Below are 72,089 nucleotides of genomic sequence, written 5' to 3'. Positions count from 1 at the left end.
ATGAAAATCAAAAGCAATTTTGGAAGAGAGGAAGGGAAGGAGTGAGGGGAGGAAGAAAGGGAGGGAGAGAGGGAGGAACAGAAGGAAGGAGGGAAGAAAAAAGGAAAGATTGGTTTCAGAAGATCAGCTGAAGAGAATCTAAAGATGAAATGGGAATACTGTCAGTCAATTTGCCCTTGGTAAGGAAAATGAAACTTATAATAACTTTTTCAATTGTAGCAAAATATCTGTAACAAAAGTTACCATTCTAACCATTTTAAAGTATACAGTTCAGGGGCATTAATTGTATTTCCAATGTTGTACAACCATCACTATCATCTATTTCCAGTTTTTTTTTTTTTTTTTTTTAATCACTCCATACAGAAACTCTGTACCCATTAAGTAATAATTCCACTTTTTCCAGTGCCTGGTAATTTCTAATCTACTTTGTGTCTCTATGAATTTGCCTATTATAGATATTTCATATGAGTTGTTGCTGTTGTTAGGTGCCATCGAGTCAGTTCCAACTCATAGCGACCCTATGTACAACAGAACAAAACACTGCCCAGTCCTGAGTTGTTATGCTTGAGCTCATTGTTGCAGCCACTGTGTCAATCTACCTCGCTGAGGGTCTTCCTCTTTTCCACTGACCCTGCACTTTGCCAAGCATGATGTCCTTCTCCTGGAAATGATCCCTCCTGACAACATGTCCAAAGTATGGAAGACGCAGTCTCGTCATCCTTGCCTCTAAGGAGCATTCTGGTTGCACTTCTTCCACCACAGGTTTGTTCATTCTTTTAGCAGTCCATGATATATTCAATCTTCTTCGCCAACACCACAGTTCAAAGGCATCAATTATTCTTCGGTCTTCCTTATTCATTGTCTAGCTTTCACATGCATATGATGCAACTGAAATTACCATGGCTTGGGTCAGGTGCACCTTAGTCCTCAGGGTGACATCTTTGCTCTTCAACACTTTAAAGAGGTCGTTGGCAGTAGATTTGCCAATGCAATGCCTCTTTTGATTTCTTTACTGCTGCTTCCATGGTGTTGATTGTGAATCCAAGTAAAATGAAATCCTTGACAACTTCAATCGTTTCTGAGTTTATCATGATGTTGCTTATTGGTCCATATTTTGTTTATCTATTTATCTGTTGATGGCAGCTGCTTGGGTCATTTCCACATTTTTGTTTTTGTTTTACGTTGAGGTGCAATCCATACTGAAGGCTGTGGTCTTTGATCTTCATTAGTAGTGTTTCAAGTCTTTTTCATTTTCAGCCATCAAGGTTATGTCATCTGCAAAACGCAGGTTGTTAGAGTCTTCGTCCAATCCTGATGCCCCGTTCTTCTTCATATAGTCCAGTTTCTCGGATTATTTGCTCAGCATACGGTATGGTGAAAGGATACAACCCTGATGCACACCTTTCCTGACTTTAAACCACTCAGTATCCCCTTGTTCTGTCCGAATAACTGCCTCTTGATCTATATAAAGTTTCCCCAAAAGCACAATTAAGTGTTCTGGAATTCCCATTCTTTGCAATGTTATCCATAATTTGTTATGATCCACACAGTCGAATGCCTTTGCATAGCCAGAATCCATCTGACTTCAGCAACGATATCCGTGGTTCCACATCCTCTTCTGAAACCAGCTTGAATTTCTGGCAGTTCCGTCTATATACTGCTGCAGCAGTTTTCGTATGATCTTCAGCAAAATTTTGCTTGCATGTGACATTAATGATATTGTTCTATAATTTCCATGTTCATATGAGTAGAATCATGCAGTATTTGTCCTTTTGAGTCTGGTTTGTTTCACTCAGCATAATGTCTTCAAGATTCATCCACGTCATAGCATGTATCAGAACCTAATTCTTTTTTATTGCTGAACATTCCACTGTATGTATGTGCCACATTTTGTTTATCTATTCATCTGTTGATGGCAGCTGCTTGGGTTGTTTCTGCATTTTTGGCCATTATCATAATACTGCTATGAATATTTGAATACAAGTATCTGTTTGGGTCACCGCTTTCAATTCTTTTGTGTATAAACTTGGGAGTGGAGTTGCTGATTCATGTGGCAATTTTAACTTTTTGAAGAACGTCCAAGTTGTTTTCCAACTTTACCACTTTGCTTCTCACTAGCAATGTATGACAGTTAAAAGTTCTCTACATCCTGTGCAACATTTGCTATTTTCTTTCTAATAATAGCCATCTGAGTGGGTATGAAATGACCAAAAGGTTAGCAGTTGAAATCCACCAGCCTGTCCTTGGAAACCCTATGGGGCAATTCTACCCTGTCCTATAGGGTCACTATGAGTTGGAATTGACTCAATGGCAACAGGTTTGGGTTTTTTGGTTTTAATAACTAATAAGAAGCCCTGGTGGAGGAGTGGTTAACACCTTGGATACTAACCAAAAGGTCAGCAGTTCAGGTCCACCAGCCACTCCTTAGAAACCCTATTAGACAGTTTTACTCTGTCCTATAGGATCGTTGGAAACCCTGATGGTGTAATGGTTAAGTGCTATGGCTAGTAACCAAGAAGGCTCCAGTTTGAATCTGCCAGGTGCTCCCTGGAAACTCTATCGGGCAGTTCTACTCTGTCCTATGGAGTCACTATGAGTCAGAATCGACTCGGCAGCAGTGGGTTTGATTTTTTGGTTTACAGGATCATTATGAGTCAGAATTGTCTCGACAGCAATGGATTTGGTTTGGTTTTGGAATAATTAGTTAGTGGCGCAGCACAACATCGACAGGGAACTGCCTGAAATTCAAGCTGGAAGATGGGTCTTGGCTGAAAGCAGAGAATACCAGAAAGATGTTTACCTGTGTTTTATTGACTATACAAAGTTATTTGACTGTGTGAATCATAACAAATTATGGGTAATATTGCAAAGAATGAGAATTCCCGAACACTTAATTGTGCTCATGAGGAACCTGTACATAGATCAAGAGGCAGTTATTCGAAAAGAACAAGGGGATACTGTATAGTTTGAAGTCAGGAAAGGTGTGTGTCAGGGTTGTATACTTTCACCATACTTATTCAATCTGTATGCTGAGCAAATAATCCGAGAAGGTGGGCTATATGAAGAAGAATGAAGCATCAGGATTGGAGTAAGACACATTAAGAACCTTCGATATGCAAATAACACAACCTTGCTTGCTGAAAGCGAAGAGGACTCAAAGCACTTACTGATGATAATCAAAGACTACAGCCTTCAGTATGTATTACACTTCAACATAAAAAAATATTGATAATAAAATAATCCTTACAACTTGACCAATAAGCAGTATCATTATGTTGTTGTTGTTAGGTGCCATTGAGTCAGTTCTGACTCATAGCGACCCTATGTACAACAGAACAAAACACTGTCTGGTCCTGTGCCATCTTCACAATCATTGTTATGCTTGAGCCCACTCATTGTTGCAGTCACTGTACCAATCTATCCTGTTGAGGGTCTTCCTCTTTTTGATGACCCACATTGCCTTATGACCTGATGTACAATGCAATACATCATTTGATTTCTTGGCTGTTGCTTTCATGGGCATTGTGGATCCAAGTAAAATGAAATCCTTCCTTTTTTTCAATAATGGATGTTTATGCATTTCATTTTTGACAACTTCCAATTTCCCCAGATTCATACTTCATACATTCCACATTCCGATTATTAATCAATGTTTGCAGCTCTTTCTTCTCATTTTCAGTTGTGCCACAACAGCAAACGAAGGTCCTGAAAGCTTGACTCCATCCACGTCATTAAGGTCAACTCTACTTTGAGGAGGCAGCTCTTCCACAGTTGTATTTTGAATGCCTCCAACCTGAGAGGCTTATCTTCTGGCCTTACATCGGGCAGTGTTCCACTGCTATTCATAAGGTTTTCACTGGCCAATTTTTTCAGAAGTAGGCCACCAGGTCCTTCTTCCTAGCCTCTCTTAATCTGGAAGCTCCATTGAAACCTGTCCACCATGGGATACCCTACTGGTATTTGAATATCAGTGGCATAGTTTCTAGCAACACAGCAACACACAAGCCACCACAGTAAGGCCACGTGACAGAGGAGTGGTGGAATACCATGATAAACAGAGAAAATACTGAAGTTGTCAAGGATTTCATTTTACTTGGATCCGTAATGAACACTTATGGAAGCCACAGTCAAGAAATAAAATGACATATTGCATTGGGCAAATCTGTTGCAAAAGACCTCTTTCAAGTGTTAAAAAGCAAAGATGTCACTTTGAGGACAAAGGTGTGCCCGACCCAAATTATGGTATTTTCAATCACCTCATATGTTTGCAAAAGCTGGACAACGAATAAGGAAGACCAGAGAAGAATGGATGCATTTGAATTATGGTGTTGGCCAAAAATATTGAATACACCATGGACTGCCAGAAGAACAAACAAATCCATGTTGGAAGAAGTACAGCCAGAATGCTCCTTAGAAGCAAGGATAATGGGACTTCATCTCACATTCTTTGGACGTGTTATCAGGAGGGCCCAGTCCCTTGAGAAGGACATCATGTTTGGTAAAGGAGACGGTCAGCAAAAAAAAGAGGAAGACCTTCAAAGAGATGGATTGACACAGTGGCTTCAACAATGGGCTCAAACACAGCAAAGATTGTGAGGTTGGCACAGGACTGGGCAGTGTTTTGTTCTGTTGTACACAAGGTCACTACAAGTCAGAACCAACTCGATGGTACTTAACGATAACAGAAACAACAGTGGCACAGCAGTTTAAAGTGCTCAACTGCTATCCGAAAAGTTGCCAAGTTCAAACCCACCAGCTGCTCCATGGAAGAAAGATGTGGCAGTCTGTTTCTACAAAGATTACAGCCTTGGAAACCTTATGGGGCAGTTCTACTCTGTCATATAGGGTTGCTATGAGTCATAATTGACAGCAATGGGTTTGGTTTAGTAATTAGATTGAACATCTTTTCATGTGTTTATTGGCCATTTCTATATTTTCTTTGGAGAAATGTCTATTCCAGTCCTTTGCTCATTTTTTTACTTAGGCTATTTGTCCTTTTGTTGTTGAGTTGTAAGAGTTTTTATATATGCTGGGTATTAAACTCTTATTGGAGGAATTATTTGCAAATGTTTTCTCCTGTTCCATTGGTTGTCTTTTCACTCTCTTGATGATGTCTTTTGATGCACAAAATTTTTTAACTTTGATGAACGTCAATTTATTTTGTTGTTGTTGTCCTTTTGTGTCATTTTCAAGAAACCATTATCGAATCCAAGGTCATTAAGATTTACCGCTATATTCTAAAACTTTCATGCTTTTAGTTCTTAAATTTAGGTCTTTGACCCATTTTAATTTTTTTATATGGTATAAGCATCTAATTTCATTCTTTTGAATGTGGAAATCCAGTTTTCTCACACCATTTGTTATAAAGCCTGTTCTTTCCTCATTGAATGGTCTTGGCACACTTGTCAAAAATCAGTTGGCCATTTATGCATCAAGTGATATTTGCAACAGATTTAACCTGAAGCAGATATGAAAATCCAGCTGTTTTCTATTGAATGAGACAGTGAATGTTTTAAAATGTTTTAATATCTAATATAGTAAGTATCAATAGATATAACCTGCATGAGCAAAAGCTCCTTGGGTCTTTAATAATTCATAAGTATGTAAAGGGGTCCTAAGACTAAAAAGCTTGTTGCCAAACTTGTTAATAAAGTATAATATTAAGTATATTTAAATATTACAAATATTATTGATAATTTATTAAGAGTCCATTAAGACCAGACACCTGGGACTGTAGATCTGATTATTAAAACCACTCAAAAATCATGATAATTTGTGTCTACAGTGAGATATGCAACACTCTGGAGTAGTGTGAAAAGAGATTCACATCTGAGGCTTTCCTTGACAACAGCACAAACTGTGACTTCATTGTGAATGGAGTTTCCACACCAAACTGTAAGCCTGAACAAAAGGGCAAGAAGAGGCTGTGCATACACATGTGCTATCCATATGCCCTTTGTTTGATGTATGACCTTTTAAATATTGCCTGGAAAGCAGTGGGTAATTCGAAAACAAAACAAGGCTAGCTGAAAAGCCTAGGCTACATATTCCCAAGACAGGTATTTAATGGCTAACTTTCTTTTCCACAGGCATTTTCACACTTACTAAAAACAAGTATGGAGGATGGGAGGAGAGGAGGGAAATCAGTTTACGTATCTCTGAGAAATGAAAGGAGTGCCTTTACAAAACAGGAATGACTTGCTCAAGGCAATTCCAAAGACTTGACATGGTCTCAGAGACTTTACATTTAGACACTAGGAATTATTAATGGGTATATTTCTTCTCCTCAACATTTCATACAGGAAACATTTCTTACAGTTTAAATACTTGAATTAAATCTTTAACTGCTAGTAAAAGCTAGTACATTTCCTAAATGGTAGGTGTGAACATTTTTTCCCTTATTGCATTTACTTGCAAAGATAACAGCTTTATCAATATATGCGTAAACTTGCAGCCATGTGCAAAAAAAAAAAAAAAAGTTCAACCCAACCTATTTAATGCAGAGGATAATAACTGTTTCTGGATTTTAGAAAGAATAATTTCAAACATTTTGTTTGTAATGAAGTGTTAAATAATGAAACCTACTCGAAGTAGATGCATAAAAAAGTGATACATATAAACCTTAAACATTTTAATTTAAAACAGACAGGCTTTAATCCACCAATCATTTGCTATAGGTTCAAGATTTTTTCTTTTAATAGGCATCCGCTGATGTGAGTTCCCTAATGTCTTTCTTCTCTGCACCAAACCTATAATGCATCGTCTGAGACTTTCCAGTGGAGTGAGAACTGGAAAAATACTTGTAAACTAAGTCCAAATGTCTACATTTTTAGGAAGTCCCCTTAAGCTTTTACAGTTGTTAATCTATACTTAGACAACTCACCTTTATCCGGCATTTTCAAAGTAGTCAACTTCATTTTCAGAGAACCAATCCTTTTTCAGCCATAGTTCATTAGTTTGCATATTTAAATTTCATCATAAAAGAAACAAGTAAAACAGGAATAAACACGCTTAAAAGAAGCACAAATGACTCTTGGTAAGCATACAAACTGAAAGGTGGGCTCAAAAGTGCATGGACATACTGAACAAAGCTAACATTAATTGTGCTCCAGCAGTTGGGAGCCTGACAGAGAAAATGAAGGAAAGAGAAGCCATTGCTGAGGAGCTGATTCCAAATCGTAGTTGGAATCACAGTAGGATTGCTCTACAGGGTTTCCAAGGAGCTGCTGGTGGATTTGAACTGCTGACCTTTTGGTGAGGAGCCAAACACTTAACCACTATGCCACCAGGGATCCAAGGAAACAAAGAGACAGTTAATCCAGTAAGTCCCAAGCAGAAAAAATAAGTGTAATACATTTGTTGGGGATAATAGCTCAACAATATTATGCTGAAGCTAATATTTTGTTTCATTTGTAAACTTTTTAATCTCAAGATATAATTTTCCTTTGAATATATAGATTAGAATTGTCATCTTATTTTGAGTACAACAAATATCCCTTCCTTTTAAAGTTGCATGATTTCACTGGTAAAATATGGAGGTAAATATACCCACACTAGTATTTCCATTTTAAAATGTTACTAAAAATTCATTATGAAGCTCTTACAATTTACTTGTGTATTTAAATGGCATTCAATATCTCCAGGCATTCTTAACAAGCACAGCAGGAAATTTCTTCTATTGTTTATAGGTTTCTATTATTCCCCATTTGCTTTGTTTTTAATCTCATTTTCCTTTGGTTCTGTCGTTTGCTCTAGCAGGAAAAAGTAATTTGTTACAATTTCACTTATTTAGAAGCGGCATGGCTGACAGTCACTGAAAGCACTGGAAACCAAGAATAGCAAAAACAGATAAATGTTAATTTAAGTTTTATTCAGGCAGCAACTGTTCTCAAGATCTGAATGGTATAGCAATATGAATTGGAAGTAACGCACTTTTAACAATGCCTAAGCTGGGGCAGTTCTACTCTGTCCTATAGGATCGCTATGAGTCGGAATCGACCCAATGGCAGTGGTGGGTAGTGGGTAAGCTGAATCTGAGCAGTAAAGATTACTCTAAGAAACCTTTAAAGGCAATCAGTAAACTCTAAATTTTCCATAAGATACAAAAGATAGTACAGTGAAACCTGTGAGAGCCAGAACTTGACAGGGCTGCCTTGTTTTTCCGGGTCTCTCAAGTTCTCCTTTGACAGGGTGCAGTCTTACCACTTTCCCATCTCTTGTTTTAGTGGAAAATATTTGAGTTTTTCCTCCAACGGATTTCCACCTTACACAGGTTCCAGGTCTCACAGGTTTACTGTAGCTACTAACATTTAATGGCTTGCCATGGGTCTAGGAGTTGTGCTAAGCATTTAATGAATACTACTTCATTTTTTAGGTAAAATCTGTTATTTTTTTTAATCCATGAGATCTATCTAGGCTTAGAGAGAGCAAAGGTGGACCTAGGATTCCAACCCAGGTCTATTGGATTTTCCCCTATACAACTGTAATTTCCATTCTGGTTACGTATGTGTCATTTAGATATATGTTTAGTCATTATACCATGCAGCTTCAGAAGTGCATCAAAAGAATTCCATCAGTAAAAGGATGCCAACCTACGTAAATCACTTAAAAAAAAAAAAAGCACCATTCCAACTATAACATACTGCTCACTCAGTTCCTGGATAAGATTTTTTTTTTTATTGCCACCATCTAAATCTCTATTACTACATCTACAATCCCCTTATTAAAATCATTGCTTCTCTATACACACAAGTACAATTAATTCAAGGAATAGGAAGAAGTCTACATTAGAATTCCTCCTATATACGACTGTTTTGTCAAAAAGAAGGGAAAGCAACTGCAGAGTTTTAACACAGAGAAGCAAATAGAAAAGTGTATTGGCACACAGGCCTGCTGGAGGAAGGCTAAGTAGTAAGATTCCCTTACTCCCCTTCCAAAAATACAAGGATACGGGGGAGCTTATCATCCCATTCTTTACTGTGAACTGCACACAGTGACTCCCTCACAAGGAGCACAGTAAGAAGGCAGAGGGGAGATGGGGGAATACTTTTACCTCTCGTGGAGATACCTGGCAAATGCTGCTTCAGTCAGGGAATCAAGGTCAGCATCAAGTCACAGATCATGCACCTAATACGTTCCTTGATATCAGATGAAAATGGCACCTCACCGCTATGACTTTTGTTGCCAAAACACCTGGGCCCAGTCTAACCATGAGAAAAACACCAAACCCCAAAAGAGGAGCACCCTACCAAATATCTGACCAGTACTTCCTCAAAACTGTCAAGCTCCTAACAAGTTTGAGAAATGTCACAGCCTAGAGGGGTCTGTGAAATGACAACTAAACGTCATGTCATATCCTGGATGGGATCCTGGAACAGAAAATGAACATTCGGTAGAAAGTAAGAAGTTCTGTAAACTTTGTAACCAAGATACCACACTATGGTAAGGTGTTAATAATCGGGGAGACTAGGTACAGAGTACGTGGTAACTCCATGTAACATTTTCTCCATTTTTCTGTAGTTTCCTCCCCCAAAATTCAACAATGATGTGAAATGGTGGCAGAAGAAAAACAAAACTTGGATTTCTCTGGGACACATTCTCTTGCTTCTCTTTACGAGTAACTGTGCTAAAGACGAAGATTTTCTATTACTAGATTTCAAAACCCACTGGAGGGAATGTGGCCACATTTTATCAGGTTCAGTCATGAAATGATTCAGGATACTCGGTACCAATACTCTGAATAAAATAAAGGATGATTATTAAAACTTACATTGGTTTTTTAACATATTTTCAAAAGAACAAATGTCTGCCACTGCTAGAACAAGTCCACAAAGCTAACTACTTAAATCACAATTACAAAATCTCAGAACTGGAAAGTACCCTTACATGCATTTTCCCGCAGCTTCCTGGTTTTACTGATTAAAATGCCAACAACGAAAGGAAATGATTTTCCTCGCGTCAACCTACCAGTTAGATGTAACAACCAGAAGTCGGGTCTTTCAACTGCTAATTCTAAATTCTTTCCCTATACAGTACTTCCCAGTTTGGTTACACACTGTCAGTTAGAAATATTCGATGAAGTTTTGAAATGACATTCCAGTACATAAGTCTCTAAGGGTGTGTTCTACATAAGGAGTAGTCTTTGGAGGTGCAAGTGGAGTGCCGGGGGTGGATATTTAGTTTTAAAAAAGGTGGGGGAACCCACTAGTGTTATGAACTCCATGCTCGTATCTTCCTTGTACGCTGTTTTACAGTTTTTCATTTACGTTTAGTCCCAACATTGTACAGGTAACTCAAATTTGATAGTAGATGAATTCTGAATTTGGTGGACTTTTTTAAGTAAACTGTGATTAAAGTGGCACTACTATGTGTGGGTGACACATACGGGAGTTTGTTACATCGGACAGTTCTGCTTCTCCTACTGTACTGAGACATAAGGAAATAATACACATAAGACTATATGCCATAGCAAGTACTGTGTTTAGAAAGTGAAGATAAAGACCTTGAACTGGCCAGTTAACTTCTGACTGTGAGAATATTTGAGTCATTAGACTACAATTATTAAACCTAGCATCACTAAGCAAGATAAAGCCGCTGAGCTGGTTTAGGAATTAGGGTTCCAACCAAGAATAAGTAGTTTCAAGTAAAAGTATGCTAGTAAGATGTAAAACCTCCCTTTAGGTGACCAGTAAAGCCGGCTTCTGAAATGTGGCAGTGTGCTGGTAGAGCACCTGGAATTATCCTATGAGATTCGTCACAGGCCAGCAGATGTTTTCCCTCCTCTGAACAAGTGCCTTGGCTAGACAGCCTGGCACTAGTCAATGCACCATCAGACCTACCTTCATTCTATCAATAACCAGCTCTATTCCAAGGAGTTATGTACGGATTGTTAGAAAAACATTCTTTGGTACCAAAAGTGGGGGAATCAGGGTTATTAGATGGCTGTTGCCACTGCTACATGAAAATAACCAGACCCACTTTCTCTGAATTTAGTACTATGGGTATGTAATTCAAGAATTTATTTGAGAAGGTAAAGATTAGGATAAACTGTTATCTTCTCTCTTTAATTCTTCTATTTAAACAGCCAAACTAGAATGAATTCTATAATCTATCTATACTTTAAAGATATGTCAATCAGGAAATCCATAATACTGCAGGCAAAATGTTATAATGCTCTCTGGCAGGCAATACATATTTATAAAGATAAAATGGAAAGAACACAAATATGAGTGAATAATTTTTATTGAAACCCTCCAAGATTAAAGAGGACCAAATGGTGAGTTTGGGTACCATAACAGAAAATCTCACCTAACTGTACCATCATTCACAGGAATGAACAAACCCAAACACGACAAAATTCAAATTCCCATGTAATTGCTACAAGTGAATGTAAATGAACTAATCATTTCATCATAGCCTCCCTTTAAACATACAAAAAAGAAGGGAATTTACATGGCATAACAAAAGATATGCAAAACTTAATGAAAACACAATTCTCTTAAATTTCTCAAACTTACTTTTAAAGGATGCAAAATGCACTTGAAATGATTAAATGACTCAAGCTGATTCTTTTTTTTTTTTATTGCAAACTGTTTTAACATCAGCTTAACCCCCATGCATGGTATTCAAAAAGAACGCAGCTTTTGAATTAGAAAGATCACTTAAATTAAGGAATTAAGTACTGAAATTAGGAAAAGCCTGGGTTTTTTTTTTTTTTTTTTTAAAGGAATCTTCAAGTACCAACATGTATAGAGAAAGAATACTAATTTTGGTTACATTTTCCCCTTTACTGTTAAATATACAAACTATAATACCTTTCAAAATAAAATACCCACATAGCTTTAATAAGAAACATTCATAACCAGAACTTGGAAAAACATTAAGCAAGAAATTTACTGGGCCAATAATTTCTCAATTTGTGGTTACTCAAACATTTGCTTATGTGCCTCCTGTAGAGCCAAGGTTCTCTCCCTTTTGGTATCTACAGGAGTTAAGAAACATTCAGTTAGTTGTGCTATTGAGACAACCTGTGATAATTTCACTTAGGGGAAAAACATCTTGCAATACCTTGACAAAATAAGGAGGAAGAGAAGGTGGGCATTCTGGAGAAAACTTAAATGAGAAAAACACAACATTACCAATTGAAAAGAAAACAAAGTTTGTTTCCAAAGGAATGCTGCACCTATTTCACTTAAGATTAGAAATTCAGGTTAAAGGCACTGGGATATACTCCTCACCATGAACAGACTATTCAATCACATTGGACATTTCTGAGTCTACTACTGCAATCAGCTCACTTGCTAAGTGTTCATGACACTTCTCACATAGAAACCTATTGCAAATTAAACAAGTTTAATCCATTTATAATGTAACGATTTTTATAAAAATATTCGGAGTTGCTAATAAGCACCAAGAAAAAGAGATCCTTCAGGGAGAAGACTCAGATCCTTCCTACAAGGTCACCCCTTTCCGGTTTTCTCTAATAGGGCCTCCAGAGTGACAACGGTCATCTCTGACACACCCAATCTACATATATATATATATATATATATATATATATATATATATATATCTAACCTTAGGGACGCAGAACATTGCTGTCGTGACTATACCCAAATGCCGATTTTCATTATAAATAGCTAAAAGACATTTAACAAGATTTCATGGCTTATTTCTTAAACCCTTAAGAAGATAAAATAGGTGCAATTTTCCTTTAAGAAAGTCTTTATTTTGTAATATACTGTATTTTGATGTTCCCTTCAGTGAACACTGATATAACTGTTCTGGGACTACCAAAGAACTGTGAAGTAGCTATGGTTATCTCCAAATACTGTAATTTTTTTACTTGACTACAGTATTTGCATACTTTAAGAAAACATTGTACAAAAAAATTATATAAACGAAAGCCTCAAAGAAATATGTCACTAATTTGTTGAACTGAGGTGACCAAAGACCATAGTAAATGAAAATATTTCGAAACATGATGTAAACATAAGTGGAATAATGCAAAACATCAAGGTATTCAGATCTACTGTATTGCTATTTTCACCCTTAACAAATCATCTTTCTATACAGCTTTCTCCTTTCAGAACAGTAATGTAAGGGGCAGTACATTATCTTCATAACTTTATGCCATCAAATCAGTTAATACAGATGCTTGACACATTCAATTATACAAAATCAATCTGTTTCAAGATACAAAATTAATGTTGATATGTAATTAATGAAAAAAATAAGATGTTAGAAAAAGATAACTAGAAGAATACCCAGATATATGCTGTATTCCCATTTATATAGCTCTGATCAATAAAACATCAACACATTCACTTAGATACTGATTTAATCCATGGATCAAGGCCATATTTTCAAATATTTTAAGGATGCCAGGACACTGCAAAAGCTGGAGAAAAAAGTGGAGGAACAGTATATATGCTTGCTAAACAAGAACTATGTTTATTTTGCTAGTGAATATCTAGAGTAATAAATTTTTACTTCATGATAGCAATCAGGCTCGCAAACACCCAGAAATAGGAATTAAGGGTTTTAAATGTAGTTATAAAGGTCATAAAAAGTCTGATTAGACTGAGGTACATTTACTCAAAATTTTGAGATTCATTAAGTGGTAGCAAACAAAATAACTCCTCAGACAAATGCACATTTTTCAGTATACACGTTATGGGGGGGAGCGGAGAATGTGCATTGGCTGGTGAAATCCACCAGGCTGCATGTCAGTATTTTGTTACACCAAACAGTTTGAAGACAAGGGAAATGCTCTAATATAATTTCAGATTATGTTTCATTTGGCTAAAATAGAGCTTAAGGTTGCTTCGCCATATTAAAATTTACTACAATAATTTTCCACATGAACATTTAGACTTGACTCCAGGACTAAATATGGCGTGATTATTTTGCTTTTAATCTGTCAAACAGCTAAAAATTGACAATTTAAAAACTACGACAAAGAAAAAGTTGAAGCAGTGTGACTCTTACATCATTGAACCACTTCTTATGGTTAACTGTTAGTATTTAACAAATTCAAAGAGTTAATGAATCCTTGCATTCATTCAGTCTTCTGTGCCTTAGCTAGGATGCATAATTACAAAAGACAGCAGATACTGGTAAAAGCTTCAGGACAGAAAGTGCTTGACGAAGTTACAGTTCTCAAGTGTGTTTGGTGAGAGTATGAGGGCAGACGCGCTGATGAAAACCAGTACAAGAAGAGTCAATTCCGTGGTTAGAGTGTTCAAAGATGTCACCTTAAGCAGAAAAAAGCTTTAACAACGTCTTCTTTGACTTATTAGACATTTCCAGAGTCTACGTCATTAGTGTTGTAATTCTAACAGGGTATCTCCATATGGTTATTGTTTGTTTCTATTTCTCTCCTGAAAGAAAAACATAAAAAGAAATACAATAAAACACTATTGTTACTTAAAATATAAATCACGTACACATATAAACCATCTCCATACAAAGGTCTTGAAATATTAATCCAAGCGATTAGTTAAGAATGACTTACTATTCTTATGCAGTCCATAGTGGGATCATTGCCACAAAACATTTTAAATAAAAATTCCAAACACAAAGACCTATTTCAGGAAAGTAAAGGTCCTCTCCACAGCCCTATTTTCTCTTAGGATTTTGATTAAGGTGAGAATATTATAACAATGCCTTTCTGATCCTTTCAATGAGTTTTTTTTTTTTTTTTTAATTTACTGTGGTAGATCTACACATAACGAAACGTTTGCCATATCACCATTCTTCACATGTACAGTTCAGTGTCAAGGAGCTTTTGATGATGAAGTATCAAATAAATTAAAACAAGGCCTTTCTAGGGAATGAAAATGTTCAGCTGGGGTGGAAGAAATGAAGCATGGTAAAGAACTTGAGTAAAACTAAGATTTCAGTATTAAGAAAATAAAAGAATTAGAAGAATAAAAAACCTCTCTGAATCACAAATTTCCTCCGTATCTTATTTGCACACTCAGCACATTATAAATTTTCATCTCAAGAAGTATGATCAGTGTAAGACTGAAGAGGAAATCACCAAATCAATGCCATTTACAGTAGTCCCCAAGAAGATAAAATACGTAGGAATAAATCTTACCAAAGATGTAAAAGACTTATACAAAGAAAACTACAGTACACTTCTGCAAGAAATCAAAAGAGACCTACTTAACTGGAAAAACGTACCTTGCTCATGGATAGGAAGACTTAACATTGTAAAAATGTCTATTCTACCAAAAGCGATCTATGTATACAATGTAATTCCAATCCAAATTCCAATGACATTTTTTAATGAGATGGAGAAACAAATCGCCAACTTCATATGGAAGGGAAAGAAGGCCCGGATAAGCAAAGCATTACTGAAAAAGAAGAAGAAAGTGGGAGGCCTCACTCTACCTGATTTTAGAACCTATTATACCGCCACAGTAGTCACAACACCCTGGTACTAGGACAGCAACAGATACATAGACCAATGAAACAGAATTGAGAATCCGGACATAAATCCACCCACATATGAGCAGTTGATATTTGACAAAGGCCCCAAATCAGCTGAATGAGGAAAAGGCAGTCTCTTTAACAAATGGTGCTGGCATAACTGGATATCCATCTGCAAAAAAATGAAACAAGACCCATACCTCACACCAGGCACAAAAACTAACTCAAAATGGATCAAAGACCTAAATATAAAATCTAAAACAATAAAGATCATGGAAGGAAAAATAGGGACAACGTTAGGAGCCCTGATCCATGGTATAAACTGTATACAAAACATTACTAACAACGCAAGAGAGAAACCAGATAACCCGGAGCTCCTAAAAATCAAACACCTATGCTCATCCAAAGACTTCACCAAAAGAGTAAAAAGATTACCTACAGACAGGTAAAATTTTTAAGCTGTGACATTTCTGATCAGTGTCTGATCTCTAAAATCTACATGATACTGCAAAAACTCAACTACAAAAAGACAAATAACCCAATTTAAAAAATGGGCAAAGGATGTATGAACGGGCATTTCACTAAAGAAGACATTCAGGTAGCTAACATATACATGAGAAAATGCTCACGATCATTAGCCATTAAAGAAATGTAAATCAAAACTACAATGAGATTCCATCTCACTCCAATGAGGCTGGCATTAATCCAAAAACACAAAATAATAAATGTTGGAGAGGTTGTGGAGAGACCGGAACACTTATACACTGCTGGTGGGAATGTAAAATGGTACAACCACTTTGGAAATAGATTTGGAGCTTCCTTAAAAAGCTAGAAATAGAACTACCATACAACCCAGAAATCCCACTCCTCGGAATATACCCTAGAGAAATAAGAGCCTTTACATGAACAGATATATCCACACCCATGTTTATTGCAGCACTGTTCACAATAGCAAAAAGCTGGAAGCAACCAAGGTGTCCATCAACGGATGAATGGTTAAATAAATTATGGCATATTCACACAATGGAATACTACGCATCGATAAAGAACAGTGATGAAGCTGTGAAACACTTCATAACATGGAGGAACCTGGAAGGCATTATGCTGAGTGAAATTAGTCAGATGCAAAAGGACAAATACTATATAAGACCACTATTATAAATTCTTGAGAAATAGTATAAACTGAGAAGAACACATTCTTTTGTGGTTACCAGGGCAGGGGAGGGAGGGAGGGTAGGAGAGGGTTATTTACTGATTAGTTAGTAGAGAAGAACTACTTTAGGTGAAGGGAAGGACAATACTCAATACATGGAAGGTCAGCTCAACTTGGCTGGACCAAAAGCAAAGACGTTTCTGGGATAAACTGAATGCTTCAAAGGTCAGCGGAGCAAAGGCGGGGGTTTGGGGACTATGGCTTAAGGGGACTTCTAAGTCAATTGGCATAATAAATTCTATTATGAAGACATTCTGCATCCCACTTTGAAATGTGGCATCTGGGGTCTTAAATGCTAACAAGTGGCCATCTAAGATGCATCAATTGGTCTCAACCCACCTGGATCAAGGGAGAATGAAGAACACCAAGGGCACACGATAACTCTGAGCCCGAGACAGAAAGGGCCACATGAACTAGAGACTTACATCATCCTGAGACCAGAAGAACTAGATGGTGCCTGGCCACAACCGACAACTGCCCTGACAGGGAGCACAACAGAGAACCCCTGAGGGAGCAGAACAGTGGGATGCAGACCCCATATTCTCATAAAAAGACCAGACTTAATGGTCTGACTGAGACTAGAAGATTCCCGGTGGTCATGGTCCCCAAACCTTCTGTTGGCCCAGGACAGGAACCATTCCCGAAGACTACTCATCAGACAGGGAAGGGACTGGACAATGGGTTGGAGAGAGATGCTGATGAAGAGTGAGCTACTTGTATCAGGTAGACACTTGAGACTGTATTGGCATCTCCTGTCTGGAGGGGAGATACGAGGGTACAGAGGGTTGGAAACTGGCAAAACGGTCACGAAAGGAGAGACTGGAAGGAGGGAGCGGGCTGACTTACTAGGGGGAGAGTAAATGGGAGTATGTAGTAAGGTGTATATAACCTTATATGTGACAGACTGACTTGATTTGTAAACTTTCACTTAAAGAACAATAAAAATTATTAAAAAAAAAAGCTAGAAATAGAACTATCATGCGATCTAGCAATCCCACTCTTTGAAATATATCCTAGAGAAATAAGAGCCTTTACATGAACAGATACATGCACACCCATGTTCACTGCAGCACTGTTTACAACAGCAAAAAGACGGAAGCAACCAAGGTGCCCATTAATGGATGAATGGATAAATTATGGTATATTCACACAATGGAATACTATGCATCAATAAAGAACAGTGATGAAGCTGTGAAACATTTCATAACATGGAGGAATCTGGAAGGCATTATACTGAGTGAAATTAGTTGCAAAAGAAATATTGTATAAGACCACTATTATAAGAACTCGAGAAATACTTCAAACAGAAAAAAATACTCTTTGATGGTTACAAGAGGGGGGAGGGAGAGAGGGTGGGAGAGTGGTACTCACTAATTAGATAGTAGATAAGAACTATTTTAGGTGAAGGGAAAGACAACACACAGTACAGAAGAGGTCACCACAACTGGACTAAACCAGAAGCAAAGAAGTTTCCTGAATAAACTGAATGCTTCAAAGGCCAGCGCAGCAAGAGCAGGGGTTTGGAGACCATGTTTTCAGGGGAAATCTAAGTCAATTGACATAATAAAATCTATTAAGAAAATATTCTTCATTCCACTTTGGAGAGTGGCGTCTGGAGTCTTAAACGCTAGCAAGCGGCCATCTACGATTCATCAATTGGCCTCAACCCACCTGGACCAAAGGAGAATGAAGAACACCAAGGACACAAGGTGATTACGAGGCCAAGAGACAGAAAGGGCCACATGAACCAGAGACTATATCATCCTGAGACCAGGAGAACTAGATGGTGCCCGGCTACAACCGATGACTGCCTTGACAGGGAACACAACAGAGAACCCCGAGGGAACAGGAGAGCAGTGGGATGCAGACCCCAAATTCTCATAAAAAGACCAGACTTAATGGTTTGGGTGAAACTAGAAGTACCCAGTGGTCATGGTCCCCAGACCTTCTGTTAGCCCAAGACAGGAATCCTTCCCAAAGCCAACTCTTCAAATGGGGATCGGACTGGAAAATGGGATAGAAAATGATACTGGTGAAGAATGAGCTTCTGGATCAAGTAGACACATAAGACTATGTTGGCATCTCCTGTCTGGGATGGAGATGTGAGGGCAGAGGGGGTCAGAAGCCGGCTGAATGGACACGAAGAGAGTGGAGGGAAGGGGTGTGCGGTCTTATTAGGGGGAGAGCAATTAGGAGTATATATAAATTTTTGTATGAGAGACTGACTTGATTTGTAAACTTTCACTTAACTTAAAGCGTAATAAAAAAAAGTATGATTAGTGTTGGGTAGATTCAGCTGACTGGTGCTTTATAACATAACAAATTGAGAGAAGTGTAACAATTCTTCAAAAGCCAAACTGAGTAATATTTTCACAATATTTATTAACGAAGTATTTACTGGTAACACTTCTGTCTGAAAAAAGATGGCTAAGCCTGCACATGCCTGTCAGTGGAATGCATCAAGTAGTCTGTTTGCACCATCTTGTATTAATGTACAGCTCAGTGGTTCTCAAAAAGTAGTAGGTATCAGAGTCACGCTGATTACTGGACCCCACAAGTCTGAGGTGGGACCTTGTGAATTTGCAGTTTTAACAAGTTCACAGGTCACACAGAAGCTCCTGGTCCAGGAAGCATACACTGAGAATCACTAGTGTTTAACCACTTATCTGTCAGTCTGTCATACTGTGGTGGCTTGCACGTTGCTGTGATGCTGTATGCTATGCCACTGGTATTTCAAATACTAAAAGGGTCACGTATGGCGGACAGGTTTCAGTGGCGCTGCCAGACTAAGACCAGGAAGAAGGACCTGGCAGTCTAGTTCTGAAGAAACTGGCCGGTAAAAACCTTATGAATAGCAGCAGACACTGTCTGATACAGTGCTGGAAGATTAGCCCGTCAGGATGGAAGGCACTCAAAATATGACTAGGGAAGAGCTGCCTTCTCAAAGCAGAGTCAACCTTAATGACATGGTTGGGGTCAAACTTTTGAGACCTTCACCTGCTAATGCGGCACGACTCAAAATAAGAAACAGCTGAAAACATCCATTAGTAATTGAAATGTGGAATGCACGAACTATGAATCTAAGAAGATTTCAACCGGTCAAAAATGAAATGGGACGCATAAAGGCTGACATCCCAGGCATTAGTGACTGGAAATGGGCTGTCTTGGCTGTTTTGAATCAGACAAGCATATGGTCTATTGTGCAGAGAATGACGAACTGAAAAGGAAGGGCATTGCATTCATTGTCAAAAAGAACATTTCAAAATCTGTCCTGGACTGGAACTAGTGTGGCACTATTGTCGTACTACAGACAGAGACGCTACATGTCCCTCTGCAGCAAAGACCCAGATAACTAAGTAGAACAGATACAAATGCCCATCATGGAACCCTAAGCACCAAATGGAGGAATAAAGAACTCAATCAAGCACCGAATGGAATAAGAAACTGATAGCGAACAGAGAATGAAGAGAGCTATGAAGTGGAAGTCCCCTACCAGCTAACGTAGTTGGATTCTCAATCTTGGACTAGAGCGACGAAAGAACGAGGACAGGGAAGCAACTTCATGGAGCTCCCAGTAACCAGGGATACACACTTTCCCATCCCCTACCCTTCTTCCTTATGCGGCCTCTGCCTCTTTCCAACAGACCATGGTTGCCCAGATGGAGAGATACGAGCTCACTGCTGCCGGGTTTCACCACTTTGGACCTCAGCTACCAAAGACTGTGGACAAGAGTATGGGAAGACAACTCCAAAGAGTTCCCGGCAGGAAACAGAGCACCCAGTAACCAGGGATACATGCTTTCACGTCCTCCACCGTTCTTCCATGTGGCCACAGAAGAAAAAAAAAAGATCAAGCAAATAGCAACCAAAAAAGAACAGGAGTGGTGATACTAATCTCAGACAAAATAGGCTTTAGAACAAAATAAATCATAAAAGACAAGGGAAGGACATCATGTGATTATCAAAGGGACAACCCACCATGAAGACATAACCATAAAAAATATCTACACACCCAATGACAGGGCTTCAAAATACATAAAAGAAACTCTAACATCACTGAGAAGAGAAACTGACAGTTCCACAATAATAGTAGGACACTTCAACACAGCACTCTCAGTAAAGGACAGAACATCAAGAAAGAAATTGAACAAAGGTACAGAAGATCAGCCAACTTGACCTCATAAACATATACAGAACACTCCACCCAAAAGCAGCAAAGTATACATTCTTTTCCAACACACATGGAACATTCTCCAGAAGGCCACATCTTGCCACAAAGCAGCCTTCAAAATAATCACATACATGGAAACTGAATAACACCTTGCTTAAAAACCACTCGTTAACAGAAGAAATCAAAGATGGAATAAAAAATTTCTAATAATCAAACAAGAATGAAAACACCTCATACCAAAATTTCCGAGCAGCACTCAGAGATCAGTTTATAACAATAGATGCACACATCAAAAAAGAAAGGGATAAAACCAAAACATTAGCTATACAATTCAAACAAATAGAAAGACAACAGCAGAAGAAGCTCATAGCCACCAGAAGAAACGAAATAATAGAGATCAGAGCAGAAATATATGAAAGGGAGAATAGAAAAACAAGAGGAGGAATCAACAAAACCAAACACTGGTTCTTTGGAAGGATCAACAAAATCAACAAACCACTGGCCACACTGATGAAAGAAAAACAAGAGAGGATGCAAATAACCCAAATAAATGAAATGGGGGACAGTGCAACAGACCCAACAGAAATAACAAGGATCATAACAGAGTGCTATGAAAAACTATACTCCAACAAATTTGAAACCCTAAAGGAAATGGACTTTTTAGAAACACACTACCTACCTAAAAAAACACAAACTGAGGTCAAAAACCTGAACAGATCCATAATAAGAAGAGATTGAAATGGTAATAATAATAATAAACCACCTCCCAACAAAAAAAGAGTCCTGGCCCAGATGGTGTCACTGGAGAATTCTACCAAACATTCAGAGAAGAGCTTACACCAGTACTACTCAAACTATTTTAGAACACAGAAAAGGATGGGGTACTTCCAAATTCAGTCTATGAAGCCAGCATAACTGTGATATCAAAACCAAGTAAAGACACCACAAAAAAACTACAGACCAGTATCTCTCATGAATACAGATGCGAAAAATTCTCAACAAAATTCAAGCCAATAGAATTCAGCATCATATCAAAAAAATAACAGAACACCAACCAAGTGGGATTCATACCAGGTATGCAAGGATGGTTCAACGTAATCCACTACATAAACAGAACAAAATAAAAGAATCACATGACCATCTCAGTCTACAAAGAAAAGGCATGTGATAAAGTTCAAAGCCCATTCCTGATCAAAACTCTCAGTAAAACAGGAATAAAAGGGAAATTCCTCAATATAATAAAGGGCATCTATACAAAACCCGGAAACCCTGGTGGAGTAGTGGTTAAGAGCTACGTCTGCTAACCAAAGGTCAGCAGTTTGAATCCACCAGGCGCTCCCTGGAAACCCTACGGGGCAGTTCTACTCTGTACTATAGGGTTGCTATGAGTTGGAATCAACAAAATGGCAAGTTTTTTTTTTTTTTTTTAATGCAAAACCAACAGTCAACATCATTCATGATGGAGAGAGGCTGAAAACACTTCCCCTGAAAACAGGAGCAAGACAAGGATGCCCTTTATCACCATTCCTATTTAACGCTGTGCTGCAAGTCGTAGCTAGAGCAGTAAGGCAAGAAAAAGAAATAAAGGGCATCCAAATTGGTAAGGAAGAAGTAAAACAACCCATATTCGCAGATGATGTGATATACACAGAGAACCCAAGTGACGCCACAAGAAAACTACTAGAACTAATACAAAGATCAAGCAGCATAGCACAATACAAGATAAACATACAAAACTCAGTTGGATTCCTATACACCAATAAAAAGAACTACAAAAAGGAATCAGGAAAGCAACACCATTTATAATAGCCCCTAAAAAAAATACTTAGGAGTAAATCTAACCAGGGACACAAAAGACCTATACAAAGAAAATTATAAAACACTAAAGCAAGAAACCAAACGAGAACTACGTAAATGGGAAAACATACACTGCTCATGCGTAGGTAGACTCAACATCGTGAAAATGTCAATTCTACCCAAAGCAATCTACGTATACAATGAAATCCTGATCCAAATACCAACAGCATTCCTTAACAAGATGGAAAAACTAGTCATTAACTTTATATGGAAAGGAAAGAGGCCCCAGATAAGTAAAGCACTATTGAAGAAAAACAACAAAGCAGCAGGACCCGCATTATCTCACCTCAGAACCTGCTATACATAACCTCAGTCAAATCAACCTGGTACTGGTACAACAACAGACACATTGACCGATGGAAGAGAATTGAGAACACAGATGTAAATCCATCCACCTACAGGTTACCTGATCTTCAACAAAGGCCCAAAGTTCATTAAATGGGGAAAAGACAGTCTGGCAAAACTGGATATCCACCTGTAAAAAAATGAAACAGGACACATACCTCACACTATATACAAAAACTAACTCAAAATGGAACAAAGACCTAAATATAAAACCAGAAACTATAAAGATCAGAAAAGAAAAAATAGGATCAATGCTAGAGGCTCTAATACATGGCATTAACAGGATACAAACCATAATTAACAACAAACACCAGAAGATAAGCTAGATAACTGGGGTCTTCCCAAAATTAAACACTTATGTTCATCAAGACTTTACCAAACGAGTAAAAAGAGAACCTAAAGACTGGGAAAAAACTTTTGGCTATGACAAATCTGACAAAGGTATAATCTCTAAAATCTACAAGAAAATCCAACAGTTCTACAAAAGAAGACAAATAATCCAATTTAAAAATGGGCAAAGGATATGAAGAGACACTTTGCAAAAGAAGACATTCAGGTAGCTAACAGACACACAAGGGAGGGAATGCTCGATCACTAGTCATTAGAGAAATGAAAATCAAAACTACAGTGAAATACCATCTCACCCCAACATTACTGGCACAAATCAAGAAAACAGAAAACACATGCTGGAGCGGCTGCAGGGAGATTGGAACTCTTATGCACTGCTGGCAGAAATGTAAGATGGTACAACTATTTTGAAAAACAATATAGTGCTTCTTTAAAAAGCTAGAAATAGAAATACCATACGATCCAGTAATCCCACTCCTAGGAATATAACCAAGAGAAATAAGGGCCATCACACGAATAGACATATGCACACCAATGTTCGTTTCAGCATTATTCACAACAGCAAAAAGATGGAAACAACCTAAGTGCCCATCAACAGATGAATGAATAAACCAACTATGGTACACGCACACAATGGAATAGTACACAATGATGAAACTGCAAAACATCTCACAACATGGATGAATCTGGAGGGCATTACGCTGAGTGAAATTAGTCTCAAAAGGATACTGTATGAGACCATTGTTATAAAAACTCATGAAAAGGTTTATACTCAGAAAGAAATAATCTTTGACGGTTACTAAGAATGGGAGGGAAACCCTGGTGCATAGTGGTTAAGTGCTACAGCTGCTAACCAAAAGGTCGGCAGTTCGAATCCAGAAGCCGCTCCTTGGAAATTCTATGGGGCAGTTCTACTCTGTCCTACAGGGTCGCTATGAGTCGGAATTGTGGAGGGAAAAACATTAACTAGACTGTAGATAAGTGGTAGCTTTGGGGAAGGGTAAGACAGTACACACTTCTGGGAAAGTCAGCACAACCTGACCAAGGCAAGGTCATGGTAGCTTCATAAACACATCCAAACTCCCCGAGGGACCAAATTACTGAGCTGAGGCATGGGGACCATGGTCTCGCAGGACTTCTTGCTCAATTGGCATAATGCAGTTTATAAAGAAAATGTTCTACATCCTACTTTGATGAGTATAGTGTCTGGGGTCTTCAAAGGCTGTGAATGGCCACCTAAGACACTACACTGGTCTCACGCTATATGCAGCAAGGGAGAATGAAGAAAACCTAATATACAAGGGAAAGGTTAGTCCAAATGACTAATGGGCCTCAAGTACTACAGCCTTCACCAGGCTGAGTCCAGCACAACTAGATGGTGCCTGGCTACCACCACTAATTGCTCTGACAGGGATCACAATAGAGGGTTCCGGACAAAGCTGGAGAAAAATGGAGACTAAAATTCTAACTCACAAAATAGATCAGACTTGCTTACTCTGACAGAAACTGGAGAAACCCCAAGAGTATGGCCACTTGATACCCTTTTAACTCAGTAGTGAAGTCATTCGTATGGTTCACCCTTCAGCGAAAGATTAGACAGGAACATCAAACAAAATGAGACTAAATGGGCACATCAGCTAAGTGGCAGGGACGAGAAGGCAGGAGGGCACAGAAAAACCAGTATTTCGTGGTATTCAAATTTTTGCACCAACCACAAGGTCAAGAGGGGGAGAGTGTTAACATATCATGGCACTGGCAACCAATGTCACAAAACATTATGTGCAGTAATTGTTTAATGAGAAACTCATCTGCTCTGTAAACCTTCATCTGAACTACAAGAAAGAAAAAAAAAAAACCTATCCGAAGTACAGTGCTGTCAGTTATAGGATAATAAGCACAGGCCTCCAATGAAGGCCAGTTAATATGACTATTACTCAAATTTACACACCAACCAGTAATGCCAAAGATGAAGAAACTGAAGGTTTTTACCAACTTCTGCAGTCTGAAATTGATCAAACATGCAATCAAGATTCACTGATAATTACTGATGATTGGAAGCAACAGTTGGAAATGAAGAAGGATCGCTAGTTGGAAAATGTGGCCTTGGTGACAGAAATGATGCTAGAGATCAAACGGCAGAATTTTACAAGATCAATGACTTATTTATCACAAATACCTTTTTTCAACAACATAAACAATGCTTATACACACGGACCTCCAGACAGAATACAATAATTAAATTGATTACATCTGTGGAAAGAGACGAGCTAGAAGCTCAAAATCATCAGTCAGAAAAACGCCAGGGGCCCACCGCAGAACAGGCTATCAATTGCTCATATGCAAGTTCAAGTTGAAGCTGAAGAAAATTAAAACAAGTCTACAAGAGCTAGAGTATGACCTTAAATATCCCACCTTGATTTAGAGACCACCTCAAGAACAAATTTGAAGCAATGAACACTAATGACTGAAGACCAGACAAGTTGCAGAATGACATCAAGTATATCATACATGAAAAATCAAGAGGTCATTATAAAGACAGGAAAGAAAATACCAAAATGGATGTCTGAAGAGACTCTGAAACTTGCTCTTGAATGTGGAACAGCTAAAGTGAATGGAAGAAATGAGAAAATAAAAAAGAAGAACAGAAGATTTCAAAGGGAGGCTTGAAAAGACAAAGTAAAGTATTACAATGAAATGTGCAACAATCTGGAGTTAGAATCCAAAAGGGAAAAACACGTTCAGCATTTCTCAAGCTGAAATAACAAAAGAAAAATTTAAAGCCTTGAATTACAATATTGAAAGATTCTATGGGAAAAATACTAACCAATGCAGGAAGCATCAGAAGATGCAAGGAGTACAGAGAGTCACTGTAGCAAAAAGAACTGGCCAACGTTCAACCATTGCCGGGGCTAACATATGGTCAAGAATCAATGGTACTGACGGAAGAAATTCAAGCTGCACTGGAGGCACTGGCGAAAAATAAGGCTATAGGAATTGACGGGAGCCCTGCTGGCACCGTGGTTAAGAACTAGGCTGCTAACCAGAAGGTCAGCAGTTCCAATCCACAAGCCGCTCCTTGGAGACCCTAGGGGAAGTGCTATTCTGCCCTATATGGTCACTATGAGTCAAAATTAACTTAATGGCAATGAGTTTAGCTTTTCGTTTGTTTTTTTTAATGAGGAACTGAGGGAACACAGCTGAGATGTTTTAACAAATGGATGCAGTGCCAGAGGTGCTCACTCATCTACGCCAGGAAATCTGGAAAACACCTACTTGGGTAACCAACTGGAACAGATCCGCATTTGTGCCAATACTAAAGAAAAGTGATCCAACAGAATGCGGAAATTATCAAACAATATCATTAATACCAAATAAGTAAAAATTTGTTGAAGATAATTCAAAAGCCACTGCAGCAATACATTGACAAAGAACTGCCAGGATTCACCAGAGGATGTAGAATGTGGGGTATCACTGCTGGATCTTGGCTGAAAGCAGCGAATACCTGAAAGATGTTTACCTGTGTTTTATTGACTCTAAAAGGCATTTGACTGTGTGGATCATAACCAATTATGGATAACACTGTGAAGAATGGGAATTGCAGAACACTTAATTGTGCTCATTAGGAACCTATACATAGACCAAGAGGAAGCTGCTGGAACAGAACAAGGGGATACTCTGTGGTTTAAAATAGGGAAAGGTGTGCATCAGGGCTGCATCCTTTCACCATACTTAATCTGTATGCTAGGCAAACAATCCTAGAAGCTGGGCTATATGAAGAAGAGAACACGGTATCTGGATTGGAAGAAGACTCACTAACAACCTACAAATATTCAGACGACATAACCTTGCTTGATGAAAGTGAGGAAGACTTGAAGCACTTACTGATGCAGATTAAAGAGTACACCCTTCAGTGTGGATTACATCTCAACATTAAGAAAACGAAAATCTTCACTACCAGACCAATAAGCAACATCATGATAAACAGAGAAAAAACTGAAGTTGTCAAAGATTTCATTTTACTTGGATTCACAATCAATGCCCCTTGAAGCAGCAGTCAAGAAATCAAATGACATACTGCATTGGGCAAATCTGCTGCAAAAGACCTCTTTCAAGTGTTAAAAAAGCAGGAAGATGTCACTTTGAGGACTAAAGTACACCTGACACAACCCATGGTATTTTTAATCGCCTCATACTCATGTGAAAGCTGGACAATGAATAAGGAAGATCAAAGAAGAACTGATGCGTTTGAAAACTGTGACATTGCCAAAGAATACTGAATACACCATGGACTGCCAGTACAGCGAACAAATCCGTTACAGCCAGAATGCTCCTTAGAAGCGAGGGTGATGGACTTTGTCTCACATACTTCGAACATGTTTATCAGGAGGGACCAGTCCCTGGAGAAGGACATCATGCTTGGTAAAGTAGAAGGTCAGCAAAAAAGAGGAAGACCCTCAATAAGGTGGACTGACACAGTGGCTGTAACAATGGGCTCAAATATAGTAATGACTGTGAGGACAATGCGGGACCGGGCAGTATCTCATTCTATTGTACACAGAGTCGCTACCAGTGGGAACCAACTAGACAGCACCTATCAACAACATCAGCTCCAGAGCACTAGAAATATGACAGTACGAAATGATGCGCTATCGCTGATATCGCTAACTTCTAGTGTAATTATATAATGAAGTACATATTACACAGCTGACGCTATACATGTATGTACTAGTGTTGCTGTGAAGTAACATAAAGATAAAGGAAACCTGAATTATACAAAAGGAACCACATTCCAGCACACCTCAGCAAGACTAACCTGCAGTGATAGTTCAGAAGGCGACGCTGTAAATACATACTGTTTTTAGGACAGAAATCTTCCAGTGATTCATAGAACCCCATTTTTATAGTTAATAACAGACGATACTTCAAAAACTGATTTGCAGAAGGATTCCCCCACCCCTTCTATTTATACTGTTAAGCGTCAGTCAGGCAGATTCTGAGATATAAGGACTACTAAGTCTCTGAGAAAAAACTGGGTGGTACAGGGCTTCTTCCCCACACTGGGCTGAGCAAATAAATACACTGGAGACCAATATAGGATCATAAGGCCAAGACCCAGAACTTGGCCTCTAGAGATAAACTCCAGGGTGAAGTTTACTGCCAACCCAGGTCCTTATGAAGAAGCTTGCCAAATGAGCTAAGGCTCTTCAGACAAGTGAAGAGCTGGAACACTGAGTCTCTCCAATTTTCTCAGGGGGACCAACGGCTTGCCCTTCACACTAAGGGAAAGGGCTTATTTTCCCTTTAATTACAGTATGTTTCTCACCATTAGCAATATTTCAGTAACCAGACCTGAGTCCAAATGAGCTCCGAGGGAAAAAGTAACTGCCTATCTAAGAAGCCACAGCATTCAGAAAGGAAAACATGTGGATAACCAATCAGAACATGAGTTTAATAAGACAGAACTGCTGGAGGGACCGTGGACACCCGAAAAATCTAAAAAGGAAAGAAGAAAAAGGAAGTAGGTCTTGAGATACAAATGCAATACACACCAAAACCAAAAAACCCCAAGCAAATAAGCAAACGACATTTTTCGTAGCGTAAAACCCTGATTTTCAAACTGAAAAATTCAGTAGATGAATTAAGGGGGCAAATGATCACTGTGGGTAGCCTCATTTGTGCAGTAGAACATTAGGCCCAAGAAATAAACCATGGCGGGGGGGGGGGGTGTGAAAATCATAAACAAAAATTAAGAGAACTATAGGACAGATCTAAGATACCTAACAAATATGAATATTCCAGAAGTTGAAAAAGAACAAATAAAAGGCCAACAATTAATATAATGAACATTTCACAAATTGTGACACTCCTCCCCTACAGGAAATGTGGTTTGATTTTCCTATCCTTAAGTGTGGGATAGACTTAGTGACTTGCTCCTAAGAAAAAGAATACACAAAGGGGAAAGCAGGACATTCATAGTGGACAAACACAGCAGAAACCATCTTTACCAAGTAATCAAAGTTAACATTGTCAGTAGTAAGCTACATTGATACAACACGCACTTGCAACCCCTCTCCCACTATACAATGAGATGAGGACACATCAACTCTGGTATTCTTCCCAAAAGCCCATAATCTCAGTGAATCATGACAAAACATCAGGCAAAGCGAAACTGAGGGGCACTCTACAAAATACCTGACTAGTATGCACCAAAAACGTCAAATGCATGAGAGATAAAGAAAGAAGGAGAATGTCAGAGCTTGGAGGAGACTAAATGCTATGTTGCCCATCTTGGAAGGAAAAAAGGCCATTAGTGGAGACGCTGGAAATATGAATAAAGTGTATAGCTTAGTTAATTAGTATTGCACCAATGTTAATTTCTTAGTTAAGGTAAATGTACAAGGGGTATGTAACACATTATCATTAAGGGAAACTGAGTATAAGGGTATACAGAAACTCTCTGTACTATCTGTGCAACACTTCTGTAAATTCAAAAGTATTTCAAAATAAAGTAAAAAAATTTCACAATATACGACCACGGTCTCATGGGACAACTCAGTCAACTTTATGAACATGGTTCATAAAGTTCCACAGCCCAGTTTGGTGAGTGCCATCTCAGGTCTCAAAAGCTTTTGAGTGGCTATCTAAGATACGACCTATTGGTCTCTACTCATCCGGAGCAAAAGAGAATGAAGGAAACCAAACATTTAAAAAAGAAACTAGCCCACAGGTCTAAGAGCCCACCAACCAAAGCCTCTTCTAGTCTGAGACCAAAAGAACCAGATGGGGCCTGGTTACCACTACCAACCATTCTGACAAGGGACACAACAGAAGACCCTGGATAGAAATGTAGAACAAAATTCAAATACCTAAAAAAGGACAGACTTACTTGACAGAGACTAGAGGAACCCCCAAGACTACTTCCCTAAGATACCCTTTGCACTTGGAACTGAAGCCACTTCCAGAGGTCACCTTTCAGCTCAGTAATAGATTGGCTTATAAAATAAGCAGTATCACTCGTGAGCAATGTGTCCCTTAAACAATCACCTATATGAGACCAAATGGTCAACATTCACCCAAAAGCAAAGATGAGAAGGCAAGGAGGAGCAGGGCAAGTAGATCAACGGGAACAGAACAGAATAGAAACAATGACAATGCTGACACATGATGAAAATTGTAACCAATGTCACAGAACAATTTGTGTAAAAATGGTTAAATGGGAACCTAATTCGCTGTGTATTGAGGAGTCATTTTTAAAGGTTTTAAACAGGGAAGTTACATGTTTCTATCTGTAAATTAAAGGTACTTTGAAGCATTACTTTAGAAATACTTTGCATGTATTGGGTAAAGATATGCAGAAGCAGACTGCCAGGCCTGTCTTCTGAAGTGCCTATGGGTAGGTGTGAACAACCAACTTTTGAACTAGTAGTCAAGTGCTTAACTGATCATGCCACCCTGAGACTTCACCCGTTGCCGTGGAGTTGATTCCAACTCACAGCAACCCTATAGTGCGGAGTAAAACTGCCCCATAGGATTTTCAAGGCTTTAATCTTTATGGAAACAGACTGCCACACCTTTTCAGCAAAGAGGAGCTGGTGGGTTCCATTCACCGATCGAACCCACCAACCTTTTTCTTAGAGGCTGTGTGCTTAACCACTGTACCACCAGGGCTCCCTCCTGGGACTCCAGTCAACCCTTCACTATCATATATATTTAGATCCTGTGTGTTCTTTTCTCAACTATGACCCCTCATTCATGCAACAGATAAATATTAAAGGTTACCAATAAACCACCCAAAGATCACTAACCCTTTCTTGGTAGAGTCCAGTCTGCTGGAGGAGGCAAACAATTTTTCTCAGGAGTATTTTGTAGTTTCAGCATTGAGGACTTGCATGCCTTCTCTTATATTTCTAAGTGTTTTATATTTCTTGATGTTATTGTAAGTGTTAATTACATTTTTGGTTTTTATTTTCCAATTGTTTGCTGTGGTTTACTGAATAGATGTTACATGTCCTGGTATTCTGTTACTTTGCTAAATTTCTTATTAATTGTAGTAGTTTTAATGGAACAGTCCTAGGGTTTTCTACCTAGGAAATCATATCATCTGCAAATAGAGACCACTTTATTTACTTTTGATCTTCATGCTTTTTTCCTCATGATTCTATTTTTAATGTAGTGTTGAACATAATGTTAGGCAAAAACTATAAAACCAAAAGCACACATAAACAAACAAGAATTTAACGTGATGTTATTTTGCTAAAACTAAATCACAGCTCAAAAGATGAATTTAGTCCTGACCTTACAGCCATGTTTTTAGTCTCATTTGGACCACCGTATGCGATGACTACTCTCTACTACTTTTCTGTATGTAAATTTGTTCCTAACTATTCCTTTGCACACCTTGAGGTTATCTGACCTTTGGATGGTACAAATGAATAATTTATATATTAAGGTTGTGCCTATTCTGTTCTCAACTCTAAAATACAAAGAAGCCTGATCAGTGGAATCTTTCGGAGTAGTTCTATATTATAATGTGATCATGCATGTTAGGGACTCATTTAAATAGAAACCAAAGTTTTTTTAAAAAAAATTTTAAGAGTGGACTTCCAAGAACAGAACCTCTCTATTCCCAAAGCTCCACAGTATATTCAGGCTGTCATCTTTACGGGAGCAGATCTCCAGGTCTTTAGTTCTACTCTGACACATGGGGTCTCTTTCAGTCAAAATTGACTTGAAGGCACCTAACAACAATTTCCAGAGCATAATCACTGCCCTCTTCCCTGGCCACTACTTAGTTTTCTGTTTGTTCTGTAGTGGAGAATTGGTCTGTTTCCCTTATATTCTTTGTCTACTGCTTTCTTAAAATAAAATAATCTATCATGTTGTTGGGATACTTGCGTCAAGTTGAAGTCGACTGATGGCAGCCCCATGTATATCAGAGTACAACTGCGCTCCATAAGGTTTTTAAGGGCTGATTTTTCAGAAGCAGAATGCCAGGCCTTTCTTCCTGGGCATCTCTTGGTAAACTCAAACCTCCAACCTTTTGGTTAAGAACCAAGGGTGCTAACAGTTTGCAACACTCAGGTACAGTGCACATCAGAAATTTATCTCAGTATTACTATACTTCAACAGCTCTGGGCAAATGCTCAGGCTGTTGAACAGCTGGGATTTGTATTCATCTGTTAATTTCCTTGTTCTATTCTTTAGTATGAATATTTCCGGTCCTATCAGCCAACCTGTGCAAGATTTTATTCCTGGTAAGTCATTAATTTTCTTGCCAAAATGAATATATTGTATGTTTTAACTTCACTTAGTCTACTCTGGCACTGCTCATCAATAAACTGGCTTTTAAAAAAAAAAAACGCAAACCCCTTTCTTTTTTAAAAAACATAGTCTGGTATATTTAACTTTTTTAAAAAACTTTTGAGCAGAATTTAAGTAACGCTTTTATCATCCAATAGTAGAGAGAAGCAGGGCAGTCATTAAAGTAACAATACAACAGCTCTACACATTTTATATTTCTGTAGCAATATGGTATTTGTTACTTGGAAGTTTTATGCTAGTTATATTTAACTTTTTAAAAAGTATTTTTTATTGTGCTCTAGGTGAAAGCTTATACAGCAACCTAGGTTCCCATTTAACAATTTTTATACAAATTGCTCCTTGACATTGGTTACAACTTTCACAATGTGTCAGCATTCTTCATTCTTTCCATTCTGCTTGTTCTATTATCACCCAGTGATCTAGCTTCCCTTCCCATCCTTGCCTTCTCATCTTTGCTTTTGGGTGAATGTTGACCATTTGGTCTCATATAGGTGATTGTTTAAGGGACACATCACTCACGGGTGATACTGCTTATTTTATAAGCCAATCTATTACTGAGCTGAAAGGTAAACTCTGGGAGTGCCTTTAGTTTGTATCTTAGGGTATAGCTGCACGGGTTCCTTTAGTCTCTACAGGTCTGGTAAGTGTGACTTATTTTAGTAATTTGAATTTTGTTCTACATTTTTCTCCCATTCTAACCAGAACCTGAAAGGGAAATTAAAGAATTCCATTTACAATAGCATACGAGATAAAAAAAAGACCTAGGAATAAATATAACCAGTGATACGAAAGACTCATGGCATTTTTATGCAAATAACACATGCCTTCTGTGTTTTTTTTGCCAGTTGTGTCCTCCCCCTGCCCTTGTGGCACCCTCACAAGTGCTGCCATGCCAATCCTCTTTCACGTTATAAAAAAAAAAATTAGCACAGCGTGTTTACAAAACTGCCTCAAGGGGAGGGCGTGGCCAGCAGAATGAACAAATCTGTCTTGGAAAAAGTACGACCTGCTTAGAAATGAGGATGGCAAGACTATGTCTCACATACTTTGGACACGTTGTCAGGAAGGATCAGTCCCTGGAGAAGGACATCATGTTTGGTAAAGCAGAGGGTCAGCGAAAAAGAGGAAAACCCTCAATGAGACAGACTGACACAGCAGCTGCACAATCAGCTCAAGCACAACAAAGCTTGTGAGGGCGGCGCAGGACCGGCAGTGCTTCATTCTGTTGTGCAGCATAAGGTCACTACGGTCAGAACCGACTTGACTGCGCCTAACAAGAACAACATACACCTATCTGTTGCACTGAGTTGACTGATTCCGACTCACAGCGACCACGTAGTGGTGCAGTGGTTAAGAGCTCGACTGCTAACCAAAAGGTCAGCATTTCAAATCCACCAGCCACTTCTTGGAAACCCTATGGGGCAATTCTACTCTGTCCTATAGGGTCGATGAGAGTCAGAATCAATTCAATGGCAATCGGTTTGGTTTTGGTTTTTTTATACAGCTACAGTAATTAAAACAGCCTGGTACTGGTATAACAGTAGACACAAAGACCAATGGAATAAAACTGAGAGTCCAGAAATAAACCCACAAAACCACGGTCAACTGATTCTTGATAAGGGTGTTAAGTCCATTCAACGGGGAAAGAAACCTCAATAAATGGTACTGGGAAAACTGGATTTCCACATGCAGAGAAACGAAACAGGACCCATGTCTCACACCATATACAAAAACAAATTAAAAATGGATTAAGGGCTTAACGTGAAAACTAAACCCACAAAATTCTTAGAAGAAAATGCAGGAGCAATGCTGCAGTCTAGTTTTTAACAATGGAATGTCTAATAAAAAAAGCACAACAGCCAAACACAAAATAAATAAATGGGACCTCATAAAAATTAAAAACTTTTGTTCATCAAAAGACTTTACCAAAAAATTGAAAATACAAGTTACTGACTATGACAGTATCTTCAAAAACCATATATCCAGTAAGAATCGAATGACCAAAATATATATAAAATTTTGACAACAAAAGACAAATAAACTAATCATAAAATGGGCAAAGGACATGAACAGACATTTCACCAAAGAGGGCATTCAAATGGACACTAGAAACATGAAAAGATGCTCAGTGGTCCGTAGCCATCAAAGAGATGCAAATCAAAACCACTGTGAGATACCGTTTTATTTCCGCTAGGATGGCTAAGATTAAAAACAAAAAAAAACAACCACACACACACACATAGAAAATAACAAATGTTGGCAAGAATGTGGGGAAATTGGAACCCTTATCCACTGCTGGCGGGAATGCAAAATGGTACAGCTGTTATGGGAAACAGTGTAGTAGTTCCTCAAAAAACTAAAAATTGAAAAACAGCAATCCCAAAAGACTTGAAAGCAAGGACTGAGAGATCTGCACACCAATATTCACTGCAGCACTATTCACAATAGCCAAAAGGTAGAAACAACCTAAATGCTCATCAACAGACAAATGGATAAATAAAATGGAGTATACACACAATGGAATACTACCCAGCCAGTAAGAGATATTAAGTCTTGATACATGCTACAGTATGGATGGAGCTTGAAGACACTATGCTGAGTGAAATAAGCCAATCACAAAAGAACAAATATTGTATGACCTCACTTACATAAAAAGATAAGAAAAGGCAAATGTACAGAAGCCACTTTATTAGTGGTTACCAGGGGCGAGAAGGGAAGTGGAAAAGGTGGTTAACAGCGACGGAAAAACCACACTGATTAAGGGTAGGGCTGATTATTTAATTATTTATTCAATTGCTGTCAGAAAGTTATACACTTATAAAAAGTTGAACTGTCAAAAGCTGTGTGATGTATTTACAACAATGACACAAAAAAAGAGTAACTGCTGAGGCTGCTTTTGCAAGACTTGGTTCCTTGGTTTGGAGGTTTAGGGTCACGGTTTCATGGGAAAACCCAGTTAGCTGACCTAATAATTTATTTAGTGCTTCTGTTCTACCTCCTAGTTGGTTGTGTAGTGCCTGGGGTCTTAAAAGCTTGGTAGCAGCTATACAAGGCACAATAACTGGTCTCTATTCACTGCAGGAACAGAGGAAGGAGAGTCAGCAATAGCAGGAGGATATGGAACGTATGGTTAACTGTCTTCACGAACAACTGTCTCCCATGCCATGAGACCAGAAGTGGATGATGCCCGGCTACCATTACTTAACATTTTAATAAAAGATTCCATAGAAGAATTCTGATCAGTAGGGGTAAATGTAGTACAGAACTTCAAATTCTCATGGATTCTAGACTTTCTAGAGCCATGAATGTTAGATGAACCCCTGAAACTACTTCCTTCAGATAATCTTTAAACCTTAAACCAAAAATGTTCCTTGGAGTCTTCTTAAAACCAAAGAGTAGTTTAGCTTGACTAGCAAAAAAGGTCTGCCTTGAGCATTATGCTATTTTATGAAACTATCTATATGGGGTCAAATTGAACACAGCAACTCAAAAGATAGGAACATTCGGGAGCAGCGAATTTATGTTAACGGGGGGAGGAACAACTCAGAAAAGGAGGTTAAGAATGGCTGCGCTACTTGAAGAATGTAATCCACGCCACTGACTTGTACACGTAGAAACTGCTAAACTGGCGTACGTTTCGCTGTGTATATTCTCGACAACAACAAAATAAATTATTTTAAAAAAGAAAGAAAAAAAGACTGAACCTTATCTTCAATAGCTGCAGCTTCTTTGCTGGAAGTAATATGCTCTTTTCCTGGACAAATGTATTCTAAATTAAGAAATGGCTTGTCACACTTTTTAAATAAACTGTTAAATAAACAGAATGATAATTCAATAACTTAAATTTCTTCCTGAAACTTAATTTCATATTCACTTAAATATATACGCTCCTTAAGCCATTATTTGTTGCTGAAGAAAAATAATTGAAATGTCATTCAATTTAGTGATAATTATTTACTATTACCAACCTACAAAAACCTGTTGCTGTCAAGTCGATTTTGACTGATAGCGACCCTACTGTCAGACAGAGCAGAACTGCCCCTGCAGGGTTTCCAAGGAGCAGCTGGTGGATTCGAACTGCTGACCTTCTGGTTAGCAGCCATAGCTGTTAACCACAATATGAAAGAACACGTCTCAAACATTTATGATTACTCTGATAAACCTTAGGTAGCTCATTAGAACGTAACAGCATTAACTCTCCTGTGGGGTTACAAAATAAATCTGCGAGAAAAACTGAAAACAAATCAATACTACAAAATGGTAACCAAAGCACCCTGTTTCCCACAACTGACTCATAAAACATAGTCACTGAGTTCAGAAAAGAATCATCCCATTAAAAATAAATACTACTCAATGTTTTATCAGAGTACTCACTTAAATACGTAATATAAAATTTTATATCCCATCTACAACTGTGTAAGAGAACGTGTGGATTGATCTATATATATATATATATATATTTGGCCAATCGAATAGTATTCTGGATTAAATTATGTTCCCTCAAAATGTGTGCTGGAATCATAACCCCTACACCTGTGCATGAAATCCTGGTTAGAAACAGGGCTTTCTTTGTTCCGTTAATTAGATTATACCCAAGTAAACAAAAAACCAAAACCTAACCCACTGCCGTAGAGTCGATTCCGACTCACAGCGACCCTATAAAGGGTGGTTCTAAATCCAATCACTTCTGAGTTATAAAAAGAGCAGATGAGCTAGAGACATGAATCCACTGGAGGGAAGACAGATGTCATGTGAGGATCGTCTACAAGCCCAAGAACGAAGGAACACCCAGGGCTATCTACAAGGAAGAAATCAACACAAACAAGATGCTGATCTGAACTTTTAGCCTCCAGAACTGTGAGAAAATAAATTTGTTCTTTAAAGCCAGCAAACTGTGGTATTCTATTCCAGCAGCACTAGGAAATTAAGACAAACGATATAAAATAAACTCACTGTAGTTTTGATTTGTATTTCCCTAATTACTAACAGGCTGTCCCTGGGTGGCACAAATGGTTAAGTGCTCAGCTACTAACCTAAAGGTTGGTGGTTCAAATTGTTCCAGAGGTGCTTTGGAAGAAAGGCCTGGAAAACTACAAGCACAGAAAACCCCACGGAGCACAGCTCTACCCTAAAACATATGGGGTTGCCATGAGTTGGAATCAGCTTGATGGCTACTGGTTTTTTAATTATGAATAAGATCAAGTATCTTTTTTATGTACTTACTGGCCATATGTTTTTCCTCTCTCATGAAATGCCTACCCATGTCTTTTCCCATCTTTCTACTGGGTTATTTCTCTTTTTTAAAAAAATTGCCTCACGGGAGTTCTTTAAATATTCTTGATAGTAATTTCCAGTCAGTTATGTGTTTCATATTTCTCCCAGTTTCTAACTTGTCTTTTACTTTCTTTAAAGCATCTTTTAATGAACAGAAGTTCTTAATTTTAATCTAGTCAAATTTACAATTAGTGCTCTTCTGTACCTTGTTTAAGAAACCCTACTTTACTCAAGAAGTCCCTGGGTGGCGCAAACAGTTAAAGTGCCCAGCTGCTCACTGAACGGCTAAGGTTTGAATCTACCCAGAGGCGCCTTGGAAGAAAGGCCTGGAGATCTACTTCCTAAAAATCAGCCACTGAAAACCCTACCCTCACACTCATGGGCTTGCTGCCCTTCATCAGAACAGACTTCACAGCAACTTGTTTACTTTACTCCAAGTCTGAAATATATTCACCTGGGAAAATGTGACCTCCACATACCAGAAGCTTTGAGGAATGTCAGGTAGATACACTACAGATGAGGTCATGTTAAGAGAGGACATGGGATGCTGGCTTGCAACTCTCCATTTATTAAAAAAGAAAAGGGGGAGGTGTATAAGAAGTAAGGAAATCCTAGCAAAACACCACTAATTTATCCTTTTTTGATAAGGCACACGGTACCAAAACGCTGAACAGTAAATGGGAAAAATGGTTTCTGATACAGTAGTTTCAAACTGAAAAGAAAGTCAAATTACACCTACTAGCAGTATCCACTGTACTGGCTCTCCCTTCTTGCTCTCCATAGACTGAAGAGTCACTTAACTGGTAGTCAACCTGTATCATCAGGCTCTTCCACTTCCCATTCACTGTGGGAAGCGTATCTGCAACTAACACCCAGGTATTAAAGTACAGCAGGTCAAAAAAAACTTTTAAATACCTATTTGGGGGCAAATACTTGAGCTGGATAATCATCTTTATGGTTCAATGCTGACTAAACAAAAAAAAGTTAAAATGAGTCTTAATCATTATTATTTTTTAAAGGATACTGGCAAATCTATAGCGAGTACAGATAAGTGGCTGCCAGGTTTCAGGATTGGAGGGAAGGATGTGAATAGAAGTGTTGGGGGCGGGGGGGCATGATGAACTGTTTGTATCCTGACTGTGGCGGCAGTATTTTGAATCTATACATGTGTTAAAACTCAAAAAATTGTACATCCCCAAAAACATCTATTTTACTATGTATTATGTAAAACTTTTTATTAAAAAACGTTACGTACACGAATGTTTTTTGGAGTCTTATTTGCATCTGCCAAAAACCAAAACCAATGGAAAACTGTGGTACATCTATACAATGGAAAACCACTCAGCAATAAAAATACTGACACAGATGAATTGCAAAGACAACATGCTGCATGAAAGAAGTCTGTCTCCAAAGATCACATACTACATTAATCCACTTAAATGATAAAAAATACCTTATGAAGCAGAGAACATATCACTGGTTGGCGTGAATTAGGGTAGAAGGCAGGCTTGACTACACAGGTGCAGCATAAAGATTTTACAATTTTACTATACACAAATTAAAGAAAAAATAAATGGGAAAACAATAAAGAAGAGGAAGACTTTTTTAAAATTATAATTATGGAAAGTAGAAGTAACCTTTAAACACAATAAAATCAAGATGGACTCCGGATAAGAAATTCAAGTAAGAAAACAATCTAATGTAAAGGAGAGCTGGATGCAATTATGTAATAAGCAAACGAATTATCTGTCACAATTTAAAACTTCAAAAAAAAAAAAACAGAATCCACAATAAGCAAATCAAATCAATGACACAGAAATACAAATGTGAAAAATCTCCGAATGCAGAAAAAAATAATAAAGGTTAATCACGACACTCAGTATTTTGAGTGGAAAAGTCTGTAACCCAGAAATTCTATACCCATCTAAGCTGTTTTTCTCATATCATGGCCAAAGAAAGGCATTTTTTGAATCTGTTAGTGTTCAAAAAATGTATTAATTACTCTTCCTAAAAAGTTAAATAAGAGGAGAATTAAAATAAAGTGAAAAGTGGGCTAGATATGTTATAGAAAGATTGGCAGTAAACCATTAAACAATTTAAATGTTAAAAAAAGTTTAAATTTCATTGTATCTATGGTTATAAAACAATATGCAAATATTATAAATAATTCCCTGAGACAACTATATAACACAAAAAATAATAAAACTAGGGAAAAGCTGGTAATGGGGAACCTAAGGTCGAGAAGGGGAGAGTGTTGATATGCTGTGGGGTTGGCAACCAATGTCACAAAGCAGCATGTGTACTAATTGTTTAATGAGAAGCTAGTTTGCTCTGTAAACCTTCATCTAAAGTACAAAATAATAATAATAATAATAAAACTAAGACACTTTATAGAGTAGGGTAGAGAAGACAAAGAAGTGTCAACTGCTTCCTCAGTGGAGGGAGAAAGAAAGGTTGATCAATATTTCCTTGACATGAATCTTTCCTCCCTGGGTAATCTCATCCTACTCCCACGGAATCGACTGTTTGAAAACAAAAAGTCCCTGTATCTGTGACTCCCACATCTCTTCAACTGCCTAATGAAAGAGATTCTGCTGCCTAAATTTCTCAAAAGCATATCAAAATCAGTTTGTCCCAAAATGAAATCTTTTTCATCCGGATCACATCTCCCAGAACTCCAAATCCCACTACTTACAAGAGCAGTCAATAACATCACCATTTGCTGAACTGCTGAGCTCAGATACAACTTTTGATCCCCCTTTTCCCACATTTCCCATATTTAGCTGGTAACCAAGTCCTCTGCTTCTTTCAATTTCTCTAGAACTCATTTCTCAACTTTACTAAAGCCATTTTTTTTCCTGTCTAACTTGGAATGCCTTCCTCACCTTTCTACCTATTGAACTTTAACACTTCATGACACAATTCAAATGTCTTCTGTCACTTTGACTCTTCTCCAACTCCCCTTTGTGTAAAATTAACCACTCCCTCTTGAACGCTTTTGAAATTTAAACTGATGAAGTATCTTACTGCTCTTACTATCTTTCATCTCAAAACTTCCACCAATAATTCTTATCACATTGTCAGAATCAATGGCCAACATAAAAAAAAAAAAAAAGGGATCTTAAAATTTGAGTGGGTTAATGTATAAATTAACAAACTTAACATTTCCACACTGCTTACTACCAAACTCGTGTGTAGTATGATTACAATTTTCTAACTTTTCCATGTGCTCACCCTCTCCCATACCATTAAGAGAATCAAGGTTAGAGTCCAGTTTACTTGATGCAGCTAGATGCAAACACATATACCTTGAATCTTAATCACTGTTTTATTCTCTGGCTGCATGTACACTTACAGAACCAAACTAATAATAGTTTGTAACCACTGTTGTTTTTAGATGCCGTTGAGTTGGTTCCGACTCATGGAAACCCATGTACAACAGAACAAAACACTGCCCAGTCCTGCGCCACCCGCATTATCATTGTTATGCTTGAGAGCCCACTGTTGCTGCCACTGTGTCAATCCATCTTATTGAGGGTCCTCCTCTTTTTCGCTGACCTTCTACTTTACCAAGCATGATGTCCTTCTCCAAGGACTGGTCCCTCCTGATGTAACATGTCTGAAGTACTAGTATGTATAAACTACTACTGGCTTTATTTAAATAGAATAATGAATATTATGATACAAAAGATTAATAATTATATGGAATCTCAATAAAGTAAAAATTCCAAAAGGAAAAGTATTCTTCCTCTTAGGGGTAGCAGATGCTCAATAAATACTAAATGAAAAACATACCAGAACTGAAAACCATTTCTAGAAGCTACTGCCCATATTCTCTCAGGCTTATCAAAAAATTATGGAGCGATTTCAAGGGAATATCCTGATATACTCTAGTTCTGTCGGTCTTCAAAAAAAATTTTAACATCAAGGCCTGGATGAAATAACAGTAAGACATAGTTTCAACATTTTTATTGATGAATACTAGCTTCTTATCATCCTTCCACTTCCTAAAATAATTTACAACTCCTTCTCAAGTTGGAATGCACTGAACCATATTCATCCAATTCAATTAGTATTTGATTAAATTAGCTACTGAACTCTGGACAAGGTTGCTTACCAAATAACTGACTTACTTAACTACACTTCAAAAAGTGTTTGCACATGTAGAAACCACTGAACTGGTGTATGTTTTGCTGTGTATATTCTCAAGAACAGCAGCAGCAGCAACAAAACAAACACAAATTGAAAAAAAAAAAAAAAAAGCAGGGCTTGCCCTGGTGCACAGTGGTTAAGATGGTTAAGAGCTCGGCTGCTAATCAAAAGGTCAGCAGTTCAAATCCACCAGCTGCTCCTTGGAAACCCTAAGGGACGGTTATACTCTGTCCTATAGGGTCGCTATCAGTCAGGATCCACTTGACAGCAACAGGTTTGGTTCTGGTTTGGCCAACAGGTAAGTGAACCTAAATCTAAATCTGGCCTTACTCCTAGATACGCTATTAAGATAGTAAGATGCCCATTCCCAAGAGCTTAAGTTTTATGTTACCAAAATAAAGCTTTTACTTCCTACTATATTCCCCACACCCAAAATATTCCCCAGCAGACAGTAGTTGCTCAATAAATAAATCTCGAAAATGGCAACACTATTTGTTAGCACATTCACCATAATGGCCCTAAAGATTTTTAATTTTAATGTTAAAAAAAAAAATTTATTGCTGTGAATTCCTTGGAAAAAAAAAAAAAGTATAATTTTAAATACAGTAAGTCCCCGGGTTACAAATATCGGACTTAGGGACAACTCGTACTTGCCCTTTAATGTTATGCAAATTTGCCTTCACTTTGAAAAGACTGAACCCCTAAACCAGAAAAATAAATAAATAGAACCAAACCCATTGCCATCCAGTTGATTCTGATCCGTAGCGACCCTATAAACCAGACCGACTCCGCTGCCATCGAGATTCTGACTCAGAGTGACTCTATACTAAAGATAAATTCGTCACAATCACCTTCACTTGCTGCATGGGCAGCTTTTCAATCACTGAAAGGCTTCGAGCTTTTCTGCACTGAAGGAAGACTAAATAAGAACCTTATGCACCTGTTCTGACTTACCTACAAATCTGACTTAAAGACACAATTAAGAACAGATCTCATTCGTAACCGGGGACTCGTGTAACCTGATACAGTACTATGGGAACCTACCCACTGCCATCTGGATTCAGACTCAGACAGCAACACTATAGGACACAGAAGAACTGCCCCACAGGGTTTCAAAGGCTGTAATCTTCACAGGAACAGTCTGCCACATCTTTCTCCTGCAGAGCAGCTGGTGGGTTCAAACTTCAAACCTTCTGGTTAGCATCTGAGTGCTTAACCATTGCACCACCAGGGCTCCTTTATGTGAACCGAAGTACTTAGAACATGTCAACTAACACTTATTACTGGGGCCAGATATGGTGCTGAATGATCTCATACTTTGTATTTAATCACATCTTTTATATTTCATATTCACTTATCAGGTCATATAATAACCAATCTTGCACACTGGTTTTATCCCTATTTTCCCAGAGTATGGAACAAACTCAAAAGTCACATGGCTAGTAAGTAGTTCCAAATTCAATGCTCTTTCCACTAAGTGCAGCCAGAGAGAATATTATCAAAGTCTTTGTGAGACACAAGGGTGACAATCCATCCTCCAGAAAGCAACCTCTTGGCACAAAGACTTAGAGAAAAGTCCTCAAAAAGTGTAGAAACTACAGGAAATAGACCTGAGAGTAAGCAGATACTAACCCATGTACAGAAAACATCTTTATTGGACAATGAAAAAAGTGAGTTTTTATATTCTGAAGACTATTCCTCAATTTGCTTGGATTAAAAAAAATAATAATTAAAAAATATATATTAAATTATTCTGGGACACAGCTTCTTTAAAAGCTGTCTTCTATTAAATTCAATTTTCTCCAACAATCCATTTAAAGTTAAATTCAGCAGGGCCTTTGCCATTGTTATTACTCCAAGAAAAAGTTTCTAACAATTCCATAAGGCAGTCCGCAGGTTAGGAATGGGATCCAGTCCTAAGTGTCTTCAAGGCGAATTTGTAGGTAACTTGGAACAGGTGCATGTGGTTCTTATTCAAACTTACTTTAATGCAAGAAAAGGTTCGAAGCCTTTTCAACGATGTAAAAGCTGCACATGCAGCACATGAAGGTGATTGTGATGAAGAATCATTTCAAAACCAAACCCAGTGCCCTCGAGTCGATTCTGACTCATAGCGACCCTACAGGACAGAGCAGAACTGCCCCCATAGAGCTTTGAAAGAGCGCCTGTGGGGATTCGAACTGCCTACCCTTTGGTTAGCAGCCCTATGCCACCAGGGTTTCCATTTCAAGGTGAGGACAAATTTACATAACATTAAAGGGCATTAGGAACCCAGAGACTTACTGTGTAGCAATCACTAGCACCAGAATCACCTGGGATACTTATTACAAAATGTACGCCAGCAGGTCCCATCAAATTACAATGGATTGGATTACCCAGATGTGGGTCTTGAGAATCTGCACTTTCAGAAAGTACCCCAGCAGATTTTAAAGATCTTAAGGTTTGAAAACTACTGCACGCGCAACGTTATTTCAACCTCACTCACCACTGAGGAATGCTGGATGAAGCAGTCCCCTTCTGTGCAGAACCAAGAAGACTTAAGACGTGTAAGTTCACATGCAGAAACGAAGCAGGGGAACCACTGACGTTTTGCATGGACAGAGAATTAAATTCCTGTTTTATCTTAATTTTCTACACAGGACCTTTCCATACAAGAAAGGTTATTTGCTAGAAAAGCTGGTAACTTTAGCCTGCTTTATTAGCAGTTTAAATGCATTGTCTATAGAAAAATCTGCTGGTTACCAACTCCAACATCCACTCTCCCTTTCCTCCTAACAACAGGCCCCCAAATTTCTCTTAGTTTAGAACAGAAAACACTCCCCAGCCTCCCGTGCTAGGTGGCCCTGTAACCAAATTTTGGGCAAATGTGCCAAGCACACAGAGGGTAAACAGAATTAGAGGCAAACTCCGCACAGGCTCTTCCCAACTCTCACCTGCTTTCCTAAAGCCCAACCCCCACTTTAAGTATACAAATTACAAAAATGCTTCAGAATTTTAGGCCAAAAAAGAAAAATTATTTCTCATGGATACAGAATAAATATTCAAACATTTATTTAAAAGCTGTTTCAAACTCCAAACACATACATCTTCTCATAAAATAATGTTTAAGATTAGTGATTAGTCCCTGGCCAGTTCATCAAAGTCTTATTTAAAAAAAAAAAAAAAGTTGTCACTGAGTTGATTTCAGGCCAGACTCCACGTACGCCAGAATAGAACTGTGCTCAATACGGTTTTCAACAGCTGATTTTTCAGAATCGCCAGGCCTGTCTTCTGAAGCACCTCTGGGTGCACTCAAACTATCAACCTTTCAGTTAGTCCCTGACTGCTTAATAATTTACACCACTGAGGGACTCCCATGTAAGTCTACTTAATTCAACATATAGAACTCCTCCGGGTTTGATAACACTGAGACTCAATGACCTTAATCCCCCGAGTGGCATGAATAGGCAAGAAGCAAATTCAGAGGAGGGTTTACTCTTGAGAAGGCAGGAATGCCTCAGAAGGGGCACAGAGGCCTTCAACGGTATTAAGGTCAAGCTGTGTCTTAACCTAATTAGTTGGTTTCCTACAAAGTAAAGTTCTTAAAATCAAGGCATTTAAGAATATCCATCCATGAGCCCACCCCAGAAGACCCTACCCACAAAAATCGCTGTACTCTTACCCTACGCATGGCTTCCTCCTCTTCTTGACGCTTTTCATAATGTGCAAAGTCATCGAAGATTGAGGTGGTATGCTTGAAAGTAGCAATTATTTTAAGCACTTGCTTAGCTTTTTCTAGGGGTACTTCTTGAGTGTCCCTTGAATTGGTAACTGGTTTGTTGTCATTATTTTCTAAACGAATATGCCGTAATTGGTTATTGGGAACATCTTTGACAAAGATCCATTTAACTTCAAATTTGCCCTTCCACTTATCCTGAGACCAGACACCAGCATATGCGTTGTAGTCCACAACTGACTTCATCTCGGCCACTCCACAAAAATGTCCACTACCATTCACACTGAAGAGTAAATAGAGTGGGCCTTTCCCATTCAGGGAGCGGTAAGCTGCATCCAAACGCTTATTACCATGCTCAGTACTACACCAGATAGAGTACTTAATGGAACGATGTATATCATCTTCAGAATAGCTTTTGATTATAAACACACGTCCATTCTTCAGGTTCCAATCAAAGTCTTTGGGATTGTAGTTGTTTATGGCCTTTAGCTTTTCCAGCACGGGATGCACTTCTACACCAGAAGGTGAAGCGCTGATAGGAACGACACCTAAACCAAAGTTTTCACTGCCCGCTCCGTTGCTCTGGTTGAAGCCTGCTCCCCTGTTACGAGGAGCTACCCAGCGATTCTGCAGCTGCTGCTGCTGGGGCTGTACTTGGTGAGGCTGGGCCTGTGGCTGAGGTCCTTGTTGCTGCTGTGGTTGTGGTGGCTGAGGCTGCTGTTGAGGCAGTTGGCTTTGCACCAATGTGGGTGGTTGAATTAATGGCTGAGGCTGCTGGATTATAGTCTGAGGAGGCAGAACTGGTTGGGCTGGTGGAGCCTTTACCACTGACCCCTTTTCATCCCAAGTTCCAATATTCATGTTGTGTTTTATAGGAGGTGGTGGCACAGCAGAACCCCCAATTCCCACATTGCCCTTGGGTTTAAGTTTCGGTTGAGGTTTGGCAGGCTTTCTGGCAATGGCAGCCCAGGAGGTCGGTTTAGGCGCTGCACTGCTAACTGGGGGCACACTATTGGTTGCAATGCTAGTCATACCAGTGCTGCTCAAGGCTGTACCTACAGTTTTTGTCACTGCAGCTGTCAGGTCACCACCAATTTTCAGTCCAGTCATACCTTGCTCAATACTGCTAATGCCAGGCACCTTACTCAAAGTATCATTGCCAAATCCAGCCTGTCCATCAGTAATAGCTCTCCCAAGAGAACTAGGTGGATAGCCATAACTGCTACTATAAGCAGAACTTTGTGTTGATTGTCCCTGAGATCCACTTGTCCCCCATGTAGAGAAATCAGCATTACCAGGAAAAAAGTTAAATCCATGTTGACCAAGAAATGGAGGGGTATTTCCTAATGCCCCAGGTTGACTAAATACACCATCTGGTATATAATGATGTTCTCCATTACTCATTTGTCCATAGGTTGTCAGATATGGCATAGGTTGGTCTCCAGCTGTAGACCATGCTGCTTCACCAAGAGAATATGGAAATCCAATGGATGGAGCATAGTAACTAGGCATATACGGATCTGACATTGGTGGATAGCTGTTACTCTGGAAAACAAAAGACTGCAATCAGTAGCGAAATGTCCTCTTAAGAGTAGGAAAAAAAAAAAAGACATCTGAAAGATTAAAAATTGAATGGTTTTAAATAAATGAAAAAGACATACCTGCTCTAGATAAACATTAAAATTTCAAATTCAATCTTATCAACAGAAAAATCAGATGATGAGCACTCATTTTAAAATGTGTGTTACAAAATTACTTACAAGGTTTTCTGAGGGGATTATTTCTGTTTCGAGAGTCAGCTCCTCTGGAAACATTTAAAAATACTGTAATTTCTACAAAAAGCAGATTTATAGATTTTGCAGGTACAATTTTATCATTAACAGCCAGCTGTATTTTTAAACACCTGCTGTATTAAAAAATTAACATTCAAGAATAAAACTTAGAAACTGCCAAATGATATATGAATTATTTTATCAGCTTATATGATTAAATCAGTTCAGCTATTAAATACTGTACTTTCATAACGAAAAAAAATAAAATGAGGAAGCGCGCACACCGAGGGGGGAAGAAAAAGGTCAAAGATTATGCCCTAAAGCATGACCCAAATTTGTTTTCATTTTGAAAAAAAATAAAACCCTTACCATACTTTCCTAATGGTAGAATAACAGGTACCCTTTTTTCTGTGTACTTGCCTCTATTTTTAAATTTTACACAATACACTTGTTACCTTCCTGATCAGAATCATTGCAATTAGATCAACTTTAACAGTACATATTATTAAATGGTCATTCATTTAGTGATCTGCCAAAAATCAAGGCACCAAATTCTACACACACACACTCAGATTTATTACTAATCAATGTAAAAAATAAATATTTTAAGGGTTTCCTTTAAAAATGTTTTTTTTATGCCAAATAAGTATCTGATAGTAGATTTTCAATCCTTGGTTTAGGCATGATTTTAAAGTCACAGAGCTTTGAAATGCATACTTAAGCAAGGTGTAAAAATCAGCTGAGATCTGGTCAGAACAACTAGCATTTCCTTCCAAGGGTCAACACCACTTTGAAGACTTACTAGTCACCTCCTTTATATGTGAATTATATATAATGACTGGGACTATTCTGCAGCTGCTTTCCCATTCAAGAAAGTGTATCAATATAAATGAGTGATAACAACATCATGGATACTACCTTAAGTTTACTATAAATTATTTTTTAAAAGCTTATCATTGAAAACTGGGATGCTTTATTATTATTGTAATTACTTTATTATTGCTGCTATTTATTATTACTATGCTTGTGAAACACCTTGCAACTGTTTTAACTATTCACTGTCCATGAGAAAGCTAATTTAATATGTTGTGTTTTGAGATGATTCTCAAAAGAACTAAAAAGCTGATAAAGTTTTACCGGGTATTATTTCCAATAAGCTTGGACTTCACCACTACCACCACCACCAAAAAAAAAACTATAACTTACTACTGTTTAAAGAAAAAAAAGATTTTTCAAATATACTTATTACATGTATTTTACTATATTCAAGCCTGAAAATTCATGTTACTATTAACTTATGTAGTTCAGCATATTCTTTAAACTATATTGGATAATTATAAGCTATATTTGAAAATATACTCAGAGAATGTTCACAATATTAGTACGAAGGAAACAAAGGAACACAATAGTGGCATCATTACGGAGATCAACACTGGAAATACTGACCGCTATAATTAAATACAACTACAAAGAGGAGATGAGCCCTGGTGGCACAATGGTTCATCACTCAGCTGCTAACAAAAGGTTGGCAGTTCAACTCACCAGCCACTCCATGGAAGACCTAGTGATTTGCCCTCGTAAAGAGTGTAATATATGGGGCAGTTCTACTCTGTCTACAGGGTCACTATGAGTCAGAATTGACTTGATGGCACACAACAACAAAAACAATTCTGCAAGAAGCTCAAAACCACCAACTGGTTTTCAAAGAAAAAATATTTGAGAAATACAGTAAACTTTAGTAGGTATGAAGGCATACACACGTGTGTGTAAAATCACTAAAATATAGGCTAAAAATAAAACTATATTCATAGTGCTTCATACTGACAAGTCAACGTGATACAAAATTCTAAACAGAAACTTAATAAAAATAAACTGAACTTTTAGCCACCGTCTTTAAACAGAATTAAACACATCCTTTTCTTTCATTTCACAATTCCAACCAACAGTTACATTGTAAAAAACACTGTTATAAGATACTCAGAGAAGAGAAAACCTACACTTAAGTGAAAAAGACAACACAGGGAAAGTGAAGATATATATATATCTATATAGATATATGGGGAGAGCAGGAGAGCTGGGCTGAATATGGAGGTAATGAAGTTTCTACATTTTAATTTTGAATGCTGGCAATGATATCTGACTTCAGTAAGTCCTTGCCTGGCTGTGGGACTGGAAAAGCACACCAGGTAGACAGTTTTTAAGTTCATCCTTCATAATAAACTATTTCTAAAATCACACTAATAACTTACAGTGAATATTACTTCGCCATTAAAAAAATGCTGAAATCTGCACAACAGTTACACATCAAGTTCCTATTTTGTCTACAGTCCTAGCTCAGTTCCCACCCACCCAGTCATCAAGCTGACTCTGACTCATAGTGACCCTACAGGACAGAGCAGAACTGTCCCACAGTTTCCAAGGCTATAAATCTTTAAGGAAGCAGACTGCCACATCTCTCCCCTGTGGAGCCACTAGCAGGTTCGAAGCACCAACTGCTCCACAGTTTCCAAGGTTTTAAGTCTTTATGGAAGCAGACTGCCACATGTTTCTCTTATGGAGTGGCTGGTGGGTTCAAAGTGCCAATCTTCTGGTTGGCTGTTTAGCGCTTTAACCACTGTGCCACCAGGGCTACTTAGTTAATTCAGGAGTTGGGAAATTAAAGGGCTAGAGGGTAAATATTTTAGGCTTTGCGGCACACATCTGGTCTCTGTCACATATTTTTTGTTTTATATATTTAACAACTCTTTAAAAACTGTTAGCTCAAGGGTCAAACAAATATGGCATGAATTTATCAACCTCGGGTTTAATTTATTACCTAATCTAGGCTAATTCCTAGAACGAAAAAAAAAAAAATCCCCTAAACCTATTCTACTAGATTAACGGGGAACAATTTTTTTTTGCAAATTCTTTTACCTATATGGATGAGTCAGACACAACTTGGGTACGGTAGCATTTACTAAATATTTTTATAATTTTATAATTATTCTTTACAAATCATTACTTTTACTTTGTTGTTGCTGTTAGTTGTTAGGTGCCGCTGAGTCGGCTCCAACTCATAGCAATGCTATGTACAACAGAACAAAAAAATGCCCAGTGTTTACTTTTATTAGTTCCCCCCAAATTAGTGATTTTGTCAAAGTAATAGTTTAAGTTATAGTGGTTTAAATGGTTTATAAACTATTGAAATGTGCTCCAATAGGTGTTACCCAAACAAACATTTTTCAATCCTAAAAAAAAAAAAAAAATGTGCCCCATTAGTTAAATTACCCACCGAACAGTAAGCCAGCTTTGGCTGATAAAGTAGAGATGTCCCACTGCCCCTCTCTGATTACAGAGACGTTCAAAGTGCTACTACTACTGAGTCTCTGAGTGGTGCAAATGCCCAATGTGCTTGACTGCTAACAAAAAAGCTGGAAACTTGAGTTTACCCAGCAGCACCTCGGAAGGCAGGCCTGAATGATGTACTTTAGAAAAATCAGCCGTTCAAAACTCCATGAAACACAGTTGGGACACACGTGGGGGCACAGTTACAACTTGGAACTGATTAGAATCCTTGAGTATATTACTGTATAAATGGCCTGCTGTTTATCAAAAATGCTAACCGCTTATTTTCCAATTCTTTCAGTACTTTTAGCTGAATAAGATTATTTTTCCTTAGTTCTACCAAAGCCTTGGGTTTTGGTTCTTGTAGGAAAAATTGTAGGAAATTCTTTACAGTTTAAAAGCAGGATATAATCAACTCTGTATGAATTAGCACTTTGACTTTAATTACAAATGTTTTTACCTATGTATCAATAAATTGAAGATAAATTTTTAGTTGCTAGCTCAGTGGAATATCAATGAGAAAAATGTACCTTGTTAGTTAAGAATAAGAAAATTTCCAGTTACTGGTGATGGAAAATAGTAACTCAAAGCTTTACTTTTTCCTTTTTCTCAAACCTAAAAGGAGGGATGTAATCAACTTAACATTTACTTCCAAAGAATCCTCTTTAAGAGTCCCTTCATGATTCAGGAATTTGTTAGTAACAAGGAAATGTTACTATGTTCTCTAAAGACATGCTGCTACCTTTAAACAAACTGATGTGAAACGTTTGGTACTTTCCCCATACACAAATTGGAAGAGGAAAAATAACAGTAGTGTATAAATATGAAAAGTGATACAATGATTACTAGATATAATTAAATGTACTTGACACAGAAGATTCAAAGACTTTTTACCCACAGCGTAAATTTAGAAACAATCTGGAGAGGCCATCTAACATGGTACTCAAGTGAAGCCATGCAATACCTAGGATCCAATCCCAGGCGAGGTACTTGCTAGAAATGCCAAAGAGGCTGAATTTCTTCCTCATGGATTCTAAGGAAATATACAGCGCCTAAGACACATTATTTTTTTTTTTAAGACACATTATAGGGTTGCTATGAGCTGGAACCAACTCAACAGCAATAGTTTTTTTTTTTTGTTGTTTTAAGACACATAAAATATACAGGAAATGACAGTTATGTTTACTAATACAACTTGTCTCTTTAAAATATAAATGAATCACCACGCACCAGGTATAATTTCAAACCTAGCCTGAATATTAAGAGTATAAAGCGGTATGATATAGTAGTCTCAGGATACTGGCTCAATTTTTTAATCTCCTACTTTCTATGTCATTTACGTCAAATCATTTAATTTCTACAAAACTATCTTCATCAGCAAAATGGGAATAATATCTGCTGCAGTTCTGAAGATTAAAAAAAAAAAGTTTGTAATTGCAAAGCGCTATATCAAAGTAGGAAACCCTGGTAGTACAGTGGTTAGTTGCTATGACTGCTAACCAAAAGGTCTGCAGTTTGAATCCACCAGGCGCACCTCAGAAACTCCATGGGGCAGTTCTACCCTGTCCTGTAAGGTCGCTATGAGTTGGAATCAACTTGAAAGCAACAGATACAGGTATATCAAATGATGAGAACTTAGCCCTTAACTTATTTTTTTTTTTAATTTAAATACTAAAATATAAAAAGGATTAAAAGCTCTTCCTTAAAATTTCAAAATCATTTATAACTATTATCTTTTAGCTTTGTGGTATAGATAAAATATTTCAAGAAAAAAAAGTTAACAGTAAGAAAAAGTTCTTACTCCTGTTCTAACCTGAGGACATTTTAATACAACTAAGTGGTAGCTCAGCACCTTTCAGCTGCAATAACCAAATATACATTTTTACTTCATTATGTATCAATCAAATTTCTAAGAAAGATCACTGTACAATGTCTTAAAAATTCAATAAAAGTGGGTATGGCATTATTCACCAACAACAGCTAGCGCTTCTGCATAAAGCAAAATGAAAAGTGCTTTCCACTAAGAACCCAAGGTACTTCAAAATCCTGAACTGACTTCTGAATAAACAAAATGTAAATAACATTCAGTGGTTTTAACATTTGCATGTATTTCTTCTAATATTTAAAAAATATTGTACTTTTAGAAAAGTATCATCTGCATACATCATAAGGATGTCTTAAGAAAAAATGTGTTATGATACTCAATTGATCTGAATATTTCATCAACCCTAATTCTTCATTTCCTAAACCAGATAACCAAATTCATTCACCTAATATTAATGACTGCCTACTATATGCCAGATACCATGCCAGTCACCTGGGACAAAAACAAGGACAGGTCTCTGACCTGGAGCACTTCGCAGTCTAGTAGGGAAGGCATATTTACCCTGTACTGCCGTAGGTGCTGTAATTGAAGAATGAAGCAAAGCAAATACTCTAGTACAAAGAAGGGGGCAGATAAGCAGGTAATTCAGAAAAGCAGTCACAGAGCAAGAGACGTGTGCGGGTGCATGAAAAAAACATACATGAATACAAAGATTCAGGTCATGAAAGAAAAATATATGGAACGTATTTATTGTATTTTCAAAAAAAAATTGTTTATTTCCCTGGATAAATCTAATTGGGAAAGTTGACAAAAGATGGAGGACAAAGGGGAGCGAAGCTGTTTTAAAGCCACTCTTACAGTAGACACATCCACATCAGAAAGCGGTTCTCAGTCTTTAACATGTCCTAGACACAATCGGACTTGAGTTTTAAGAAGACTGCTTAGCTGGCAATATAGAATAACCAGTCAGGAAATCTCCGCAACAGGCAAAGATAATGAAAACCTGAACTAAGTAACGGCAATGATAGCAGGGATAGGAAATGAACAAAATTCAAAACGTTATAGTATTTTCTTAATTCTCCATGCCTCTTTTTTGGCTCAAACTTGTTTTCCAATTTATTCCTCTAATTTACATGTACAAATTACCTGGCATCTTTAACAATACCAATTAAAATCTGAGTTTTCAATCGAATTATTCTGAAGTACCATTGAAGAAACCTAACTTTAAGACCTGAACACTGACAGTTACTTTTAAAACTAGTACGAAAATTATTCCCTACGAAATTCAACACTATAAATCATAAAAACACTGCCACAGAAGTAAAAAGACCAACAGTTTGAAAGTATTCCCTGGGTTTGATCTGAATTAGATCTAAAATATATGAAACAATTTCAAACACTGGTCAAAAACATCTTTATCTTCAAAAGGCTCATTTTTGCTATTTATAACTTTAAAATTAGGTAAAGGGATTTAATTTTAAAGATGTGCTACATGCTTAGTTGAAAAAACGTTTAAATAATTATTTTAGGTAGGTCAGTACAAGGAGCCTAAATACTTGCATAACTTTAAATCTGAATAGAATTACTTGACGTACTTCACCAATAAATCCAGTTTTTACCAATATGCTCTGATAGTACTATTTAAAAGTCAAAAAAAATTTTTTAATTTCTACTTCAGCTTGGTAAATACAAATAACTTAAATTCTTGTATATGCTTACCTTAAAAAATTCCAATATTTCTTGATTTTTTTCCTCCGATAAACCCAGCTTTCAATAATCAGTGTCAGTACTCTTTAAAAGGTAAATAACCATGCACCCTCATTACAGATAATTATTTTTAGAGCTATAGAAAGATGACTGCTGAAAACCTACAACCATCTAGTTTCGTTTACACCAGCACTGGTGAGAGGAGAGGTACAGTGTTACCTTACCAGAATCAAACTTTGAAATTTCTCTTTAAATATCACATAAATATGTTGATCCAAATAGCACAAGTGATGATTTAATTAATGTAAAGCATAAAATCTTTCCATTTGAATATCCCATTAAAACAAGTAGTTTATAGATGTTTTTGCCCCAAAATAAGGCAAATTTTATGATGCCATTTAAAAATCACTAGGGTTTACTAACATAAATGTCTACAACCTTTAAAAAAAGGTGGGGGAGGAGGGTTTATAAATGAAATCTTATGCAGAATTCCAATATATGAAACAGAAGAGTCGCAGAGCACAGCTTTGGCTCCAGCCCGGTGGGACTCAGGGCATCCCCCCTGAACTCCCCTAGGCAGCCCCTGAAGCACTTCTGTGGAATGCCAGAAACCACTCTTCTATCTAAGTCCCAGTGACAAATAATGAAAAGGTATAAAATATCTGTTACCAAGTAAAATAAGTAAGAGGATTCTCTCAGGTAGCAACTGCCAAACGGTGTTTGATAGTCCACTAAAATTCCTTTAAAATAGAGTTTGAACAAGTTAGTTAGAGGAGCTTCACACTACATCCTCCTAAAAATTCACTTTACATTATCATACATAAACTAGAATACCAAGTAATAAACTAGCTCAATTGTTTAGACCAAATAAATTTCCCAAACTGATCTGATTAATTTATCAAAGCCCTTTTAGGGAAATATCCACTACACCTCATAATAACAGAATTCCTCAAAAAGAAGTTGAGAAACACTGCCATTAGGGATGTTAGCTAAGATTATTGTATGGATCTAAATATAATAAAACATATTTCTTTTAAAACTTTGCTTTAAATTTCACAATAAATGATCTTCCCATACTTTCCCTTAATATATTCTCTCACAACCTTTAGGTGAAAATGTAAATTCGTTACTGAGATAAGAAAACTAGATTTTGTAAGTACCAAATGGACTTTTTCATTCTTTTGAGAGTACCCAAGCTTTCACAGATTGCATCATCAATTTTTATTCTTTCCCATTTATTAATTCCCTCCCAGTGTATTCTAAGAATGCAGTTCAGCAGATAAGAGGCAGTGGTTAAGGAGAAATGACCAAAAGATAGATCAGGCTGTATACAACCACACCTTTCTATAGTCCTAAAAATAATCCTATGTTCTACAAATTGAGAACTACTCATTTCAATTTTTCTCTACAATTATACAGTAATATTTGATGCCTTGTTCTTTTATAGTTTCCAAAAAATCTACATGCTAAAATGTCAAGATTTTTTTAAATATCTTTTTTTTTTTAGCAAAACAAAAGCATTTTCATTCTAGAAAGCTCTCTCCAAAGAAAAAGATTAATACAAAAAATTTTTTAAATTTCTAGCGGTGATATGTTTTTAGTAACAGGAATGAAGACTACACAGATATAAAAAACCATTGTTTTTCAATGATTAAATCTGAATTATTGCTGCACACAAATCACAAGATCACATAATTGAGAAAAATTCAAACACAAAAGAGTATCTAAAGCCACCAGTTATTTGATTTGAGAAAATTCTCTATGTTCACAATATTGAATCAAGTATTTAAAGTCTTTAATCCTATTCTCTGAAGTTACCAAGTTAGAGTAAAACTTTCAATAATTCTCCATGAAATTAAAATCGAATGCCTTATAAAAAGAAAACTCTACATTTACCCAAAAATTTCAGGAATAAACTAGTTTTTCCCCCCACATGTCCAGGTAGTTAAACCTTGTAATTTGCTTTAGCTATGAAGATATGCCAATGACATTAAAAGATTAAATTCCCTCAACATTCCTGAAAAAAAAAATAAATAATAAAGCAGTAACTTCACCTTTAAATCTTTATTTCATATTTCAAAATCGTTTTCAGCGACCCACAATATCTAAAGGAAAATTCCCTTCACCATAAACCTGCAACTGCTATTCACTATTATGCAAGCAAAATATACTATGGTTAGTCTTGCTCAATTAAAATATTTATCTGAAAAACCATTTAATACTAATAAAAGTTTAATTTCCTAAAACATGAGACTATAAGAAGACTTACCTGATTTGTCTGGCTACTTAAGTATGGCTCAAAATCATCATCATTTACAGCATCTTTTTGATGAATCGAACCGTTTTGTACTGAAACTAAAAAACACATTTGTATTAGATATGTTGTAACTAACCTTATGAAACTCACAGCACAACCTAACATTTTCAATATTTTTCAAACCAACTCAGAAAGTTATCCTGAGTTCTTTTCACGTAAATACCCTCTTATGGATAAACTATTTTGGATACAAATATTTATATGTCGCAGAAAACTTACAAATTTTATAAATATAAACTCAAAATTATATATATATACAAACCATGTATATATATATATACTTTCCATTACCAAAAACATAAATACCCCAACTTCAACAATGCAGTAAGCAAAGTTTTATGAAAGTGCTGGAAAGGGTTCCCTAATGGTATATTTGAACCTAAAATATACCAATTAGTGCTGTAGAAAACATGATTTCTGAATGTTCTCTACCTTTGTTTAAATCTCCATATTATTTAGTTCAATGTAATAATAGAATAACTTTATCTATTTTGATAACTGAAGTTAAGAGTAATTGTCTCCAGTTAAGAAAGTAGAAAGCAGCTAAAGTTCACTTAAAATATTATAATAACGAACAAATACATTTATAATTATAAAAAATCTTAAAACAACAACAAAAAAAGGCCCTTAATTCTAAATAAAAAAACACAAAGACTTTCGTATTAAAGCACAAATAAACTTATCACATCAAAGGTAGTTCCTGCAACACATGAGAAAACCAGTCAGGGCATAATTTATAATGCCAGATTTGTTCAGAGGCCATTTCCACAAATGCTCTATAAAGCTGTTATTCTCAATGCTGTGTCTCAGTGCTTTTGAGCACAGACTCAAAAGGTAAGAAGGTCCTAGGTTTGAATCCCAAGCCTACCACTCCATTAAGTGGCTTAACCTCTCTAACCCACTTACTTCTTCTCTGCTCAAGGAGATTATTAATACTACCTCATCTCATCTCAGGATTAAATAACAGTGCTTAATCATCTTCTATATTATTACGTAAAATTACAAGCACCAAATAGGACTAGAAAACGACTTTGGGACAATAAAAACAGATGCTTTACTAGGCTAAAAGTTGATATGGTAGTACCGTCTATGTGAACATACTATTCCACACTCCTCTCGAAACACATGAAATGAAAATAGTTGAAAGTTTCTGATGGATGTCAACTATCTTTTTGGAAACAATCTTGCAGAAACAAAAATAAATCAATACCTGAAGATTTACTGCTTTAAAATACTCCATCACAAAGTATAAAGGTTGGAAACAATGGGTTTTAATTGGCGTTTCCTCAATAGTACCACAATATTTTTACTCTTCCTAATTTTGCCAATGAGTTGTGCTCACCTAAAACGGAATTTTATAAGCTGACCAGCACGGGAGCAAAAATATGTGAAATCATGTAGCTCTCTGCCATCCACTGAGTAGGAGCAATTGTTCAAAGAAATGATGATACTCTAGTTTAGCCTTCAAGTGGATCTCTTATGCTACATTGCCCCTCTGAGGCCACAAAGCAACCTGAAGGTCAACCTGATCGTGGCTCCTCTGGAGTGGTTTAACTGTATTACTTGATGAGGATCACATCAGGGTTAAGCTAAATGTGTTCCCCAAAGTTTAAATATGTAACAGCCACTAGAAATAAAAACAAAGAGGAGGGTGCCTTAGGTTATTTCTGGTGCCAATATACGGCTGGAGCTAATCATACACTGGCTTTATTACTCCTTTATCAAATGTAATCATGCATGGTCTACTAGCTCTTAAAAACAAAATTTGTCACTATTAGACTATTACACTAGTACCTATTGGTCAATATTTGAAACTGCTAACCATTTCACAATTACAACTACCTCTGTATTCATTAGATTCTCAGAAACCTAATCCATACTGCTACTCTAGTCCAAAATCACTTTATAAAAAATTTAATTGAATATGTTATGCTGCCATCCTTACTCATTTCCTCCTGTTCTTTCTCTTTTTCTAACAGACTGAGACTGAGAACTCAATATTCTCATACATTACACAAATAGTCTCCCACCATTTTCAAAGGAAGCATAAATATATCTAAAAATGTCCTAAAATACTATTCAATAAGTCAAATTAAGAAACAAAATTTTATTAAAAGTATTTCACACGTACTGACAAACAATTTGCATTAAATTAAAATCCAAATAAAATGCTAACCCCTGATTTTCAGAAGCATACCTTCAATTAATTCAACTGTCACAGACTTTAGTTTTTGAACATTAATGACAATCTAATATCTTGGAGACTGAAAGCCATTAAATAGTAATGAAATCCAAGCCAGTTCCACAGTCTGTAAAAGATCTTCAGGGAAAAAAGAACAGATGACTTACATGATTCTTCGCCTGTTTCCTCTGCTCTATGAAGCAGAGTCAAATCAAGATAGAACATGGGCCTTAGGAGCCAGGTGATTCTTTGCTCTGGTCCTGACTACATCAAGTTAGGAAAGTCAACAGATCTGTGCATCATGTTTTCCCACCTACAAAAACAGCGACAATACCATATACCCTCTATCTCCTTATAGGAATGTTTTGAGGATTAATAATAAAAATGAAGTCTAAAATAATGACAGAAAAGTGCTTTGAAATCATTTCTGGGGTTGGGGATCGGGGAAAGGATACAAGAGAATATTGCCAAAATATAAGGCAGTTTCCACTACTTTCCTAAAACATTAAAACATAGCCAAACTCGAGCTAATTCTTTTAATTTGCAGTTACGTACAACGATGCACATATCCCTACACTGAAAGGGGAAGGGGAGGAGAAGAGAGAAAAGATAAATTCTTTCCCATATATTTGCCTATGTATAAAGTTGAGAGGGGAAAGCAAGGCCTCGAACTACAGGGAGAGTGGGATCTGACACTTCCATCCATGGTGCCCTCAGGGAAAGGAATAACACACCTTTATTCCAACACCCAAATTTTCTACTTCTTAATAAATAAGTAAAATTTACATAAAGTCAATCTTAAATTATGCGTCAAGAGGTAAAAAAAAATTATCCTTAAACTTCTATTATACCAACTTTGCCAAGGATAGTAAAAGGGGTTGATATTTAACAGATGGACCATCTATAAAGTTAAGAAAGCATTCAAACTTATAAACAAGAAAACCTAGAATATTATTACTTACATTACTTAAGGATTTTGCTTTCCAAAAAGATTCATGTAGAATTCCTTTCAAATTATAGCTCCTTTAGTGCATTTAATAAGGATACACAGAAAAACCCTCAGCAGAAAATCAAAGACACTAAAGAAGCCAGGTGCTATGCTACTATTGCCAACTGAAGAAAATTCAGAAAAAAAAAAAAATTAAAAAATACAGCATCTCTAAAATTAAATTAGGTCAACTGAAAAGACTATGCTTTCAAAACCTTAAATGACACCAATTTTCAGGGACATATATTTTTCATAAAGCTTGGTAAGTTCTGAATTCAAGTTTACTACTCATTCTTAGAATACTGAGGCCTTAGTTCAAGGAAAATAACTTTGCTTTCTGCTCAGAAAAGAAAATAATTATAAAACAATTTTATTAGCTTGAAAACCGAGTTAGCTACGGCAGAGTAGTTTTCCTCAAATACACACAAAGCTACCTGTATTAATTTATTGGAGGTGGTGCCTTTGCCTTGCAATTCTCTCTGCAGCGTCATAAAAATACAAGTTATGTATATGTGTATCTATGCACTTGTAGCATCTATCATTTTAAAGCAATTTAAATGATCACCAATACTTTTAGGCCAGTAGAGCTTTTTCCTTATGCCAAGACTAAGGCAATGGACTCCTCCTGCACCTTAAAAATACATAAAGTGAAGGAGTTGAAAAGACTCCGGCAGATAAATAATGGCCTCCAGAACAGTGGACTACATTGATTGTAATTACAACAATCCTCATAACAATGGGATTTATAGTTAGAATTACTACTTTCATTTTACAGATAGAGGGGAAATTCTGACCAAAAAGTGAAATGTATTCAAGCTCACTTGGCAAGTCAGTAGCCACAGGCAGTATTAGAACTCAGGTCTCCTGGGAATCCCAGTCCATCGTTCTATCCATGGATGAAATTATGAACTGAACAATAAGGGGGAAAGAAAGAAAATTTCTTGGAATAAAGAGCTACCCAAATAAGTACTTAGTGTGTCTAAAGACACATAACAGAGGTGATACTGATGGATTAAAATTTTTGAAATAGTTAATATTTATTTATAAATAGTCAATATGTAATTTAGTTTATAGATAATTTGTATCACTGGGACATGCTTAAGTGAAATGACTATGCCCTATATCAAGCTTATAGAATATACTACTGGCTTACAATGTTGTAGATTGTTTATTTTGTTTTGTCAAACATTAAGTACTTCATAGAACTTGCTTACTTACCTTAAAGCAGGTAACACAAAACACTTAGCATTTCAAATAGCCTTGCAAAGTGCCACCTCCCCATAGATCTAGGATAAAATAATTTATGCTAGGCAATAATGACCACAAATTTCACATATCTCCAAGTCTATATACTTCCTAATGGCAGATTAGCGAAAAAGAAATTAATGAACCATTCTCTTTAAATTTATACATAAATTTCTTAAAAACTTATTTAAAATAAATCAACAACTTCCAATTCTAAGGTTTATTCTTACAACACAAAAAATTCTGAAAATAAAATTTAAATTCTAAAAATTAAAACTTCCAAATGTTTACAGACTGCAAGAAAATACTTTAGTCAAAACAAAGTAATACATTTGTTACCTAATACAATGGCATGTATCTGGTATGTATAAATTCTTACATAAATTGTATAATACACAAAAAAATTAACTTACAGATCCTAATTTCTAAAACAAACATATAAACACCTGACAAATTCTAAACTAACCAAATTTACAATAGCAAATAAAAACCCAAAGAATTTAAAGAGTACCAGTAAGTCACTGAATCTACATTTAAAAGGCTACGATAGATCTTATTTTCTAAGGAAAACTTCGCTACTAAAACAAAAACAGGAAGTGTAATTCTCTTCAGCGTAATTTCACGCCCTATTACAAAACACTATAAATATATAGTACACAGTAATATCATTTAATTGCCACTGTCCAGGAAAGCAGTTATTGTTCTACATTTACTAATGTCACGTGATTAATGTCATGTTTCAGTCAGCTGACTGCACTCTTCCGTGTTAACAGAAAATACACTAATTTTTTTTAAATGCTTTGCTTTCAAAGAATCTTTAAAGAGTAAATCATTTAATCTTGGCAGAAACCTCACAAATTATTTTCTTCTCAGTCCTTTCTAAATACCAGATTGAGTAACACCTTGCAATCAGGATTATACAGCAAAGTGACATGCCTCTTCAGTTCTCCTATGTTGCTGCTTCCTTGCAACTGACTTCAATAGAATCAGTGATCAACAGCATGGCAATTTTTATTAATATGACATGGACTACTATGTGGGCTGCATGTTCCATGTAAACCAGAGATGTCAAAACAAATGTCCACTTTATGAACATACTTGTCTACACTAACTAGAAACTGCTGTGGCAGAAATTACATAATACAGTAAACTGAAAAATCACAGAAATACTACCACATTCAAAATACCTCCTCAACTGAAACATAACTAAGAAAACTGTTTCTCGTACCACTTTAAAAGTAGCTTCAACGCAAAAACTACTGAACTTTGGGTAACATTTGGCTGACTTTGTTATGAGGAATGATGTTTCTCTAATCCTAATTTCAAAAAAAGGGAGAAGGGCAAAACAAACAAGAAAAGCCTCACACAGTTTAAAAGTAACATCAAACCAACATTGGGAAATAAGAAAAAATACCCAAGCTCACCTTTATTTCCTTGCCCTTTAGGTCTCTGTGTAGCAAGGCGAAAGGTGCGGTAAGGAGAAGAAAAAAAAAGAAAGAGAAAGTGTGTTAATCAAAGACACTACCATAAACAAGTTATTTTCAACAACCCGCGTAGGAGTAAAACCGATCCCATCCTCCACCGCCACCAATTTCCCAGTCACCCTCCGTCTCCTACAGCTCGCCTGGTTTCAGCCCCCGGCTCTCTCCCTCGGCATGCGTCCTAAAGCCCCGAGGAACAATCCTTCCCCCGACTCCATCGCGGCACCGCGCCCGCCCGCAGGCTCCGGGGCCAGACTCACGCCTCGGCCCGGGCGACAGGACCGCAGCAACTAGCGCCCGAGGCACCGTTATGGGGCCGGCGGCGGCGGCGACGGGGAGGAGCCGCAGCCCCACACGAGGGTGGAGCTCCGGGGCTCGGGCCTTCGCTGAGCCCGGGGCCTCTGCTCCCTCACCTGATCCACGCTAGTGGCTGACATTCTTCACCGCAACCCGAGAGCTGCTGCTGCTGCTGCTGCTGCTGCCGCCGCCGCCGCCGCCGCCTGGGCCTCTCCCCGTGCACTCACAGCAGTTAGCTGCCGCCCTCAGCCAAGACTGTTCCAGCCGCCGCCGCTGCCGCCGCTCGCTGACAAGCCAAAAACAGGGCTCGCACTCGGGAGTCGGCAGAAGGGACCCGTCTTTTCCCTCTGTACGCTCCTCTTCTCCCTCTTGCTCTCCGCTTCTCGGGTCCACAATGGCGGACAGACTCCCTAGTCTCACTTCCGCTCTGAGTAGCCCTGACCTTCCGCTCTCCACTCTGACGTCCGCGCTCACCTCGCTCTTCCTCTCCCACCCTCCCGCCACCGACCTTGGCTCCGCCTCCGCATCGCCACGTCACGGAGATGGGACCCGGGCGGCCAACCCCTGGGCGCATGCGCCGGGGGAGGTAGCGCGCATGTGCGGCCCAGAGCGCCAAGTTCAGGGGTGCTGCGATGGATTCTTTGTAGTTCATCCCGCTCGAATGCGGCAGGGCGCGTGCAGGACGGCTGACGCAGAAAGGCCGGCCAGAATCAGATTCTGTCGCATTCTGGGCAAGATGAAGGCCGGCGGCCACTGGAGAGTGAGAAGTCCGGCTGAAGGCGCGGGGTCCGGAGGCGGAATGGACGGAGGCCGAGAGGAGGTCGCAGCGCGCCCGCTGCCCGGTGAGCGACGAGCGGGCGAGCGAGGAGTGCAGGAGCCTACGGAGGCCACCCAAGGCTGTGCGGGCGGCTGTGGTGAGTCAGCCGCCCGCGGGACAGGGCTGCGGGCGGGTGGTAACTTTCGTCAGACATCTGTGAAAGAAAATCGGCGTGCTGGCCAGGCTTTCTTCTTCCCACGCCCGTGAACTAGAGAGAGAAAACTCAGTTGAACCGTAATCTCTGGAGTTAAAATTTTGCCGCCCAGTTTTTGGGCTTGTGCTTCCGCTTTGTTCCTCACCCCTCACATTCAGTTGATTTTTATGACTGGATAAAGTTACCTTGGCAAATACATGCACAGTAGTTACAGGGCGTTTTCTTCTCTTCTAAAGGGAAAAGGCTAGACTTTCAATAGAAATCGGCAAAGTTACTTTTCTACAGATGGGCAAAACCAAAGGAAGCCAATTTGCACCATATCGAAGTTTATGTTGGAATAACATGTTTACAATAGAGGCAAAAAGATGCCTTTGCTTTACAGGTGTGACGTCGGGGACTTTATTAAGAAAATAATTTAAGTAACAGTTAAATGATTTAGGAAACATAAAGTTGCTTAATTTTAGGATTAATTTTGTGATTTACAACGCAACAGTATTTTTAGAAGCACTGAATAATACAGCTGAAACTTTCTTGAGAGGCCACTTTACCTTATAAATCCCCGAGAGGCATTTTCGGGCCAGCCCAGCTCCCATGCTGTCCAGGACTTTGCCTAAACTGGCAAGGACTCAGCCCGATCTTCTTTACTGCTGAGCGTAGTTTCCATTTCCTGGGATGCCTCCTAGTTGCTGCTCTCAATGTCTTTAATTTCCCATCCTCCACTTACATACAGACGTTTTTTAGGTTTAAAGATTTTGCTGCTACATGCTATGGGGAGTGAGAGTAGGGGGATAGAGAGGTAATCTACAAGAGGAAGCTTATGAAATCTTGCAGGCCTTGTCTTTGAATCTTATTTTAGTGAAAAGCATTGCTTTGTAATCCAACCAATCCGTGTTTGAATTCTAGCTGGGTAGAATCTGGGGTATAGTTGTATAACCTTGGAAAAGTCACACACCTTTCTAAGCCTTAGTTTCCTCATGAGTAAAACCAAGCCTGTAGCCATTGAGTCAATTTCAACTCATAGCAACCTTATAGGACAGAATAGAACTGCCCCATAGGGTTTCCAAGGAGTGGCTAGTGCATTCAAACTGCCAGACTTTTGATTAGCAGCTGAGCTCTTAACCACTGTTCCACCAGGACCCTTTCATGAGTAAAATAAGGCTATATATATACATACACACACACGCGTATATATATCTGTATATATGTATATGATTTTCTGGCACAGTAAGTTTTTAATAGACTGGCTATGTATAGCTAGTTTCTTTGCTAGATAATTCCCAGAACTCAGGTGTCCCCCACTTGTTGCCACTTTGCTTTTACGAACCAAACAAACAAACAAAAAAAGACCTACATTAATACCTGTTTTTGCTAACAGAAATCCGAAGAGGGTTTTCGCTTTTATGAAAAAAGGTGTAAAGTGGAAATAGCGTTCAACTTTTGTTTTGTAGCAAGCTGTTAAAGAGGTAGTGCATGACCAAACAGCCAGAGTGACATCGCAAGAGAGGTGTCGCCAAGTTCCTCCCCTGTGAACTATACCCAGTGTCTCAGCTTTTACTATGTGTTAGTGTTATTTTTTTTTTGTTTTGTTTAGTTTTGTTTAGTGTTATTTTAGGTTTAATGTATTATTTGGTATGATATGGTACGTTATTTTTGGGGTCTGGGAGTGCTCAAAAATTCTTCCCATATAAATTCGTAGCAATTGCTTCATTTTATGTGCTAAGAAAGTTTTCATAGGAATGCTCTACTATCACATAGCAGGGAAAACCTGTAATAGTTATTGTTTATTGAATGTTCATTATATGTCAGGCACTGTAACAATCATTTAATCACGGCATCCTTGTGTGTTAAGCGCTGTTATAAAACTGACACAATGAAGTTAAAAAAAACTTGCCCAAAATAACAGAGCTATTCACTGTGAGAGCCAGGATTTGAACACAGGCAGTTTGGATCCAGAGCTTGTACTCTAACCACTATATAATGCTGTCTAATGATGTGATGTTCTGATGAGTTTCTGTTCTTTCATTCCTACCCCTCAACAAACTCATTCTTCCTTTGTGGCCCTTCTTCCCAGCAGTGAGGTCTGAACTTGCAAAATGGAATGCTAACTATCATTGCATATCCACCCATTGAGTTTAATTTAACATTAATATATTTTTTAAGTATATCTGGGAACTACCTAAAATCTTCAGTGACCCCAGGAGTATGCAAATGATGCTTTGAGAAATGTTGCTTTGCAATCTAGATTGTAGACAAATTAAACTCTTCTGCCAGGTCGCTATCCTGGTTGCATAGTGGTTAAGAGCTATAGCTGCTAATCAAAAGGTTGGCAGTTTGAATCCACCAGGTGCTCCTTAGAAACCCTGTGGGGCAGTTCTACTCTGTCCTTTAGAGTTGCTATGAGCTGGAATCGACTCAATGGCAACAGGTTTACAGGGTCACTGGCAACTCAGCCTACTGGTGATCACTGCATTGTGCAGAGCTCTGAAGGGAGAGGACAGGCTGGATTTCAGCCCCATTCACCCCTCAGCCTTCTAGGTACCTTTATGGTGTGAGCTTCAACACTGCACAGCTGTGCACAGTAGCTCTGCACCTCTGCATGACTCCTTGTGTCAGTTCAAATTAAGTTCAGCTGTAAGTGACATCGAGTCCAAAATAACAAACTTAAGATAGAAGTCTGTTTTTCTCTCATGTGAAAGAAGTCTGGGGGCTTGGGGTCCAGGGTTTGGGCTGCCAGTTTCAGGTATCTAGGTTTCTTCTAGTTTGTTGCTTCGCCATCCTCATCGGAACACTCCCACCTATGGTCTAAGGTGGCTGCCCTGCTCCTAGCAATCATAATCACATTCCCACCAGTAGAAAACAAGATAAGAAAAGCATGTCTCTTCCCTTTAAGGACACTTTATAGAGGTTATATTCCTCACTTATTCCTGTGTCCTGTTAACTAGAATGTTGGCTTCTGAAAATAATCTAGTTGAAGGAAAGCTGGAAAATGTATTCTAAGTGGCCATGTGCTCAACTAAAAATTAGGGAGTTTACTACAAAGAAGAAGGAAAGAATGGGTAGCGAGAAATAACTAGTTAGTAATAAACTGGGTGCAAAATATTTAACCAGATTCAATTGGTCACCTAGTAGCATTTAACTTATCTTTGAATTTTACCAGTATGTAAGCCAAAATATGCAAGGCTTTTTGTTATAGTTATATGACATAATAAGTGAATCAAGAATAAATTCAGTTGAATGATTGATTAATATATTTTTAAAGGAAAGGTATCCTTAAATATCATCTTAAGGTAAAACTAGTAATATCAGAGAAGGCCACTGAATAAAGCAAAAAGATAAAACTGCTTTGAAATAGTAAGCCAAAACCTTTTTCATTCATTCTTGTGTTTACCGCGGGGAAATTTACAATGATAAGAAAAAGACAGCAGAAAGTCTCAAGTAGCACAAAGTTTTCTTTAAAGCAATGTTTTTCAAAGCCACCATTAGCATCTTCTGGGTACTTATTACAAAATGTTTCTTCTCTAGGGCCCTACCGCAGAGTTACTGAATCAAGACTGTGTCAACGAGAAAAAAAGTTTTCATTTTGAAACAATTTTAGATTTACTGAACTGGTGGAAAGGTAGTACAAAGAGTTCCTGTATATATTTTACACAGCATCCCCTAAAGTTAACGTCTTACGTAATCATGGTGCATTTATCAAAATTGAGAAATTCACATTGGTACAATCCTGTTAACTAAACCACAGACTATTCGAATTTCTCCAGTTTTTCCGCTAGTGTTCCAGGCTCCAGTCCAAGATTCCACTTATATTTAATCATGTTTTAGTTTTCTTGAATTTGTAACAATTTCTTTCCTTGTCTTTTGTGACCTTGACACTTGTAAAGAGTACTGAAAAGGTTTTCTTAGACTGCCCCTGTATTCTGCAGGGCTGTTGTCACAAAGTACCACGAAGTGGGTGACTTAAAATGACAGATTTATTGTCTCTCAGCTCTGGAGGTTAGAAGCCTAATTTCAGAGTGTCAGCAGGGCCATGGTCTCTCAGAAGTCTCTGGGGGAAGATATTCTCCTAGTTTGTGCTTGCCCCAGGCATTCTTGCCTTGTATATGTGTCTATGTCTCTTCTCTTTTAAAGACATCATAGAATTAGGACTCACCCTACTTCAGTATGTACTCATGTTAACTGCTAACATCTTCAAAGACCCTGTTTCCAAACAAGGTCACCTTCACAGGTACCTAAGGTTAAAACTTCAACATATTTTTCCAGGGGGATACAATTCAATCCATAATAGTCCATCGATTTGGAATTGCTGTTGGAGTGTGTCAGACTGGGGTTATGGGTTTGGGGAGAATACCACAGGTGAGGTGCCCCATTCCCATGATGTGAGCAGATACGTGGTACCAGCATGACTTAGCACTGGTGATGCTAACTTTGATCCACTTTAAGATTGTGTTTCAGGCTTCTCCACTATAAAGTTAGGGAAGGGAATTAAAGCCCCAGCTCCTGGAGCAGGAGAGTACCTACCTGTACTATTTGGATTTCATGTGTAAGAAAGGTTTGTCCCTCTAGGTTAATTGTTATAACAAAATGTATTAAGAAAACGCTCTGCATCCCACTTTGGTGATTGGCGACTGCGGTCTTAAAAGCTAACAAGCAGCCATCTAAGATGCATCAATTGGTCTCAACCTACCTGGAGCACAGGAGAATGAAGAATACCAAAGACACAAGGAAATTATGAGCCCAAGAGACAGAAGGGGCCACATAAGCCAGAGGCTCCCTCAGCCTGAGACAGCAAGAACTAGATGGTGCCCAGCTACCACCAATGACTGCCCCGACAGGGAATACAACAGAGAATCCCTGATGGAGCAGGAGAAAAGTGGGATGCAGACCTCAAATTCTAGTAAAAAGACCAGACTTAATGTTCTGACTGAGACTGGAGAGACCCCAGAGGTCATGGCCCCCGGACTCTCCATTAGCCCAAAACTAAAATCATTCCTGAAGCCAGCTCTTCAGACAAAGGCTAGACTATAAGGTATAAAATGATACTGGTGAGCAGTGTGCTTCTTAGCTCAAGTAGACACGTGAGACTGTGTGAGCAGCCCCTTTCTGGAGGCAAGATGAGAAGGCAGAGGGTTCAGGAGCTGGTTGAAGGGACATGAGAAATACAGAGTGCAGAGAAGGAGTGTGCTGTCACACTGTAAGAAGAGCAGCTAGGGTCACATAACAATATGTATAAGTTTTTGTATGAAAAACTGACTTGAATTGTAAACTTTCACTTAAAGCACAATAAAAAGAAAAAAAGAACCACACAAAAGAAAGGTTTGTCCTTCTCCCCTCTTTATTTATGTCAGTATGAATTCATGGATATCTTATTCTTTGGGCTATAATCTAGTAATTTTATAATTTATCTTGTTGCTCAGTTGGTTCCAGCCTCGGCCATTGGGAGCTCAGTTTGTTTTTTGTGTCCTTTAGACATGCCTCATCCTCTTTTTTTTTTTTTTTTTTAATTCAGTACTTCACTTTTGAACACAATAACATTTTTATTTTAATTTTGGTGAAAATATACACAGCAAAACATACAACCATTCATGAGTTTTTACATGTACAATTCGATAACATTGGTTATATTCTTCAGATGTATGTTGCCGTTCTTGGTATCTCTACCCATATTGTTCCACCATTGGCTTAGACTGTCTACCCCAAAACTTCTCATCTGTGTTTTAAAGTTACTGTTGACAGTTTGATTTCATATAGCTAATTAGTTAAAGGAGCACAATGCTGAACATTCTTTATTAATTTAGCTAAACAGTTGTGTAGTTTAAAGATGAATTCAGCGGTTAATTTGGTTCATGGTTCTGTATGTTTCTATAATAATGTCAAGTCTCATAACATCTAAGTCATTAAAAAAAAATGCATTCAAAATACCTGTGTATAAATGCTTATAAATATGAGCTTAGAAATCTGTCTACCTTTGTGAGACACTCTAACATTATAAGTCATTAGAAACCTATAAGACATGAGAAAGGTATTTAGAAAATTATTGAACTTAGATATAAAAACATAGAAGTACTTGAAGAATGTGGTAAACAACCTTTACCTTGACTTTGACCTGACATGCTGTGTTAAAAGCAGACATAACATAGCTAATCTTTGTAAATTAGCCTTCAGACAGAAGTCTAAACAACCTCCCTAATCTCTAATCTTGAAGAAAAAGTATGTCATTCAGTTACTTTCTAACCCTGGAGAAAAGACATAGTAGTTTTTGGTATCACACTGCACTTAACCTGTGGACCCAAGATGACAAATTCACATATAAACCCTGAATTTCTACTCTTGCTGAGAGAAGGCAGAGGCAAACAACGAAAGCCTGCTGAGACTCTGGCTGCCACAGATCTCAACCCAGCTACTGGGGACCTCTGCTGAATTTGAGCCATGGTTAAGCTTTTCTCCTGAGACCTTTCATTAAAGATAAAAGGCTGAAGTCTAAAGATTTGAACTCTAGCCATTGAACTAAGTTTGTAATTGTGAATTCTGATTCTCCAGCTCTAAATGAATGTCATGAAGTCTTTCTTACGTGCCTTGCCATGACTACCTTGCAATAAACTTAAACACGTTTATGCAGATCACACCTGAGTATCTATTAATTTTCTAAGATAAAAATCCTGGAAATCCTAACACAGCAATGGTGTGAAGATTTTCTCAGAGCAGTAGATTTCAGGGTTCCTCTAGTCTTAAGTAGGTCCAGTGTAAATTTGGATTCTGTAAGAATTTTTAATTTTGTTCAACTGTTTGGAGTCCTGGTGGCACAGTGGTTAAGAGCTCAGCTGCTAACTGAAAGGTCAGCAGTTCGAATTCACCAGCCACTCGTTGGAAGCCCTATGAGGCAGTTCTACTCTGTCCTGTATAGTAGCTAGGAGTCAGAATCGAGTGCAACGGATTTAGTTTTTTGTTTTTTGTTTTTTTTTTGCGGTGGGGGGTGGGTCCCACATCTTTATCCCTTTTGATAGAGATTCGTTTATTGATTTCTTGATTAAAACATTCAATAATGGTAGCCCAGCACCATCCAGTTCTTCTGGTCTCAAGGCTAAGGATGCAGTAGTTCATGCAGGTAGTTAGACCTGTGGTCCACTTCCTTCTCCGCTTCCAGGGCCTCCTGCTGCTGCTGCTGCTGCTTCAAGCAAATAGACCAATTGTCGTATCTTGGATGGCTGCTCGCAAGCCTTTTAGGCGCTTGGCACTACTCACCGAACTAGGGAGTGAACAATAATTCTAAAAACAGTATTAGGCCAATTGACTGGACAGTTCCATGAAGCCGTGACCCTGTACCTGTGAACCAACAAAACTAATCCCCTGAAGTGTTTGGATGTATATAAGTAGTATTAGTGTCTTTTGTTATTGCTACTATAAAATTATATATAACACAATATTTGCCATTTTGCCCTTTTTCTGCTGTAGAACTTAGTGATGTCAGTTACACTCATCAAATTGTACAACCATCACCCTTAATTGATGCCCAGTTTTCCTTTCACCATAAACATAAACCCACTGCTTCCCAGAGAATAATTTCTTCTCTCCCTCCCATGCCAGGTAACCACTAACAGCCACTGATCCCTATATATTATTAAAGTCTTTTTGTATAGGTGGGAAACCCTGGTGGCGTAGTGGTTAAGTGCTACAGCTGCTAACCAAAGGGTCTGCAGTTCAAATCCACCAGGCACTCCTCGGAAACTCTATGGGGCAGTTCTACTCTGTCCTGTAGGGTCGCTATAAGTCAAAATCGACTCAGTGGCACTGGCTTTGGTTTCGTTTTGGTTTTTGTACAAGTGAGGTCATACAGTATTTGTCCTTTTGTGATTGACTTATTTTACCCAGCGTGATATCTTGGAGATCATCCATGTCGTAGTATGTATCGGGACTTCATTTCTCTTTATGGCTGAGTAATAGCTCACTGCGTGTATGTACTACACTTTACTTTTGAGCACAGTAACTTTTTTTTTTCATTTTTGTGTTTACTGTAGGGAAATTTACAATGACAAGAAAACGGCAGCAGGAAGCATCATCAGCTACCCTAAAGTTTCCCTGAAGCACTGGTTATCGAGTGTGGTCTCAGAATAACAGCTTTGGCATCAGAGGGAGCTTGTTGAAATGCAGG

The 72,089-nt window shown here is 37.9% G+C and overlaps 1 protein-coding gene across 16 annotated transcripts; it reads right to left on the bottom strand.

Moving 5' to 3' along the window:
• Positions 1 to 11,559: 11,559 nt before the first annotated feature.
• Positions 11,560 to 63,314, bottom strand: YTHDF3 (YTH N6-methyladenosine RNA binding protein F3). Of its 16 annotated transcripts, none has more exons than XM_023545731.2 (6): positions 63,200 to 63,314; positions 62,619 to 62,643; positions 59,129 to 60,858; positions 56,732 to 56,817; positions 45,781 to 47,379; positions 11,560 to 14,381 (listed from the first exon to the last, which is right to left on the bottom strand). In XM_023545731.2, the coding sequence occupies exons 3-6, from the start codon at positions 59,184 to 59,186 to the stop codon at positions 14,358 to 14,360; spliced, it is 1,767 nt and encodes a 588-aa protein (XP_023401499.1). In that variant the 5' UTR covers positions 59,187 to 60,858; positions 62,619 to 62,643; positions 63,200 to 63,314; the 3' UTR covers positions 11,560 to 14,357. The 16 variants fall into 16 exon arrangements, with proteins under 16 accessions (XP_023401499.1, XP_023401501.1, XP_064123823.1 ...); XM_023545733.2 differs by having other exon boundaries at positions 59,129 to 59,274; XM_064267753.1 differs by lacking the exon at positions 59,129 to 60,858 and adding an exon at positions 47,595 to 55,202.
• Positions 63,315 to 72,089: the final 8,775 nt, after the last annotated feature.

The sequence above is a fragment of the Loxodonta africana genome, chromosome 14, assembly GCF_030014295.1.
Source record: "Loxodonta africana isolate mLoxAfr1 chromosome 14, mLoxAfr1.hap2, whole genome shotgun sequence".
Classification (NCBI taxonomy): domain Eukaryota; kingdom Metazoa; phylum Chordata; class Mammalia; order Proboscidea; family Elephantidae; genus Loxodonta; species Loxodonta africana.
This window is presented reverse-complemented; position numbering and strand designations above follow the sequence as displayed.

Coding starts and splice junctions, on each gene's coding strand:
- YTHDF3 (XM_023545731.2), bottom strand. CDS start 59,186: ATGTTCTATCTTGATTTGACTCTGCTTCATAGAGCAGAGGAAACAGGC. Junction 56,818..59,128: donor GGAAACAGGCGAAGAATCAT/GTAAGTCATCTG, acceptor TGTGTTTTTTAG/TTTCAGTACAAAACGGTTCG. Junction 14,382..45,780: donor AGGAGGAAGCCATGCGTAGG/GTAAGAGTACAG, acceptor TTTTTCTTTCAG/GAGAGAAATAGAAACAAACA.